The 65,293-nt window shown below is 45.4% G+C and overlaps 1 protein-coding gene across 2 annotated transcripts; it reads left to right on the top strand.

Moving 5' to 3' along the window:
• The first annotated feature begins 4,592 nt into the window (after nucleotides 1-4,592).
• LOC147420210 (uncharacterized) lies at nucleotides 4,593-59,174 on the top strand. 2 transcript variants are annotated; one of them, XM_086504967.1, is made up of 4 exons: nucleotides 4,593-4,953; nucleotides 46,562-46,765; nucleotides 46,849-46,951; nucleotides 58,712-59,174. In XM_086504967.1, exons 1-4 carry the CDS (start codon nucleotides 4,649-4,651, stop codon nucleotides 58,832-58,834), a joined length of 735 nt encoding a protein of 244 aa, XP_086361093.1. In that variant the 5' UTR covers nucleotides 4,593-4,648; the 3' UTR covers nucleotides 58,835-59,174. The 2 variants fall into 2 exon arrangements, 1 of the variants encoding a protein (XP_086361093.1); XR_015187025.1 differs by lacking the exons at nucleotides 4,593-4,953; nucleotides 46,849-46,951; nucleotides 58,712-59,174 and adding an exon at nucleotides 11,334-12,717 and having other exon boundaries at nucleotides 46,562-46,693.
• The last annotated feature ends 6,119 nt before the right edge of the window (nucleotides 59,175-65,293 follow it).

Below are 65,293 nucleotides of genomic sequence, written 5' to 3'. Positions count from 1 at the left end.
CGTGCCACCACGACAAACCCCTACATCCGATACAGTGGAATCGCATCGGGCCGAGGGTGTCATATCAGCAGAAGATCAAAGAGTCGAGGATGAGGAAAGGACAAATGAGCATATGGAAGCAGCTAAGGTTCAACCGGAGGAGACAATAAAAGAGGCAAGTCAGCCTGTGGAACAGCCAAAAGAGCCTATGGCTGAAACCGAAGATGAGGAAAGCAGGCCTATAGATGAGCAAAAGGTTATGGATGAGGAAAGCAGGCCTCGGGACGAGCAAAATGATACGGATCAGGAAAGGATGTATGAGGCAAGCCGATCAACCTTGAATCAGGCAGAAAGGGCCATGGGGGAGACCCCTGATGAAGCTTTGAATGATGACTATGAAGATAAAGCGGAGGAGAGCAACAATGACATGAACACTACAGAGACCCAGTATGGACCCTTGCTACCTGTAGATACGGTTGTTCCGGTAATGTCTATTCAAGTATGGCAAAATATGTTCAGCTTCTAACTACTTATATGTACTTGTCAACTTTTACAGAGGTTGATTATCTTGGACGTCAATGGATTGCTGCTGATGCGGGTGCCTCTCGGTGACAGAGGACCCTTTGATGATTTGCAAACGTTTCGGATGGGAACTTGTCGAGTCGTGGTTCGTCCAGGAACCAAGGAGTTTATTGAGTTTCTTCTTCCGCGCTTCAGAGTTGGCATATGGTCTTCAATGCAAAGGCAAAACTTATCGCCACTAGTTGCAATAGTTTGCAGTGTATGCCAAGCTCACACGTCAGATTTTGCCTTTTTGTATGATCAAAGAAAATGCGTTACTGTTGAGGGCCACTACCACCCTAAAAAACCAGGATTACCTCTTTTGTACAAACTGTTTAGCCAAATCGGTGTACCCTTTGATGCAACTAATACACTACTAATTGACGATACTCCCGAAAAGGGAGAACTAAATCCGCCGGGAACAACCATCTCACCACCTTCTTTCGAGGGGCATTCCTTCGATTTTTACCTTGAAGATATTCTGATTCCATACTTACAGAAATTGTATCTCAGTCCATTGTTCACGGACGAGTTTGTACTTTCTAATGAATTAAGATGATTCTTCTATCTGTGTTTTTCTAATATATAGACAGAGAGAGAGAGAGAGAGAGAGAGAGAGAGAGAGAGAGAGAGAGAGAGAGAGATTTGACGTGGTAAACAAATGTATTTCAAGCACACTTTTTCACAGGGCACAATTGAAAAATGAGATCAATAAACTTCATGTCTTGAAAGTCATTTGTATACACTTGGGTTTACAAGAATATCTGTTACATTGACACTACTACAACCCGACCATCCAACTCTTTGCACAAAATATCTTTTTCTCTTCGCCGCATCACCTTACGGCCAGCTAAGAAAAAGGAAAAATCTGATAGTTCCTTGTCCATTGACTCTTCAATGATGTCATTTCGCAAATGCTGAAGACTGCATAGCTCCCTTATTGTAACCACCAATAGTAGGCCATTCTCTTTATCAATCACTTCCACATCCACAGTAGGATTATCTTCCAAACCTGCAGAAACTTGGTCCATAGGAATGTACTTACCGTTTAGCATTTGTGATCGCATATACCAAAATGAGAGTAATAGTGATTGGCTTGCAATCATGTACTTGACAACTAGAGTATCAAGCGCGACCTCGCACCGTAAACCAATCTCTTCCTTTGCATACCATCCTTTGTCAAGAAGTTTGTCACAGGATGACTGCTGAAATGACTTGCACATGAACATAGTTTTTGTAACTCTGATGTTGTAGCTATGAAACAGCTCTATGAAGAGTGCAACAGGACAAAAGTTTGCAATTCGAACCAGTTTGGTAGGAACAGAGCTACGCAGAGACCTTTGTATATCCTTGTAGAGCTTACTTCGCATTGCCTCCACCATTGTTTCCTCGGGAACTGGCCAGTCCACAGTGTTCCAATCAGTCGGTAGAGGTAGTTTCACCAACATGCCATTCTTATTGCCTGAGCTGAGTTGGTAAAAGTGGTCATAAAAAAAGATTCCCTCATCAGCCAATCTTTTGGTGCTCCTCTCTGAATACTGTAGAGAACCAATATGGGCATGTACAACATGGAAGAGGCCTATTATGCACTCCACAGGCTCCCATTGCTCATAAGAAGAGGGATAAACATCTGCAATATATAAAAGAAGAGTTAAACTAAGAGTATCAATAAGTACAAATGACAAATCTAATGTAATTGAGTTGTGAAGAGTAGAGACATTACTCATAACAAGCGGGAGAAACATTGCAAAATATATAAGAAAAGTTATAATGAGAGTATCAGTAAGTTCACATGTCAAGAGTACTTACAATTGCAACGTGGTTGATGTATATTTGATACATTTCCACCGTTTGCTATCACCTCTGGATGGGTAAACACATGTTGAACAAGAACTTCCTTTACAGATCTTTTGCCGATCTCAACTTTGAAATCCAACACCCTGGCTTTCCATGCTGAGCGGTAAACGTTGATACCACTAAACCTCTTGGGTCTTCTTGGTTGCATGAGGACCCATGAACCTTTGTTTATCCTTTGTCCAACCCATTGGTTGTCTGCACTTATTGAAGCTGGTATTGTAATTGAGGATATGCTACTACTTGGCCTTCTAGGCAAAGTGCCGTTGTTGTTTGTTGGTGTGAGAGACAGTAAACACCTTGAGGCTCTTGGGCGAGAAGACGTGGATGCCATAACTCTCAGAGAAAAGCTTTAGTGGAGGGAGATTCACTTTGAAAGCATTCTAATGGAGGGAAAGTGTTTCAAAATTCCAATATCTTGTGCGGGCTTAATGGTCACCCTCCAGTACGTTAATGACCATGAGAGAATATCAGAAGTGGGCCCACACGCAAGCACCTAAAAGCTCGGTAAAAGTAAAGAAATTACTATGCTACAATCCTAGTTTCGTGAAAGTTTTATGCTATTTTCCTATTTTTTGAGTTTTTCCAGGTACTTTTCTACGTAACGTAGCCTTCATGCTCATTGGACGCGCTCTATTTTTCTCTCTCTTCATATGGCCCTCCAAATGACCTCCAAAATTTCCTAATGAGTAGACAAGAGCAAGCAATGATGTTGCTGACCCTCATTATGTAAAGTTCCTCGTCATGGTGACTGAGACTTGTGTAGAGCGCTAGGGAAACCTCCATGAAAACACTCCCAGTAGATGACATATGCCTTTCCTAAATTTTCATTGATTGCTTAGTAATGTTTAGTGAAGCACTGTATAGGCAACAAAGATGTCAGAAAGATTCTTGAATTCCTAAATAAGTATGTATGTATGTATTTATTATCTAGTTATATATGCATGTATCATTGTATATATTAATGCATGCTTGTTTATATATATGTATGAATGGCATGCATGTATGTATATATATATATATCGTTATATAGATCACTTATTTGGAGCTTAGATTATCCATGAAAAAACTTCTATCGGTATCCAATGTTTCTCACTCCTAATGAAAAGAGGTACGAACACATGTGAATACTACTAGAATTCTTATCATCCAAGTTGATGGAATAAATGCCGAAGTAGTTACAAATGATGTTGTTTATGTTCTTTTGAGGAGTGTTCAAGATCTACTAAAATACAAGAATATCGCTACTACTTTGTAGACCTTGCGTGATTTGTCTCTTTAAGGTGTTGTAGCTTCAAGAAGAAGAACAAACACATGCTAACAATCTAAAATCTAATGAACCTCATAGTCCTACACTTGTTGTTTAGTAAGGTACACAAAAACAAACATCAATATCTATCAAATTCAACAAAAAAAAAGCATAAAATTTCCCAAACTATTCCACTTGTGGTCATACTAACCACATGGAGAAAGGGCTAAAAGGAAGCAAACTAGATGTAGACGACTGTGATGAAGGTCTAGTTTCTTCAATTCTAGATGTTGAAGCAAACATGATATCTGTTGATGTATAAATAGTTTAGAATATGTATTACTTTCACAATCATTTTGTAAAAGGCTAGAGATTGACTCCATGATGAATTATTACCCACTTCATAAATTTACATACACACAATAATAGAAGTAAATCACAAACTACTCCTATTGCATATGATCCTTCAATTTGAAGATAAGGTACTAGGAGAGGGGCATCACAAGAAGAAGGTTTAATCTATGTTTTTATAAAGCTTATCGACTTTAAACATCTACATGTAAAATAGACAAGCACATCACAGAAGGTGGAGACGAGCATGGACTATTGTTTCTCTCTCTCTCTCTCTCTCTCTCTCTCTCTCTCTCTCTCTCTCTACGACATGTGTTGTGGCCAAGGGCTCGGGCCCTCTTCTCTATCGCGCATGGGTTGGGTTGCCCGTTGCAGAGTGTCGCCTCCATCGGTTGTCCTCTGCTGCAGGACGTCGATGTGCAAGAGCTCGATGCGTGGACACACCTGCTGAATCAACTGACGCGACACTTTTTAGTCCTATCATAAGTTATCACTGACCTGTGGTCTCCAAAATAAAATTTTAAAAGTGGCTAAAGACGATTAGGCACAAAATATAAATTTTTTAACGTGGCTAAAGACCAGACGATAAGTTTTTCGTTTTCACTCATTTCTAGTTTCATCTCCGCGTACTGCGTATCTTCTTTTTTTTCCAATATGGCCAACCTCGAGCCCTTTCCCTCCTGGTGGTTTCCTTATGCCGGGACCGACATGGCTCTGTTATACGAGGCTTCTACGGAGCGGTTAGCTCGGCTGATGGTGCCGGAGGAGGATCGTTCTTTGCTTCCCGAGCAACGGGAGAAGGCAATCGAAGATCTTGCAGGAGGTCTTCAACGAACAAGAGAGAAGAGAGTCTTCTCACAGCCCCAAACGGAGCCCCTCTCAGCTGACAGAAAGAGAGAGATCGAGGAGGCTCACAAAGCTCAACATGCTGTCTTCGACATGTTGAGCAAGTGTCCAAAGTAAGTTTTTTATCCCTTTTGCAAAAAATGCATGCGGGGGGAGAGAGAGAGAGAGAGAGAGAGAGAGAGAGAGAGAGAGAGAAAAGAATAAGAAGATTGTTTTAACGTCGTAGGAAACTATCCCAAAAGACCTTAAAGATCTATCCGATGAGGAGAGTTAAACTCAAGACCTCTTATTCAAGAGGAAAATGACATTAACCAATCTACCACACTTGGTGATAGAAAGGTTATACCGTTTTCCTCTTTTTATTAGCACACACACCCAAGAAGAAGATTGTTAGAGATCAGATAGCCTCACAAGTAGTCGAGCAAGTTGCCCTTGTTCTTTGCCTTAGCAGGATGAAAGCACAACACTCGGTTGCCGCTTACTACTTCAAGAAATTGGGTCCGCGGCAAGACTAACGACCACTCTAGTAGTATACTTCCAGGTGTGAGGATTGCCAGCCCAATCTACGCTATGTATTGTAGAGAGCGATGTGCCGAGCACATATGAGGTTATCGAGGTTTGGTGGCTAAGGAGCCCAAAAATAGAAACCGCATGATAGATGTCTGGGTGTGAGTATGTGAGCCATACCATGCCGCCGACATTGATGTGGTATAGATCCGGTTCAATCCATGATGATAGATTATACATAGAAAGACATGTATTCCTTGAGATCTAGAGGATTGCCGATGGGTTTGGAGTTTTCCATATCCAACCTCTCTTGAGGATGCCATAGGTGTACTTCTTTTGAGAAAAGAAAATATTATTGGAGTCTGGCATGTGGCGAAGCCCATAAAGAATTGTAGAAGGCCAAGGTTTGTCATCTTGAATGACCATTTCAATGAGTCCATGATCTCCTTGGCCTTGACAGACCAAAAATCTGTAAAGATGACATAGTAGTCGAAATCCTCATGAGTACGCCGCAAGCCAATTTTGGTGAAGAAATCATTAAATCTTTTGGTACGAAGTCTGAGGGGCTTGTTTGAGGTCGTACAACGCCTTGTGAAGTCACTAGACATGGTCCTTCCGTCCTTTGGTATAGTGAAGCCAAGTGATTGCTCCACATATATCTCCGGAGTCATTCTTGAGTTCATTGTTGAGAAACGCATGCGTGACGAAGATCGGCTAGCCATGATGCGATGGCAAGGCAAGTACACAGCTGATAGTAGTGGTCGGCGCAAAGGTTTTGTCGAAGTCAACACTAGGGCGCTAAGCATAGCCCTTGGCCACCGGCCGTGCCTTACGTTTCTTGATGGAGCCGTCGGATTTGTATTTTTTCTTGAAGGTCCAATGGGTGCCAATTACCTTCGGCTTCTTTGGTCATGGAATCAAAGTCTAAGTTCAAGCTCAGCATGTATCGCATGTTGCCACGACTCATATGGTAGCGTTTCCTCCACTGAAGAGTGCTGAGAGTAAAGCTGACAGAGTTATCGTTCTCAAAGATCTGCCTCTTATCATGGATGCGTGCCGAACGACAGGGTCGTCTATGGACTAGCATCACGCGAAGCTCTGTCACGCCTGAAGAGGCGATCGTATAGTACAATCAATTGGGTGCCTGCTTCTCCTCATATGAAGGCTTGACAGAGGTAGAGACACAAGCCATGTGGTCCTCTTCAACCTCCGACTCGGAGCTGGAATTAAAAGTGTCATTAATCTGGTGACATGATCGGCTGCAAATCGGAGATAGATCCAGGTAAAGAGGGTCTAGAATGAGAAGTAGGAGGTGGTAGTGGAGCCAAAGTAGAAGAGGATGCCCTGGTGAACTAGCTATGAAGCTCTCATCAAAGACAACATCCCGACTAATGGTGATGGAGAGGGTGACGGATCAAAGGCATTGAATTCTTGGCGATAGCTCTCAAAGGTGAGCTTCTTTGACTTTGGATCCAGCTTTTGGCCTGTGTCCTTTGATATGTGAACAAAGGCTGGACACTCAAAACACACGGAAGTGTGTCACCGAGGGCTTTGTGCCCGTAGTAAGCCTGAAATGGTATCATGCCCTTCTTAGCGGCTGTAGGTGGGCGGTTTTGTATGTAAACCGTTGTCGGGAAAGCCTCTGCCCAGTAGGTGCCTGGTAGTGAAGCATGTACAAGCATGGACTGATACATCTCCACGATGGTCGCGTTCTTCCGTTTGAGAACCCCATTCTGAGCTCGAGTGTCTGGAGCAGTCAACTGGTACTGGATGCCCTGTGACCTGTAAAGCTGTGCGAACTCACCGAAAGTCTAGATGTGAATTCACCTTCTCTATCCTTGCGGAGTGTCACCTTCAAGTCCTTATTGTTATGCACCATTATCCTTCAAATCCTTGAATCGCTTGAAACGCCTTACTTGAGTCTCAGAAAGTAGACCCTAGTGTACTTGAAAAAGTTATCCACGAGCATCGTCATGTAGATAGATCCCCTCAAAGGAAGCTTGTATCATGGAACCACACAAGTCCCATGGGTCCGCATGTATGATGGTGAGTTCCCTCGAAGCACTGTTCGTAGCGTGCTTTGGAAAGACATCCCGATGTTGCTTGCTGGTCTGACAAGCGAGACATATGTCAATTTGGTGTCCGTATGGTGAGAAGGCCCCCCACGAGGGCAGCCTAGAAATATTAGTTGAGGTGGTCGAACCGAGCATTAAAAAAGAAGAAGAGATTGTTCCATGAGAGAGAAATGCCGCCAATTTGAACAGAGAGCCTTCACACTCACCTATTGTCACAAACGGGAGCGCATAGCAATATAAAATATATTCGGATAAATAAGATTTATCACTTATTATTGAAGCCAGAGGATGTAGAGAGAAATAGATAGATAGATAGATAGATAGAGAGAGAGAGAGAGAGAGAGAGAGAGAGAGAGAGAGAGAGAGAGAAGATCGACACAATACTGGGGACTAGAAGATGGGCTGGTCCCTCCCCGTAGTAGTATTTTTATTACTGAGGAGAAGTCTATGCAAGCATTTGAATGGAACGTACTACCACGTTCGTTCTAGAATAAGACTTGATGGTTCTTGGAAGCCTCGGCTTCCTATTCCTAGGGCAAAACCCTATTTCAAGGAACTTCCGTTCCTTATTCCAAATCCTCGAGAATAAAGGTTCTCACCTCTGGATCTCACCTTCTAGACTCAGGGCATGGCATCCCTGCAACTTTCTTTTCCAACTCTGTTTCCAGAGTCCTCTTCCCGCAGAACAACTCTACTTTCCCGAACACGAAGTCCTTACTTGGGAATTCCAACTTCCGGATCACAACTTGAGAGACTACCTCCCTCCGATCTGTGGATCTACTTCCCAAACTCGAGTACGAAACCCTTGGGCTCTAGTTCCTCAAAGCGCTTTCTATCCTGCAGAGGCTCATGCCTTCCTCTGCTCCTACTCCCTCACGAAGAGGAAGTACACCTGCAATCAAATACCCAAAGATCATAACATGAAAATCGTTACCTTCACAATCTCGACGCTCGAAATGCAGCTCGGTTCTCGAAAAGCAATTTCCCGGAAGAGATCTCTACATAGAAAATCCTCTCTTCCAGTCCTGCACACAAAAGAGGTGTGTTCTTGGGTTCCTTCTCGTAAATCAGCCCCGTCTACAACGTTTATGGGCTGAAAACAGAGAAAAACATCAGCTTGTCGCAATGGAAACACGCTCCGTAGGCATTTCTTCTCGAGGCAACTCGCGCACTAGGTCTTGGGGCATCCATGAGCATCACCGACAACGTCTTCTTTGCGGATGAAATCTGCAGCAGCATCTTCTTCTTGGAAAAACTGATCTCGTCCTTTGAGTGAGGGCATGTAATGCTTTTATAGCTCTTGGCCATGGCACGAATAGCTGCTCGCGTAGAGATCGCGGCTGTTTTTTTTGTGTGCGCTATTCTGCCAGAAAAAGAGAGAGAAAACGCTGACTGATCTGTTGCCTTATTTATCAGATGGGCTGCCCACTTATTAAGTGGACGGCCCGCGTATTTTAAAAATAGTATGAATCTGCCCAAAAACTCAATAAAACCTTATAAGTTAAAACAATGCTTTTACAGTACTTCCCAAGCGTCCCTGGATGCAATCACATGCACAGTTGCAATGCAGACATAGACTTCCTCGCGGCAAAGCATCTGCTTTCCCGAAAAGCAACCCGCTTTCTCAGAATTCGTTTTTTCCTCAAAGTTTCCTCTTAACCTATCTTCATTCAAGTGCTTGCTTTTCCTTGTGCACAATTCTAACACAGTTCGGAATTTCCTCTCGACTATGGATATTCCCTTTCCGATGCACCCGCTGTTAGCTGCAGCAGACGTGAATGTTGAACTTTGCTCAAGATGAGTGCTCCGAATTGTGCTCAAGGGTTCCTTTTACTTACGGAAGGGAGAGCCTTCTGTTCCTTTAGTGAGAGAGTGCAATGGACACAAACAAAGTGGTGAACACTGTGAATGAAGGTACTGAGAGTGAGAGATAGAGAGAGAAGAATACGACACCAGAATGTTGTCAAAACCCTCCTCCGAAGGCCCCACTCTCTATGGCGAGAGCGGTCTACTTATGATTGCACAAATCTCTCCAATGCTTGAACTTGCCGATGATGTCGACGACTACGAGGACGATGACGAGACGGGCTGAAATCTGCAAATCTTTATATGCTGAATTCTGACTCTATGTCGGCGACGACGACGAGGTGACGACGTCGCGCTAAAAACGCAGATGCTAAAATCTGCGTTTTCTGGGCTGAAACTGCAACTTCGCCTGGATCTGACCGTGCGGCAGAGGGTCTACTGCAGGAAGGTGACGTCTGCGAGGTTTGGAACTTCTACTGTGATGCCTGACTGCTGCAAACTCAAAACGCTGGTGCTATTCGGGTCTTGTTGCGATGAATCTGCAAAATGCTAGTAGGTTATGCTGATGCAAAAACACTAGGGCTGAATTTTGATCTTGCTGTGGAAATCTGCTAATGCTATGGCTGATCTGCTGTGTCTTGTTGTCGCCGAGGCTGATCTGCCATGCAAAAACGCTAGGCCTTTGCTGCGATGCAAAAACGCTAGGGCATCTTTGGGGGGGGGTCTTGCTGAGAAGGTGCATGTTGAACGCAAAGTTCGTGCTGCCTCTTCTGCCCATAAGTGCTAGCGCTAGGTTTTCTTATATACATGCTCTGCTAATTTGCCCTACCCAATTCCCAACAAAAGTCACTTAAAAATAATAAGTGAAAAATGTCAAAAATAGGAAAAATAACACTGTAAAAAATGCTCCTGATGGGTTCTGACTACGTGACATCCCCCCCTTTTGAGGTACTGATACCGAACTGTATGGCGTCGAGGGAGATTGCCAACAGTGTCTGGAATCCTGATGTTATGTCCCGCTCACAGGAGAGAGGATCTAGCCGAGATGCCGTCGGGATGGGTGTCCAGTGTCCGGGCGGACGTAGTGTGAACACGGCTAGTGTGGCCGGCCATTATTATAAAAGGGAGGCCAAGGCCTCATTTTCAGTTATCGACCCCACTGGCAGAGTGCCAGTGGTTAGCCCAGAGGCTAGGAGTGCGCGAGGTCACCTCGAGGAGGTGAGGCCGGGTGGTATGGGACGCCCGGTCTTACAGGTGCACGCCTACGTCCTCGGACGCTGGCCCCAACACGGGGGAGCTGCTGGATGGTGGCTATGGTCGGGTGGTTCGTCCGACGCGCATCTGTAGGCGGTTTGTGTGGCTGGTTTATCCTATCTCCTCTTTCGTTTCATGGTATCAGAGCCGGCTTGGCTGCACGAAGGACCGTGTGCACACCTACGGAACGGTTCGGGTCGGAAAACCTCAATTTTGCATAATTTTTAGTGATTAAATTGCTGAAATTACTTACTTTTCTTCTCGAAAGCATGTTTGCAGGTGAAATTTGATGTGCTTTTGCTGATTTTTTATAAAATTCAGCAATTCGGCAGGTGACAATGTTGAGAATTGATGGACTTATATTGCTTTTACTGATTTTCGATGGAAATCAGTGATTTGTTTATTTACTTGCTGACTTTAGACTAAATTCAGCACATAAACGTTCTAATCTTTCTCTAATCCTTCTCTGTGCTCCTCTTCTTTTGTGTGTGTTGTATACACAGAGAGAGAGAGAGAGAGAGAGAGAGAGAGAGAGAGAGAGAGTTACCTTTCCCTGTTGACTTCAAGAAAGTCCACGCTGAGGCATAACAGAAGAAAGCGCTAATTGATTTTCCAGCGTGGGTAGCCTTGCATGCGCTGGCATCTGAGGTGGGGAGTTCTTAGTGTGTTGGGCACGGGAAGGCACAAGCCCACGGAGCCTTCTCCACGCGTCTCCGGACGCCCACACTTCGCTGGATTTTCTTCCACGCTGCCTCAGCCTTTAGCGTTGAGTTTCTTTTAACCAGAAACGCTATAGCTACCCTTTGGTGTAGTGGCCAAGGACTTTTTTAAAAAAGTGGCTGGTCACTTGGGGGTTTTTTTTAATCATGGTCTGGACACTTCATTTTTTTAAAAGTTAAATGTGAACCCTGCATATTGTTAATAAACTCATTTACAGAGTTGCAGAAACTTACAAAAACCTCTCATTTGCTTCATCTGCCCCTCTCCAAAGTCTGCTCTCTCTCACCTGCTTGCGCTCTCGCGCTCGTGCCATCACCTGCTCGCGTTCCGACGCTCACGCTGACGCGTAGAGCTCTTCAAATTTCAACTTTTCGCGACCGAAAAGTGCAGAAAAGGCTCGGTTTCGCGTGAATTTTTCAGTTTTTTCACGCGCTTCGCCATGGATTCCTCCAGCTCCGATGTGCAGCGTGACGATGCGCCTGGTAACATCCAAATCCCATTCACGCATGCTCTCTACACATGGATTACAACTACTTTCCAGAGCTTTGACCAACGTGTTATTGCTCTGGAAAACGCGAACGTTCAGACGAACATTCGCCTGGCCTCTCTTGAAGGGGTCGTGCAGGGGCTCAGTTCCCGCCTCTCTACTCTTGAAAATATGGCTCAGTCGACGAGTGCGCGTATTTCCGAGGGCGAAACCTATCTCCAGCATTTGCGGACGCAGATTGCTGCTTTTGGACGTTCGCAGGGTGGTCCGACTGCCACAATTCCGTATAAAACTACAAATTTCTCAGGTGAAGAGAAGGAGTGTACGGAATTGGCTGTAAATAACTGGCTGCACCAGTGGACCACATACTTTGATCTCCATGGGGAGCATGATGAACGGAGGATTCAAACGATTCCTCTCTATCTGCGCAGCAAGGCGCTTACCTGGTGGCGTGACATGACAGAGAAGCCTACGACGTGGACTGACTTTTGCGTGAAATTCAAGAGGGATTTCGCCAAAATGGACCCTTTGAAAGCGGATGCAAAACTACAGAGTCTTTCGATGAAAACTCTGTCTTTTGATAAATATACGACAGCTTTCAAAGAGACGCTCACCTTCTGCAAGGTGGATTCCACACACACAGTGCACATGTACTTGCTGGGTTACATGAAGATTACCGTTGGGCCTTAATTAAGGACAAAGCCTCGACTGACGTCGAGGATGCAGTGGCAAAGGCCAGAACGTTCCATTTGATAAATGGAGCAAATTATGAGAAGAAAAGAACTGCAGACCATCAATCCGGTGAGGGTGCTTCGAGGAAGCGACCCCGATTCCAGCATAAGTCCAAATCACCGTTGAGATCTTCTCAGGAAAAGAAGAAAGCCAGAAATGCTTCAGTTGCTAATGCAGTGAAGAAGGGGGCTTGCTTCGGATGTGGGCAGACGGGTCACCAAATCAAGGACTGCCTAAAAAGAAGAAGACGCAGAAACCGCAAGGCCGTCCTTCGGTTCAAATCCACGAGATCTCAGGTAACTCTGATGTTGTTCAAGTTGAAATCCATCATTTAGCGCACAGTTCATGCACAAATTGTACTTTTAGCACCAAAGTGTTTGGTAAGCACGATCTTCTCCGTTTCCTCGGGAAGATCAATGGTCACGACGTGACCGTACTCCTTGATAATGGAAGCTCACACAATTTTGTGGATGCAAAATTGGTGCAAAAACTGAACCTGTGGACGCAAGACACTGACCATGAGTATCGCGTGAAGATGGCTCGTGGCGTAGATACGGATGTATGGAATCGGATGTTTCCAGATTTGTCGCTCGAGCTGGCTGATTACAAAGAGAACCTGGATTTTCACATCCTGCGCCTGGACAGAGCAGATGTTATTTTAGGAATTCCATGGTTTTATGATAAACAAGACTCATTGTATATAGACTATGTACATCACTCTCTTGTTTTTGTTAAGCAGAACATGCCTCATGTATCTGTATCGCTTTGTAATTAGAAATCTGTAAATAATGGTTTTGCAATACCAGTTGTTACTTCTTTGGAAATGTATAAAGAAATAAAGTCTTCTGATGTTGACTTTTATCAATGTGTACCGTCTGCTTGGTTTGATTTATTAGTGCTTGGTACTTCTGTCACTGAATTTTGTCAAAATGTTTCATGTTCTTCTGTTGAACTTGGGGATTCTGACGAATCCAACCTTATCCGAGAAATTATGACTGATTTCAAGGATGTTTTTCCTGATGATCTACCTCCTGGCTTGCTGCCTTCGAGAGGAGTAGATCATGGCATTGAGTTGGTGACTGGTAGTCAGCCCTTCTCAAAGCAACCCTATTAGTTTAGTAAAACCGAGGAGGACGAGATTCAGCGACAGCTGAAGGATTATCTTGACAGGGTTTTGTTCGGCCTAGCAAATCCTCGTAAAGAGCGCCAGTGCTACTTTCTTGAAAGAAGGATAACACTATGCGCTTCTGCGTGGATTACAAGGGGTTGAATAAACTTACTGTCAAGAACAAATATCCGCTCCCGCGCATGGACGATCTGATAGATCGGCTCTATGGAGCATTGTATTTTACGAAGATAGACCTGCGATCGGGCTATCATCAGATACGGATCAAACTGGAAGATATTCCTAAGACAGGCTTCCATACGCATTATGGTCACTACGAGTTTTTGGTCTTGCCTTTTGGTTTGACCAATGCTCCGGCTACGTTTCAGCAGATGATGAATGATCTGCTGAGACCATTTGTAGGCAACTTCGTTGTTGTATTTCTCGATGATATCTTGATCTACAGCCGAAGTTTGTCTGAGCACCTAGTACATATACGTACTGTTCTCGAAGTACTGAGAACTAAGAAGCTTTACGCTAAGGCTTCTAAGTGTGAATTCTTTAAAAAAGAGCTTCTGTACTTGGGTCACATCATTACTCGTGATGGAATTCGTGTTGACCCTGAAAAGTTGGATAAAGTGCGAAATTGGCCCATTTTGAAGAATGTACACCAAGTAAAGTCCTTTTTACTGGATTCTTTCGCGGATCTATCAAGGATTACTCTAAAGTTGCTGCTCCGCTTACGCAACTTTTAAAAGGAGGGGTGAAAGGGCCGAAGACTTTGGGTCCTCATCGTAAAGGTAATCTCCCTGTTGTCTGGAATGAGCGTCTCGACGAGAGCTTTCGGACACTAAAGCACTTGGTGACTACTGCGCCAATATTGCACATTGTGGATCCTAGCAAACCGTTTGTGGTTGAAACGGATGCTAGCGATTATGCTATTGGTGCGGCGTTATACTAGGATGGACGTCCTGTTGTGTTTGAAAGTAAGAAGCTTTCTGACGCTGAGATGGGTTATCCAACCTACGAGAAGGAGCTTTACGCTGTAGTCCACGCCGTGAGGAAATGGCGGCACTACTTGTATGGCTCTACGTTTGTTGCATGGACAGATCATCATTCCTTGCGCTATATCTGTGATCAGGGTGATCTCAGAGGCCGGAAGGCTAGATGGGTTGAGCTTATGCAGGAGTTTGACTTTGAGATCCATTATAGGAAAGGATCCAGCAATCGAGTTGCTGATGCGCTCAACAGGAATCCTGAAGTTAATGTCTTGTCTATGGTTGAAATCTCGACGGATTTCTATCTCTCTCTCTGAGGGCTATGTCGTTCCGATGGCCATTTTGGCAAGATATGGAACGAGGTCGAAGCGGGGCATGACTCGCATACAGGCTTGGGTAGTCCGGAGACCCAAGTGAGTCGTGTTGGAGAGACGAGACAGCGACAATATTCTATTAGAGGTGGACTATTGTTTAGAAATGGTAAAGTCTGCGTGCCGGAAGTCGATGAGATTCGACAAAGGATTTTGTGCGAATACCACGATGTTCCTAGCGTTGGGCACCCAGGCATCCAAAGAACTTTGGCTTTGGTCAAGCGATATTTCTATTGGCCAAGAATGCTCTCTTACATAGAGAGCTATGTGAAGAGATGCGCTCAGTGTCAGGTCAATAAGGCAGAGCGCCTTAGGAAAGTTGGCCTGCTACACCATTGGAAATCCCAGATGCCAAGTGGCAGAGTATTTTCATGGACTTCATCGTTGGTTTGCCTAATACTAGTCGGGGCAATGACGCTATTTGGGTTGTGGTCGATAGACTCACAAAAATGGTGAAGTTTATACCAACGAGGTCGACAGTAAAAAGCCATGAGTTGGCGGTTTTGTTTGTCGATCAGCTTTATAAGCTGTATGGTCTCCTAGAAGATATCGTCAATGATCGAGATACTAAGTTCACTGGCCGATTTTGGCGAGATGTTTTTGCTCACCTTCAGACGAAGTTGAGTATGTCGTCTTCTGACCATCCTGAGTCCGACGGACAAACTGAGAGGATGAATCAGACGTTAGAAGACATGTTGAGAGCCTATGTCTCTCACAGGCAATCTGATTGGGAAAGGTATCTCCCACAGTTAGAGTTTGCCTATAATAGTAGCAAGCATTCTGCTACTAGATTTAGCCCATTCATGCTGATGTATGGATTTGAGCCTAAATCCCCGATTGCTATTGGCTTAGAGAAAGTCAAGGAACGCCAAGCTCGTGATTTCTTGTATGACATGCAGGAAATGCTCGAATTGGCTAAGGGTAGTATAAGAACGGCTCGTGACCGAGTTACTACTTATGCTAATCAAAAGAGGTCTCCAAGGACTCTAGATGTGGGACAATGGGTTTATCTGAAGATACCCAAGGATTCCAAGACTATGCGAACAGGAAAGCATTATAAGCTTTCAGCTAGATATTGTGGTCCGTTCTTGATCACAAAGAAAAATGGCCAAGTTGCCTATAAACTGGCTCTTCCTTCGGATGTTACTGTACATCCAGTGTTTCATGTCAGCCGCCTTAAAGTGAAATTGGGCGAAGCTGATGTTGTCGTGCCTATCGAGAAAAATGTATGGCAAGATATGCAAACTGAGTTGAGTATATTCCTCGAGAACTAGAAGCAGTTTTGGATCATCATACCCGTCATTCTCGCCAAAAGGCTTATGACGAGTACTTAATTAAATGGAAGGGTCAATCTGAAAGGTTTGCTACTTGGGAACCTGTTAGAGCTTTGAAGGTTCAGTATCCCCACTTCATTGATGAGGACATCAATGGTTCTTAAGGGGGGAAGTATGTTATGTCCCGCTCACAGGAGAGAGGATCTAGCCCAGATGCCGTCGGGATGGGCGTCCAGTGTCTGGGCGGACGTACTGTGAACACGGCCAGTGTGGTCGGCCATTATTATAAAAGGGAGGCCAAGGCCTCATTTTCAGTTATCGACCCCACTGATTAGCCAGTGGTTAGCCCGGAGGCTAGGAGTGCGCGAGGTCACCTCGAGGAGGTGAGGCCGGGTGGTATGGGAGGCCCGGTCTTACAGGTGCACGCCTACGTCCTCGGACGCTGGCCCCAGCACGGGGGAGCTGCCGGATGGTGGCTATGGTCGGGTGGTGGTTCGTCCGACGCGCATCTATAGGCGGTCTGTGTGGCCGGGAGATCCTATCTCCTCTTTCATGCGTCTACCTTCTTCAAGAATCGACGAGGATGAAAATTCCTGAAACCACTTCCAATACAAAAACATAAACATACCCATTCCATGTAAAGTGAGTGGAAAAATTCTCGTCTTCCTTAAAGACTGTGCATGCAATGTAGATGAACAAAGAGACGGAGTGCCAAACCGTTCATCAATCACACGCAAACAATGAGATCAAATCTTGTATTTTTGATCTAAATCAATCAATTGTGGCAAATCACAATGGACATGCCGATGCTTGATGCTCAATTCTTCTTGTGCTCTTTCTACGACTGTTTCATGCCAAGGAAGAAACATAGAACGTGAATTCCTTGAATGCAAACATTTCATCTTTTCATGAGAAATCCGCATACATCTGTGCTCATTCATGAGTGAATCATGCTCAATGTACAATATGGCATGCCTATGAAAAGGGAGCACATAAAGACGCTGACTAAAATACAGGAAATGATCACGATTAAAACACTCCATCAATGCGTGTTGACTAATCATGCAAACACATAAGACTTCTTGGGGGGGTTCTATGGACCTAGGCTCGAGAGCCAAGATCGGTTCTTCCTGAGGGGGTTCTTTGGACCTAGACTCGAGAGCCAAGGTCGGTTCTTTCTGAGGCGGTTCTTTGGACCTCGACTCGAGAGCAAAGATCGGTGCTTCGTGATTGATCGTCTCTGCAATGAGGTTAGCTTCACTAGAGAAAGTATCAACGAACACATCATCCTTGTGAACAATCACATCATCTTCATGCAAATCATCATGCTTGTCATTATCATGCAAGGTTGCTTTTTCCCACCTCATGTCGATTGGCCGGCTGCTAAGTGCACGGTCCGCTCTCAATGAGTGAAAAGAGAAACAAGGGGAGGCTGGACAAGCCCTGCTTTCTTGGGATTCCTGTCACTCTTCAAAAACACGATTAGGAATCGACACGCCCAAGAGGACTTGGGTTACGTACGACCGCAACAAGCAAAAAACAATTATTGTGGTTCTTGTGGTTCTTTCCTTGAGTGATACAGAACACTGCCAAAGCTCTGATACCAATGTAAGGTGTAGCGGAAGTGAATGTTGAACTTTGCTCAAGATGAGTGCTCTGAACTGTGCTCAAGGGTTCCTTTTACTTATAGAATGGAGAGCCTTCCGTTCCTTTAGTGAGAGAGTGCAATGGACACAAAGAAAGTGATGAACACTATGAATGAAGGTACTGAGACTCAGAGATAGAGAGAGAAGAATACGACACCAGAATGTTGTCAAAACTCTCCTCCGAAGGCCCCACTCTCTATGGCGAGAGCGGTCTACTTATGATTGCACAAATCTCTACAATGCTTGAACTTGCCGACAATGTCGACGACGATGAGGAGGATGATGAGACGAGCTGAAATCTGAAAATGCTAAGGGCTGAAATGTGCAAATCTTTATCTGCTGAATTTTGACTCTATGTTGGTGATGATGGCGATGACGACGTCGCGCTAAAAACGCAGATGCTGGAATCTCCGTTTTCTGGGCTGAAACTGCAACTATGCTGGATCTGACCGTGCGGTGAGGGTCTGCTGCGGGAAGGTGAGATCTCCGAGGTTTGGGACTTCTACTGCGATGCCTGACTGCTGCAAACTCAAAACGCTGGTGCTATTCGGGGTCTTGTCGCGATGAATCTGCAAAACGCTAGTAGGTTATGCTGATGCAAAAACGCTAGGGCTGAATTTTAATCTTGCTGCGGAAATCTGCTAACACTATGGCTGATCTGCTGTGTCTTGTTGTCGCCGAGGCTGATCTGCCATGCAAAAACGCTAGGGCTGTTTCTGTGGGAAAAACGCTAGGCATTTGCTGTGATGCAAAAACGCTAGGGCATCTTAGGGGTGGGAGGGGGGGGGGTCTTGCTGAGAAGGTGCATGTTGAACGCGAAGTTCCTGCTGCCTGTTCTGCCCATTATTGCTAGTGCTAGGTTTTCTTATATACATGCTCTGCTAATTTTCCCTACCCAGTTCCCAACAAAGTTACTTAAAAATAAGAAGTGAAAAATGTCAAAAATAGGGAAAATAGGTCTATGCACTGTAAAAAATGCTCCTGACGGGTTCTGACTATAATTTGATGATCATGCTGTGTGCGACCAGAGGATATGCATCTACTCTAAGTGCCTAGACATGCACGGTCTGCGAACAGACTCACAATAGTGCCAGATCACTTCCTTATCTAGACTGATTGAACCCCTGTCGTGAAGTAGCTTGTCCACGTACACATAGGGTTACCACGTACACATAGGGTTACATGTGCACGTAACACCCGTCACCCACCTTGTGACCCATCAAGAATACCCATCACCTAGTCCTTTCCTACCGAACTTACGGTACAATCTCCTTCACGAAGCTCTATGTCACCCATCCTATGATGCATCAGAGATGTCCATTCCTGGATGGTCGGATACTTCTTTCCGATGCTCCTTGTCACCCATCCGATGTGACGCATCAGAAGTACCAGTTCCTGGTGTCCTTACAGATATTCCCTTTACAGTGCTCCCGTCATTACTCTGAATGACGCACTACAAATACTCTGTACTCAGATGTCTCCAGTGAGAAAAACCCTCTCACTTAAAATTCCAATAATCCATTTAGAATTATTTTCCTGGTGTTTCAAGCGAGAAAACCCTCTCTCTTATAAATCCAATAATTCATTTAGAATTATTTTCATGTCAGATAAAGCCAATTTAGCAACACCTATAGCAAGTTTAGCACCAGAAGTGGAGTTAGAGATCACCACCTTACCACCAATAAAGAGCACATTGGTACCGTGTGCATCCAAAGAGGCTAGAGAGAAATGAAATGAAATGTTATATTAAATGTCTTCAAAAGGCCAAAATGACCTATGAAACCAAGCTGATACAATCTTGGTGGATCTAATATAGTGTCAGGATACAAAATAAAGTGAGATAAAGTGAAACACTAAAAAATCGTTATCATCCTCATCATCATCAATGCCCGAGGATGCTCGGCATCGGGTGCTGTTCGAGAAAGTATTGCATTGGTCACTGAAGAGCATAGTCAATGTCCACCTCTGTAAATAGCCGTACTGGATGCCTTCCATGTTGTGCTAGAGTAGTTTCGATCCATTGATAAAGCCTCCGTCGATGACGTGGTCGCCCTTGTAGACGTGGGCGTCTAGCTTTCCCGAGCTCTGTCTCTTTGTCAACTAATGTACCTTTGGTATATGTTGACTCTAAGGTCTTCCATGAAGCTTGCTCATCTGACTGCCGAATCCCTGCTTTAAAGAAGTCAGTGATCTCCCTCTATGAATGTCTCCCACTGCATGATCTCCTCAAGAGACTCTCTGTGTCTCTGTAGCTCTAGCAAAAACAACCTGAGGCATCCCTGATTACTGGAACGGAGGCATTCTATCCATGGTGAAACCATGTAACTGAAACCATGATGTCATCTGCCCATACCAGCATGCTGTATCCCCCTGTAGTGCTGCTATCGGGATGACTCAAGGGGTAGCCGAGCATTCCTGTCTCTAGGGAGGTCCCATAAACTGTGCATGAAGGATGCCGATCTAGTAAGTGCCTCTACCAGGAGAGAGGGGGGCAGCTAGCTTGGCTCGAATAATCTCATGTGGCACTGAGGCCTTAGCCTAAATATTCGAGAGATCATGGAGACTAAAGGCCTCTCCATACATCTCCATCAATTAGTGCTACCAGAGCCTGTATGATGATCCACTAAGGGTCCCCAAATCTGAACTCCGTAAAGCATAGTTAGAGTGTCAAAAAGCGAGAGTTTTGTTCGAGGTTCCTGAAACTGAACCTGCAAATACATCTTCTCTAATCCTCCCAAGAATGCATAAGCTCTCGTCAGTCTAGTCTCTGCTGCTCTCCTCAATGAAAACACCGGTCCACTGAAGACCATTCCAAGATCGGTGTATGCATCTGTATACTCCACCGTCTCCTAACCATATGTAAAATTGGGTGTTGACCTCGTGATCCACTGTGGTGTGGGGTTAAACACCATAACCTTGGTTTTCCCCAGGTTAAGAGACAATCCGCTATCGTGGGCAAATGCATCTAAATGACGGTGCGTTCCCTCCAGAGAGTCAGAAATCAACACAATATCGTCAGCATTTAACAATAGTGGATCCATGTCCCTACCAACCGTGCTCCTCCATCACCATCCCTCTCAATGTAGTCATCAGCCTCATCCACATACATGCCAAATAGTGTAGGGGATAGCGGGAAGCCCTGTTTCACCCCAATAGTGGAGTGGAACACATCAGAGATCCCCTCTTGAGTGTGCACATGCCCTTCTGCTGACTTGTATAGAGCCATGATCCCCAAATCAACTTTGTGGGTACCCCCATCTCTTGCAGTCTGCGCATGAATCTAGCTCTGGGCACTCTATCGAAGGCTTTGTGGAAATCCAGAAATCAACAATAGAGCCATCTCCCATGCAATCTCCCCTCCTCAATAATGCTTTGAGTGTCAGAATATGATCAAGAGTAGAGAAACCTCTCCTGAAACCCGCCCGTCTGACACCCGTACGCCCTCTCTCTCTGCCCATCTACTCATGCTGCTCAAGGTCTGATGCATACAACCGTGCCAATGTGTGTCCAATCATGATAGTGCGGTAGTTTCCAGGCTCCATAGGATCCCCCGACTTGAAGATAGGTACGATAGTAGACAAACTCTTAAGTATCAGGTAGGCCCTCGCACATGGCACGGTTGAACATCACTCTGCAAGCAGATCTCTGGCATTATAAAATACTCTATTACTCATATGCTCTAATGGTCCTCATCCTGTCAATGGCCTTTTTTACCATCTCGGTGGTAAAGAAAGCACGTGTGTGTGGGCATGAGGTGGCTGCCCACAGACTGTGTAGAGAGATGACGCATACTGACCCCATACCTCCGTAGAAGTGATGATTGGTGGGGGTGAGTGACCATGGAAGATTCGCCATGCCTCGCCTGGTATAAATCTTGCTCTAATCCAGTTAGAAATGCCCTCTTCTTCCGTCGCGCCAAATGTCGAGAAGCAATTCGTGACTGCTTGTGGGTGATGACTCCTAGGAGTATCTCCCTATGAAGTTGGGCTCTCGTCTCTCTGCACTCCTCATCATACCAGCCATTCTGAGGTATGCTCCCAGAATGCCGTTCCTGCCCAGGCTCAGTGTGTGTGTATGCCTTTGCTTCTGCATCCTGCAGTGTCTCTGTCAATATGTAAGTGAACTCCTCCAAAGGTCTCTCCTCTGTGCATAAGTGTCTGTATATACCATCTATGTGGACTAAATCAGTCTCTAAAGTAAAAATGTATCAGGTATGAGTAGATGGCTCTGCCAGTTGAGCTTTGCTGAATTGGAATGAGACGGTAAACGTAAGGAGGGCATGATCTATTGCTACCCTGATAGGCCTGGGCCCCACTGTTAAGTCCTGAATAGAGGGTATAAAACTGGGCTGAGCCAAAACATAATACATTGTGCTAGCCCCATGTCTGTGAGGAAAACAAGTGAACCCACTTGATGCTGGAAATGTTATAGGTGAGGTTCGGGAATCTGAGCACCTCCAACGTGCTGAATTCTGAATCCGATGCCAAGCTGAATATTGGGATGTGTCAAGATCCTCAACAAAAAACTAGGAGGAGTCACCCAAGCTAGTCTAACCCTTTTAGGCTGGAGAGAACTGAACAAGCCCCTCATAGGCGTGTGACTGGTAGCACCAGTGTCAACATTCCAAGAGCCTGCATGGGAGGCTCATAGCAACCAAGACGAGGCCATTGAAGCTCTTGGTAGTCTTTCTAATGGCGGTAGAAAGCTTTGTCCTTTGCTGCATCATCCTTGTCCTTTTTCTTCTTTTAGCATTCAATATCTTTGTGCTCCTCCTTGTGATTGTAGTGACAGCCGATGTTGCTGTTCTTGCCTTTCTTGTTGTTGTTTTCATTGGAGTTGTGAAAATCGACATTCTACTTCTTAGACCTTTCTATCACCCTTGTATTTATCCCTATCAGGAGGAAATTCTTGTTTTTTCCATAAAAGGATCCTTCCATTAGTTATGATGAGAAATACTGCTCGAAGGGCTACAAGCATCCGTGTAGGATGAGATATACGATAGGTTGAGAGAGAGTCTCTCTAGCACTGGTGGGTGAGTGTACCAAACTGCTCATATAGGGGCTATCTCGTACAATAGGTTGGGGAAAAAACCACAAAGGTGGACTGTAGTGCCATGGCACCCCTCCTAGCTGGATGGAATAAAAGGGGCCCACCTGCCAGATACGGTGAGAAGCCTGGCGTCGTTGCTCCACCCAGTCGGAGCAGCCTTGTGTGCGGTCTTACTGGCCTTGAAGAGTGTGGATCATCTCAAACCCATTAGTCACTGCGGGAGGCTCCAGCCGCCCCTCAAACACCCTGTGACACCTGGCTTGCCAAATAAACTGTAGAGTAAGGTTGCTCACAAGCTCACAAGTCGTGCTTTCAGGCGGAAGCATATTCGCTGAGGCTCTGCCTCATAGCCTAGGGCCGGGACCTGACAGAGTCAACCAGGCTGCTGCTTCCTCAAGTGAAGACCCCCTTCGGATAGAAAGGGACTGGGAGCCGCAAGACCCTGAGCCAGACTTGCTGCGTCTGAGGGCAATCCCATAAGCAATGCCACTGTGTCTCCATAGGGTGCCCGCAACAAGGGCAAGACGGCGAGCGCCCACAATATACTAGACAAGAGCTAACCACTGTGCCCTTATGTGAGGCCTTGGTGACGCCAGTGCTCTGCCGTTGGGGTGGCTGCAGAGCTAGGGGACGCAAAGGGGTCGTGCCAGAGCCACTCCCCTGGTTCCTGCTGGAGCCATGCGAGGGGTCGGGCTCCATAAGCCCACAGTCGCAGGTCATCATCAAGGTCTGTCAAATTTAGATCAATCAGCCACTTAACTTGCTGTAAAGTATGGGTTGCTGCCAGCGGAACTCCTCTATCAGCGGAACTCCTCAATCATTCTCTGCATTCAGTAATCAGACCGAACGTCAAAGGAAAGACGACTGCTCTGTACAAGCCCTGACTGCAACGAGAATCTCGATTTGCATGAAAGCGCCCATCCACTGCGCCTGGTGCTCGAAAGGGGTCTGCCACTCAGCTGTAAGGGCCCTCTGAATATCCTTTCTCATCATCAAGTTTCCCTTGAGGCGGCCTAACCTCTCCTGCTGAATCGCCTCTGTGCTGAAATCCTGTCACTCTCCAAAACTGCGTGTCGGGACAGCCGCTAGAGGACCCCAAGCAAGGTGTGGACGAGTGCCAAGCACGTGTTACATACCAAGGGCTGACGGGCGTGCTCCTCATCACACTGTGGCTCTCTCTAAGCAAGGCCCGAGCGAAGGAGCTCCCAAGCGTGTAGAACACTCATAGAAAACCGATCCTCCCATCCTCTGCTCAGGCCAATGCGCCTCATCTCTGTGAAGATCCATTTAGTCTTTGGGCCCATGTGCCAAGTTTGGGGGGGGGCAAGAGGGGGGTCTGGTTTGAATCCCCACTGTAAAAGCTGCACCTGCCAAGGCTCAGCACCCGAAAGAAGGCCTTGAACAATGAGCTTTCCCAACAAGGCACAACTCTGATCAGCAGGATCTATGATACCCCATCCACCTTGTGTTGGTGGTAGGGTGATAATGGACCTAGCAACTTTGGCCCGAGCTGGGTGTCTATCTCGCCCTGACCAAAGGAAGTTTCCGATCAGTGGCTGGACTTGGCTATGTGCAACCAACCACTAGAACCAGAGTGTCAGGCCGCAGACGAGCTCCCAACACCACTCTCTATCACTGCACCACTCTGAGGGGTGAGCTTTGTTGCAAGTTGGAGGGTGGGTCGACCCCCCCCCGAATCGCTATCATCTTGTTGGTGGAAGCCAACTCATAATGGAGCGTAGGGCCCGTGAGAGTGGACCAGGCTGTAGCGCCCCTCGTGTACTGACGGCTGTGGAAAGGGCTGGCATCAACCGAAGAACCCGAAGCCAAACCTGTTGTGCCATGGGGCAATCCCACAAACAATGACATTGACTCTCCAAAGGATGACCACAAGTTGCACATGCTGCCGAGAAGACGCTGTGTACTAGCCAACTTCCAGCTGCTGCAACAAGCCATTGAAACATAGTAACTTGCCTCGGCTGCCTGCTGTCCCACAACCTCTCCTAGAAACTTGTCAAGAACTCGGCTGTGAGACCCTACTCCTGCCAATGAAGTGCTGTAGCAGGGCGAGCATCTCTCCGTGTTGCCAGTATGTGACGCCCCAAGCGAGCAGTGTAGTGGAAAAAGGGAGTCCCTGGGTGATTGGTTGAAGAGAAAGGATCCAGCCAAAACCACTCTCCCAGGTCCCATTGCACTCGTGTTAAAGGGTGGCTCTCCCAAGCCCAAAGCCGCCAGTGTCCTGTCTCAAGATCCGTTGGGTAAGGATCCATAACACCAGTCCTCCCACCAATGCCCACAACTCGGATCCTCTGAAAATAACACTCTGCAACCGACCCTGTGAAGGCGACCCTCTCCCTGAACCTCAAAGAACATGTGGGGTACTGACTCCGAGCAAGCTCAAAATGCAATGAGGACTTCCAACCTCGTAAAGGCCCCCATTCATATGGATGCTGTTGCCTCTAGAGGGGGGAGCCACTCAGATGGTATAGCCTCTGTAATATACTGACACATGCTCCGCGGCTCCCTCATGCCTCGTAACTGTATGCTCTGAGCCTCCTCGGGCAACCCTGAAACGGAAGCTAGTCGCCGGGTGCGGGTTGGACCCTCTGCCATGGGACCCCAAGAGACGTGAGGCCTGCTACCAACCAGGTGGCCTCTCTGTGTGCTAACCATGGGGTTCCAAATTAGAGGCTTTCTCAAGCGCTCCTCTGTGCAAGTGGGCTGATGCTGCTCCAACCCACTCCTCAGCTGCTTCGGATACCTAAGTAGGCTTGAGCAAATCGGTCCTCCAACCTCCTTAGACCAACTCTGCGCATCTTTGTAAAAATCCACCTGGTGGACGGGCTCCAACGGCCGCCCACGTGAGAGACTCGAGCTCGACTCCGGTGAAGCAACAACTTTTTCCAGGGCTCCTCCCCTGGAAGCATGGAAGCAGTCCTCTAGCCACAAGCTTCCCAAAGAGGGCTGTGCTCTGCTGTGCTGGGTCAATGATCCCTAGCCCCCCCGAGAAACTAGTAAGGTGATGACCTGCCACGCCACTTTACCTTGGGCTAACTGGGTACGGCGCCTGACCACAAAAGAAACCTGATCAGCCTCTCTAGCTAGCTGATACAGGAGCTCGAGAAAATCCAGCAAGACGTGATGTACCTTATAGTAGCCAACAACACCTGGTTGGCCACTACAACTTTGCTTGCCAAAGAGAGCTGTGCCGAACTCCAATGGAGCAGTTTCCTCCTAATGGACAAGAGGAGGGGAGCAGTCTGGTGCTCTGGAGACAAATCCATGCCAACTTGACAACCCAGATAGCATATAGAAGCTCCTGTGGGGATCTACCTGAAGCTCTCACTCGGCGACCAATTAGGCGTAGCAATGTCACGTGACACATCCAACCCTATGTAAGCTACAGCACGACAAGGGTTCAGTCAGTGTAGATTTAGAAGTGATCTGACACTTTTGTGAGTTTGTTCGCAGACCGTGCATGTCGAGACACTTAGTATAGATGCATATCCTCTGGTTGCACACAGCATGATCATAAGCATTCCCATCAAAATCCATCAGAATCCTTCAGGGGAATTTTCCAGTGCATTTAGCCCCTTTTTACCTATTTTTGACATTTTTCACTTATTATTTTTAAGTGACTTTTGTTGGAAGGTAGGTAGGGCAAATTGAGTAAGTTTGTATATAAGCAAACCTAGACTAGCACTAATTGGCAGAAGAGGCAGTAGGAGCTCCACCGCTCAACAGGCAACTTCTCAAGCAAGAACCCCTTGGTGGTTTTCCCCTCCAAGCAGAAGGCCCTTAGGCTAGCGTTTTCCATCCTCATCGCCTAGCATCACACAAGCCTAGTGTTTTTGATTCCTCATCGCCCAGCCCTCTCAGTACTTTGCGTTTTTCAGCAAGTCTCCACCGCAAGTAGATCAACATCCCTAGCGTTTTTCCCAAGCCTAGCGTTTCCAGATTTGCAGCATTTAGCAATGGCATTTTCAGCAGTGAAGCAACATCAGATTCAGCCCTAAAAGACCCGCAGTTTCAGCCCTCAAAGACCATCAGTTTCAGCCCAAAGGAACATCAGTTTTCAGCCCTAAGACACGCAGATTTTCAGCCATAAAGAGCAGCAAGGGCAGCGTTTTCTTTTGCGTTTTCAGCTGCAGCAGATTTCAGCCCATTAGCGTTTTTGGACAGCAGATAAAGAGTAGCAGATTTCAGCCCTAAGATCGGTCTCGCCATCACCGTCGTCGACACCGACATAGCCTAGACTTGCATCAGTCACATGCATTCCCATTGTACCAGTTTGTGCAATCATAGGTAGACCACTCTCACCGACGAGAGGGGGGCCTTCGGAGGAGGGTTTTACGTCGTCTCTGGTGTCGTATTCTCTTCTCTCTCTATCTCTCAGTCTCATACACTTGCATGCACATTGTCCATTCACTTTGTTTGTGATCATTTCACTCTCTCAACGGAAGGCTCTCCCTTCCATAAGAACAAAAGGAACCTTGAGCATAGTTCGGAGCACTCATCTTGAGCAAAGTTCAAACATTCATTCCGCTGCACCTAACATTGGTATTAGAGCTTTGGCAGTGTTCTGTATCACTCAAGGAAAGAACCACAAGAACCACATAATTTTTTTTGCTTGTTGAGGTCGCACGAACCTAAGTTCGCTTGGGCGTGTCGATTCCAAATCGTGATTTTGAAGAGTGACAGGAATCCCAGGAAAGAAGGGCTTGTCCAGCCTCCCCTTGTGCCTCTTTTCACTCATTGAGAGCGGACCGTGCACTTAGCGCCGGCCAATCGACGTGAGGTGGGAAAAAGCAACCTTGGTGTGAGCGCAAGGCCGGCAAGGGGTGCGCCCGCGGAAAAGAGCAGAACTCGGGTGAAGAGTAGATCCTTCTCTAACACAGATTGCAAGCTAAAGAAGAACCTCAAGACCCGCAAGAACCTCAAGAACTCAATAACCCAGACCCGCAAGAATCCAAGTTCCTCGTGAACTTAAGAACCCAAGACCACAAGAACCCACAAGAACCCACGACTTCAATGGATGGTCATCACTCGAAGTGGAATGGATACTTCGCTTGAAGGTGATGAGCATGAGAGAGGCGAAGAAGAATTTTCCCCACCAGGTGATTTTTCTGACTCTCCCCCTTCCCCATCTACGCCAAGGATTGCACTTACTCCTATGGAGGAGTGGAGCAGATGTTTATGGACAGGAAGTTAGAACGCGAAGCAAGAAATGCAGAAAGAATGGTGGAAATGGAACGCAGAAAGAAAAGCAGAAAGAGAAGCGGAAAGAGACGCCGAAAGTAAGGCGGCCAAAGCAAGACAAGAACAGAGTGACCGACACTAAAAGAGTTCTGGCGACTCTTTTCTCAAGTTCAGGCACAAATGCAAGAGATTTGGGGAAAGGAGACTCTCTCAGTCTCTTCTTCTCCCAAGCAAGACGCACATGATTTGCATGATGATGATTTGAATGACAATGATAAGCATGATGATTTGAATGACAATGATGAGCATGATGATTTGGATGACAATGACAAGCATGATGATTTGCATGATCAAGATTTGATTTCTCACAAGCATGATGATTTGCATGAAGATGATGTGATTGCTCACAAGGCTGATGTGTTAGTTGATACTTTCTCTAGTGAAGCTAACCTCATTGCAGATTCGATCAGTCACGAAGAACCGATCTTGGCTCTCGAGCCTAGGTCCAAAGAACCCCCTCAGGAAGAATCGATCTTGGCTCTCGAGCCTAGGTCCAAAGAACCCTCACAGGAAGTACTATGTGTTCACATGATTAGTCAGCATGCATTGTTCGAGTGTTTCATTCGTGATCGTTTCCTGTATTTTAGTCAATGTCTTTATGTGATCCCTTTTCCTAGGCATGACATATTGTACGTTGAGCACGTTTCACTCATGAATGAGCACGGATGTATGCGGATTGTTCATGAAAAGCTGAAAAGTATGCATTCAAGGAAGTCACATTCCATGTCTCTTCCTTGGCACGACACAATTGTAGAAAGAACACAAGAAAGTATGAGCACCAAGCATGGGCATTTCCGTTGTGAATTGCCACAGTTGATTGCTCTAGATCATAAGAGAAAGATTCGATCTCATTGTTTGCCTGTGTGGTGAACGGTTTGACACTCCGTCTATTGGTTCATCTACATTGCATGCACAGTCTTTGAGAAAAACAAGAATTTTTCCACTCACTTTACATGGAATGGGTATGTTCATGTTTTTGTGTTGGAAGTGGTTTTAGGAATTTTCAGCCATGGAGATTCTTGAAGAAGACAGAAGCATGACTCTAGACGAAGTTGAAGCATTGAAGGAGCCACAGAAGACTTTGTGTCGCTTTCGGCGCGGCCCAACGTTGCAGACCTTTATGAAGTTCAAGTACCGCACGACCCACACATCCGAGTGGGCCGGCGAAGAGTCCCTTCCAGGAATCCGGATGCTATTGGCGATCTCCCTCGACGCCATACAGTTTGGTACCAGTACCTCACTTTGAAAAGAAGGGGATGTCACGTGACACATCCAACCCTACGTGTCCGTGGACAACCTACAACACGACAAGGATTCAGTCAGTCCAGTTAGTCTAGATTTAGAAGTGATCTGACACTTCTGTGAGTCTGTTCGCAGACCGTGCATGTCCAGACACTTAGTATAGATGCATATCCTCTGGTTGCACACAACATGATCATAAGCATTCCCATCAGAATCCTTCAGGGAAATTTTCCAGTGCATGTAGCCCATTTTTACCTATTTTTGACATTTTTCACTTATAATTTTTAAGTAAGTAGGTAAGGTAAATTGAGTAAGTTTGTATATAAGCAAACCTAGACTAGCACTAATTGGCAAAAGAGGCAGCAGGAGCTCCACCGCTCAACAGGCAACTTCTCAAGCAAGAACACCTTGGTGGTTTTCCCCTCCAAGCAGAAGACCCCCAGGCTAGCGTTTTCTATCCTCATTGCCTAGCATCACACAAGCCTAGCGTTTTTGATTCCTCATCGCCTAGCCCTCTCAGTACTTGGCGTTTTTCAGCAAGTCTCCACCGCAAGAAGATCAACATCCCTAGCATTTTTCCCAAGCCTAGCGTTTCCAGATTTGCAGTATTTAGCAATGGCGTTTTTAGCAGCGAAGCAACATCAGATTCAGCCCTAAAAGACCTGCAGTTTCAGCCCAAAGGAACATCAATTTTCATCCCTAAGACACGTAGATTTTCAGCCATAAAGAGCAGCAAGGGCAGCGTTTTCTTTTGCGTTTTCAGCCGCAGCAGATTTCAGTCCATTAGCGTTTTTGGACAGCAGATAAAGAGTAGCAGATTTCAGCCCTTAGATCGGTCTCGCCATCACTGTCGTCGACACCGACATATCCTAGACTTGCATCAGCCACATGCATTCCCATTGTACCAGTTTGTTCAATCATAAGTAGACCATCTCGTCGACGAGAGTGGGGCCTTCGGAGGAGGGTTTTACAACGTCTCTGGTGTCGTATTCTCTTCTCTCTCTATCTCTCAGTCTCATACACTTGCACGCACAGTGTCTATTTACTTTGTTTGTGATCATTGCACTCTGTCATTAAGAACGAAAGGCTCTCCCTTCCATAAGAACAAAAGGAACCTTGAGCAGAGTTCGGAGCACTCATCTTGAGCAAAGTTCAAACATTCATTCCGCTGCACTTAACAAGCAGTGCTAGCCTAGAAAGCCACTGTTTTCTTCTAGTTGATCAGTGCTCCTGATGCACAACAAAACACTTCAAGAGCTTGCTCACACCTGTGTAAATTGGCCCCATGGCCCTCCAAGTACATGGCTGAGTCGTCAGCAAATTTAGGGAGCTCTAAACCACGCAAGCCAAGCTCCTATGAAGCCAAAAATTTTCTCATTGCCTCATCATAGAAGAGAAAGAGGAAGGGGGCAAGAGGGCAACCCTCTCTAATAGAGCATGTGAGCATGAAGCGTTCCCCTCTTCCCTCTGCCAAGAGCACTCGACTGTGCGCGCATCCACAAAGGGTTGACACACCTCTGATCCAAAATCTAAGAACCCTATCCTGCATAGAGTTCCCTCCAAGAAGTCCCAGTGAGCTCTGTCATAAGCCTTCTCAAAATTGAGGAGTATCACAAGATCGTCTCCTCAGAGACGCGCGCGGGCAGACGCCTCCTAAAAGGTGAAAATGTTGTCAAGGATACTACACTCCTTGACAAAACCTGTTTGGGTCCCATGTCTAATGCTCTCAAGCAGCGGCTCATAGCCTTGGTTAAGATTTTGTAGGGTGAGTTGAGGATGATGATGGGTCGCCACTGCCTAATCTTATCCAAGGAGCCCCCTTCCTTGGGAATAAGGTATATCAACTTCAACCCCTCACTCATGGTGTGTGGCAGCTCTCCAGTGTGCAAAATGTAATGGTAGGTGTTGCACAAATTTGAACCAAGCATGTTCCAATACTCTAAGAAGAAGTTGGGAGTCAAACCATCCTCCCTTGGACAACTACCTCGGGGGGTTTCCTGAGAGCCGCATGGAGCTTCTCTGGCTGGAGAGGCAGCTCTAGTCTCTGACGCATCTCCTCAGTAACTAGGCAAGGCATATGTGCCCAAACCTGCTCTCCGCATGCATCTTGACGCTCTGACTGTGGCTCAGCTGACAGCAAATCACAGCAAAAGTCAGTAGCAACTGCACGCATATCCTCAGGCTCTATAGCAACTGACCCGTCGGGTCTCCTCAATTGGTTTACACTCGTGTGCGCATGGCGGGGCCCCACAGTCTCAAAGAACTCCCCAGTAACTGTCACCCACCTGGGTCCACTAGGATGCCTGCCAATGAAAGGCAAACTCATGACACCGCTCCTCAATGCTAGTCAGCTCATGTCTAGCCTTCTGCATCTGCTCCTCCACCCAAGGACAATTTGGATGGAGCTCTTGTATCCACTATAAGGAGTCAATGCCCCTTTTTGTCCTCCCTAGTTGCAGCCAAGCGGGCTACAGACTCCTAGAGGAAGAAGCGACTAAGCTCGGCAAGTCCAGAGGCCACTCTACCAGCAGGGGTGCCCTGAGTGCCCAAACTCTTTCTTTCATAGTGCCACCACCCGTCTTTTTGCTCTGAATCTAGCAAGATCCTCTCAAGGATGCGTAGCATTGTACTCCCACTCTTCTATCTGTTTGTCACGGTAAGTATCACTGGCGCATGATCTGAAAATGTAGTCCCTGCCAGAATGCAAACAGATCCTCCCATGTCATAGATGTGATCACTGATGTAGAAGCGGTTTATCCAGATTCCACGACATAGAGTCACTCCTACTTTGAGGTTAGAGCGAGGGAAAGCTAAGCTGTTTGGGGGCCATACAAAGCGTGCATGTTGCCAAACATCTGAAACCCTCGAGGTCACACATAATTGCTCCCATTCTGCCAACTAGGCCCCTTGCACAGCATGGCTACCTCCAATCCTATCTGAGGGGTCCTCCAACATGTTGAAGTCTCCCCCCCTAACACACCACTGCTCTGCATGCGGCAAGGAATCTACAATATGTGATCTTAGCTTGTGCACTTGCCACATTGGGCGCATATATGTTCAAGAAGCCCATGAGGCAACCATGAACCTGCATAGTAATTCAGTGGGCCCTACCGAGCACAATAATACCTCTATCCATAATGGCCTACTGCCATGACTCTGCAATAGTCATACATACCCCTCCCTGAATGCCTCCGGGCCTAAAGACAGCTGACCAAAAAGTCTCATAAAGGCCTTGCAAAATTTGACCACATCGCCGAATGCGGCTCTCACAAAGATGATGCTCCTGAAGCATAAGAATATCAATCATACCACCCATAAGGAATCTCTGAAGCTCCTGTTGTAAGTGACCCCTTTGACGCTAAAACTCGGGGTCACCTAATCCCTGCACATTCCATGAGACGATCCTCATGGAGTCAATGAGAAAAAAATGATGCTGCAACAGGAGTTAACCAAGCTATCTTTGAGGCCGGATTGGATGGGGAGTAATCCGCATCCGAGCGATCTAAGACGGCAGTCGTTATTGTAGAGTCTGTCCAACCTAGGCCCTGGAGGAGCATGCCGTCCGTCTGGCTACATCCTCTGTCCAAGAGTCCTCATGTACATAGAATAGCAGGGTGTACTTTGCGTGTTAGCAAAAAGGTATACCGCAATGTGCCTACATCCTGCTGTATTCGGTGGTGTCACAGAATCCTTGGCCAACAGCCATAGAGTCTGTATGAAATCTGTCATCCCCAAGTCTCCCATATGATGAGAGAACTTGAGAGCTTGAGCTTGCAGCTCGTCCATGACCAAGTCCAAAGTCCACTCAGTCTGGTCTGTGAGGATTCTAGGTACTAATCCTTAATTAAGTACTTAAACTCATGATTAAGACTTCAGAAACTTGAACTGTACTCGAGACAAGACTTAGAAGATTCTGTGTTTGATTGATTGATTGTGTTATACAAGGGCTCCTTATATAGGAGATGAAGAGACATAAATGAAAAGACACGTCTCTTGGTTAAGAGACATAACTTTAGACGTAAAGACACATCCTTTCGGCGAAGACCTGCAACCATTGGGCGAAGAGTCGCACCCGTAGAGCGAAGGGGTGTGACCAGTCGTCGAAGGAGTGTGGCTTTTGGCGAAGAGACACGTCCTTTGGGTGAAGGAGTGTGACCATCCTGACATTCCCTCCCATTTAAAATGAGAGCCCGTGTTAAAGAAATGACTTCTGATGTTGATAGAACTCTAGAAAAGCATTGAATCTTCGAAAATCTTCAATCTTTGAGTTATCGGAAACCTTTGTCTGAACCTTTGCTTCTTGCGAAACCTTTTTGCTTTGACTGCTAAGTTCCATATCATTGCATTGTTTAAAGACTTTTTAGAGGAATCTGGTTTAATCAAGTTGATTGCAACAAGAGGTTGATCTTCAAAATCCTTCGTGTGATGTAAGATTTCTGGTTCAAAATCTTCCAGTAACTGCGAAATATTTGGGGAAGAGGAAATCTTCTCAAGGTACTCTTCAGATGGGGTAACTTCAACTTTAGTAATCACTGGAGAGGATTTTGGCTTGCGACTGTAATCATCTTCCAATAACGAATCCCAAAATTCTTCAGAATCATCTTCTGAAACTGTAACTTCATGAGTTGTAATTGGCATATCATCATCCAGTAAAGAATCAAAGAAAGCATAGTCATCTTCAGACTCAGAATTTGCAACTATATCTTTATCTTTGTCTTCATCAATTGATTCAGGAGTAGTTAATGAATTTAAAAATTCATCAATAATAATATCTGCATCTGCATCGGGGATCATATTAGTTTCATAATCCACTTTATCATGCTGTTTGACTTGTACACGTGAGGCTTGAATCACTCTTTCCGCATGAGAAAGTCCGTGTAAAGTCAATTCACGTCCATCTTTGAACAAATTGATAGTATGTCCTCGAAAGCTAATTGCTGGATCATATTGGAATAACCAATGCTGACCAAGAATCATGTCGTAATAAGATAAAGGCATGACTTCAAAATCCAATTGATCTGCATAAGTTAGAATCTTGAACTGCAATTGTCGAATTGTCTGATCACAAGTCAAAATTGATCCATCTGCTAATTCCACATCATATAAGTGAGATGTCTTCTGAGTTGGTAAGCCAAGCTGTTGAACTATCCGAGTGCTGACGAAATTATTCGAGCATCCGCTGTCCACCAAAATATTGATGGATCGACCATTGAGTAGTCCAAGAAGGCTCAAAACTTGCTTTGAGAGAGGCTCCAAAACTGAAGAATTGCACTGACCATGCTTCATAAGAATACTCGTATCCTCTGAGACACGAATCAAATTGACCACATATTTTCCTTTATCCTTAGCAGAATCTGGTTGTTCAAGATTCGATGATGTTTCCGCGTTGGAATTTCTTTTCGAATTAGACGGATTTAATCTCTTTGGACATTGATACCATCTATGGTCACCACTGCAAATTGTACATAATCCTTCCTTCTTTGAAGTCGAAGATCCATTTGACGAAGAGCCTTGCTGAGTATTGGAATGGCGATCTTGAGAAAAATCACGTCCTTTACCACGATCAAGTGGAGGAACATGTGAAGAAGATCTACTTTCAGATTGTCGATCTTGAGAATAGAACTTTGAAGTTAAATAAGGTTGCGTTGCTTGCTGTTTGAACTGAGATTGATGTTGCTGACTTTGGCTATAGTTGTCTCTGCGATCGCACTGTGAAAAGCGAGCGCTATTTGAAGATCTGTTACCAGGGAGAAAATTCCGTGTAGGGCGCCGATTATCGCCAAGACGCTCCACATCGAAAATTGCAACATCCAAGGTGGTAGGGTTGTATTTGTGCACATCATCCTTCAGGTTGGGTTCGAGTCCGTCGATAAAGCTGTGAAGTTTATCAGAGGGACTAAGAGTCTCTATCTCCAGAGTTATCCTTTGGAACTCTGTGATGTACGCGGCCAAGGAACCTGTCTGGCTCACGCGGCGAAGAGAGGACCGGGCATGAAAATCCGCATTGGCAGGTTCGAACGCCTTGTGAATAGCACGCCGGAATTTATCCCAAGAAGGTGTGTGTTTACCATCAGCAACCCGTCGTTGCCACCAAAGAAATGCTGTGTCCTTGAGCAGAGAACTAGCAAGTGCAACTTTTTTACTCTCGAGCAAGTCCATGTTCGATAAGTAAATCTCCATTTTGAACAGCCATTGGTCCAGCACGCGCTTGTCGCGGCGACCAATGTATGGTTCCGGCAATTTAACATCAAGCTTCTTCTTCTGTGCAGCATTAAAATTTTTATAAAGTAATTGAAGTTCGCGATTGTCTACCTCTTCAGTTGGATCTGGTTCGTTTGGTTCGTCCACTGAAGCTTCGGAAGAAGGTGTTGAAGATGTTGCATTTGTAGTTTGAGAAACAGCAGGTCGACTTCGAGAAGTGTTTTTTGTGTGCATCTCATCCAAGCGAGTGTGAAGTGATGCGAGGTTTATGGAAAGTGTGGCCATCTGCTCCTTGATAAGAGTAAGGGCATCGTCAGATTGACCACCTCCGTCCTGAGAATTCGGCATGGTTACGCCTCAAAAAGAACTCGAACAGGTTTTGGGATGAGCGGAAAATGCGTCAGGAATAATTTCGCGCTCTAGAATCAGGGAATCGGAAATAATTATCACTTCCGGCTCTGAGTAAAGAAATTCATCCATAAAATTTTGTCGAGGAATTTTGTCTGACAAAGTTATACAACTGCTCTCATCGTCGAAAGGTACTGCGTGCAGTGTGTGCACAAGGCCAGCGCGGGTGGGTTTTCTCTTTGTTTTTTTAAGTTAGTTTATTTGGGTTTTTTTATTATCAAGTGAGTGAGTTCACATTGGTTTTAAAAATTTGAGTTAATTTGGGCGGCCACTTAATGAGTAAAATTGAGGCCATGTGGAATAATGTAAAATTGACTTGCTATATTACCCAGCGTAAAAGAAAGACCAGCCAGCGTGTGGAAAACCAGCCAAACCAGCCAGCGTAAGAATAACAGGGGCCAGCGTGAAGAATTCTGCCGCTTGGAGAATTTAAGCCAGCAAAGAGTTTTCAGCACAAAAAGCAGCCAGCGATTCAGGAAATTTTCAGCCCTTATTTCAAACCCACGCAACAATGCAGGGAAAGGGTGCGATTTGGCGAAAGGAAGGGGTGCGTCTCAATGAAGGGGCCTTCCTTGGTGCCCTCTCGCGAAGAGGTGTTGTCCTTTCACATGAAGAGGTGCTAACACACGGGAGGTGCGAAGGAGTGCAATTCGATGAAGGGGTACGCAGGGTTCTCCGGGTACGCCACGCACACACATCTGTGTTCTGTCCTGTATCCTTTATGTATATAATTGGAACATAATAAATTTAAGTTACCTCATACGCGTAGTAGAAGTACACCATCTTTCCTCTGCGGCCATTCGTCGGCAACGGCGAGGCTAGGTAGACGCCAAGTCCAAAGGCCCGAGTGTAATAGACTTGGACACTCCAAGTCAAGAATCAACCGCGACAGCACCAAATAACCACTTCAAAACAATTCACAATCACAATAGATATGCACAGGCCCGGCAGAGTTCCGTGCCTAGAAATATTGGCCCCAAAGACTGGCGCCCTTTCGGTATTTCTTTTTGTATTAATCAATCATCAAAGTACAAGAGAGCGGTTAGGGTTTCACTCTCAGACTCTGCGTCCAGATGCCCTGAGAAGTGAAGCCCTCACCACTTATTTAAAGATACAAGGGATGCCCAAAAGCAGAGCCCCAAAAGCTTTTAAAATAAAAAGCATCAGTTCTCTCTCTCTCTTAGAGAGTCTTTTCTCTTTTCTTATAAAAAAAGCAAAATTCGCGTCGCTCATCATTTTTCAAAAACAAATTTTAAAAAAATATTTATTTTAAAGCCTCTGCGATTTCCGAAAATTAGGGTTTCTGGCAGAAATTAGGGTTTCTGCTGGCCGCCACGTCATCACTTTGTGACATACCCCCCTCTTGAAAGCATTGTAATCGACCGCGATTACGCCTGCAAAACCGACAAAAGCCATAAACCGTCTTAGCAGACACTGACTGTTAGTACCTACGTACTAGGAACACACATCTAGCACATGTACAAAATCGACAGTCACATCACACGACATCACAGGACATCACCAGACATCACAGGACATCACATGACATTCAACATTCATTCGGATCTTAGACCATGATTTATCGGCAATGTAGCTAGCAATCACATCTAGGTCCAATCGGGACCTCATCGATGTCCGATTGACTAACCCCTATTGCAACCATGTCTATTCGAGATCAATCATATCAAAATGCTGCAGTCATTTCGTCTATCAGTTCCTGTACTCACAAGAAGTCAAGAACAAATCAATATCACTATCAGGAATTCCAAAATATAAAGTCATCCAACAGAATACTGTCAGCTCTCAGTATCCCTGAAGCTCAAAGTATCCCTGAAGCTCAAAGAGACATTAGTGACTTTACTATCAAAATCGAGGCATCTGTTGACAAGGGAGCGGAGTGACTCCCCTCTTGTGCATCCCACTGCACCAGATCTCCGGCCAAGCTGAATTCTGGGTTCCGTTTGGAGTAGACTATGCTAAACCAAAACATCGAGGTAAAGTTTCACAATCCGAGGAGTATCTGCTAGGTCCTCCTCCTCCATCCACTTCGCATCAAATGCAGGAAAGTCCTTGAACTTAACCAAGAACCGCCTTTGGACTTTACCTTTCTTCGTATCGTTATGTGCCAAAATCTGTTCATGAACAAGGATCTCCTCGTTTTCTTCCACTTCGGGTTGCTCATCAGGCTTCCCATCATCAGGCACATCACCCTTAACAGGTGTCAAGAGACTCACATGCAATGCATTGTGAATCCTCCAAGTATCTAGCAGTTTCAATTGGAAGGAGACATCATTTATCTTTTCAGTTATCTGGAAAGGTCCGTAGTATCGCATACTAAGCTTTGGAAAAAGCCTCTCCTTTCCCTTTTTCTTTCTTAGGTGTGCCTTCTCAAAAGTAAGAGCACCCAATCATCCTCCTTCAATTTCAAGTCGCGACGATAGCGATCCGCTGCCTTTTTCTGTCGTTCTTGAGACTCCTGCAAAGTCTCGCGAACCTTGGCAAAAGCCGTATCCAAATCTCGCGAATATTCATCCGCTTCAAATATCTAATCTTTCTTGCTCAGGAAGGATGGAACCTTCGCAGCACTTTCAACAATCTTACATTGCGTCTTCCCCGTCGAAGAGTGTATCGTGTTATTGTAGGCAAATTCCACCAAAGGTAAGTTCTTTTCCCATTGAGTCTTCTGATTCGAGATACAAGACTTCAATAAATCTAAAATCACTGAATTGGCAATCTCAAATTGCCCGTCAGTCTACAAGTGGAACGATGACAAGAACTGCAACCGCATGCCAATGTTCTCCCAAATTGCCTTCCAAAACAAACTCATAAATCTGGGGTCTCTATCGGACCAACAACAGTGGAGAGCAATACGGTGAAGTACTAGGCTGGACAAGACCCTTTTCCAAGAGGTCTTTCACTGGGTTCATAATCTTTTCATTCTGTACTCGGCTCACACGATAAGGTGGCCGATTCGGTGGCGTGCTTCCAGGTATCAGATCAATGGTTTGATCTTCAGGCCCTCTGAAAAGCAATCGGCATGAGTGTGGAGAAAGGCGTTCTTTTGATCAGGTCAAAACATATTCAACCTTTATCCAACGTTCAGTTCTCTCCCAAAAGAATGAGTAAGAAACTGAAGTTCATCAAGTACAATCTCTAAGCCCTTCATTTATCAAAGTTGCTTTCTTGGCCCGGTAGTCAACCACGGCGTAGTTCTTGTGGTACCAAGGGATCCTGAGTAGAATGTCACTCGCGTGCCCTGAACACCCCCTTCATTGCAAACGAAGTTTGCCAATGCTTGGTGTAATGGCAACATCCCATCCGGGTGCCAGTCGAACTACCTCCGCCTGTGGCGTCAGTCTGTCGGGCGTAATTCCAAATCGAGCCGCCAATTCCAAGTGAAAAGAAGTTGGCCTTGGCTCCTTCAAAAGAGCTTCCTGATCCTTCACTTTGCCCCAAAAGCGGCAAAGTTTGTACTTCTATTTATTAGATTCGATGGGTTCCATGCCATGCCACGTTCCTCAGCTGCTCTCGAACTCTCTGGCCTGTCGTCGTCTTTATCATTCTGTTCTTTCTGTGCCTCTTTAGGGCACTTCGCGGAGATATGTCCATGTTCCCCGCATCCAAAGCACTTCCCCTCTCTGATGAAGCGAGCTCTCTCCTCAGGAGTAAGCTTGGGTCGTGCATCATTTTTCTCTGGGTTGCTCTTTTTCTTTCTACTTTCATTCCCAGAAGTCTGTTCGGCTCGTTGTGTCATGGCCTCATCTGTGGGGTAGGTCAGACTGCCAAAGTGAATGGCAAAGCCCCGCTTCGCATGACTCATGAACTCCTGAATAGAAGCTGACTTCTGTTCCAAGCAGTGATCCCGGATCTCTGTAGGTAGACCCAAGGTAAACCGCTCAATCTGTTCTCTGAACAAGATCTTCTTGAATGAAGAGGCGGGTAGAAAAGAGCTCCAGAATCTTTCACAATAAGCATTGATTGTATCTTTCTTGGTCATCCGAAGATGGTTCCAAGCAGCTCGTACATCTCGTTCATATTCTTGCGTCAACCAAGAAGAAATAAAAAGCTTCTTAAATTTCAGCCATTTAACTGGCGCACTCTTGTTAAAAGAAGCGTGGACCACCAAGTACGAGCATTCCCCTTAAGGTAAGAGGTAGCTCTCCGAATCTTGGAGTGCTCTGAATAGCGTCCTCCCGCGAAAGCGATGTCAAACTGCTGTATAAAAGACAAAGCCTTCGAAGCATCTGAGTATCCTGAAAAAGTATCAAACTTGATCGAGTGGCCACCTTCCTTAAACTCTCGGACTTTCTTGCTTTTATCTTCGAGAAAGTCATACTGGTTGGCTTTGTAAAAATTCTTCTTGTTCGCATAAAACTTTCTGTCATCGGAATCTGAGCTGTCTGTAGACGAGTCCTCAGTAGAACTGTCAGTCTCTGGGCGAGATGTAGCCTTCTTTGCCTTTTTCTTGCCCTTTCCGAAGCTTTGTTTCTTGCTTCGCTTTTTACCTTTTCTGTCTTCTTCACTCGAATTCGAGGAGCTAGAAGAACTATCAGAAGAAGAAGAAGAAGAAGAAGAAGAACTGGGTACTCCTTCAAATCGAACACGCTTCTTCTGTTTCTTTGCCTTGTCAAAAGTCGACCGACGACCCAAATAACCTGGAAAGTCAGTGCTTTTCTTCTGCTTTTTGCCGTGCTTTTTGGCTTTCTTTTGCGCGTCAAAAAGCTGAGCAATCCGTGCATCAACCACGTTCTCCAGTTCCTTCTCCGTATATTTTCTTGGAGGCAGAAGGTTTCTTGAGAGCGGCGGGAGTGGTGTTGTGGTTCTCTGCCACTCCATCTGTACCTCTTCCAAAGAGGTCTGGTTCATATATTTTGCCATCTTCGGGTCCTTGGCAAAATTGAGCATCATCTTTGTTGCATCGCCGATCAACTGGCGACGCTCCATCTCTCGCCGCTCCGCCTAAGTAGGCCAAGGCGGGCCATACTCTCTGTCTGAATCTTTGTTGTGATCCCAACCTGCATCTACAGATGCAGAGAGAGTCGACTGATCATTGCCTGAAGCCATAGGTGCCGTGGAAAAAAAAAAATCCGGGATCGGATTTCCCGTAGAAGAGAAATAGGCCGTGCTCTGATACCACTGTAACAGACTTGGACACTCCAAGTCAAGAATCAACCGCGACAGCACCAAATAACCACTTCAAAACAATTCACAGATCACAATAGATTTGCACTGGCCCGGCGGAGTTCCGTGCCTAGAAATATTGGCCCCAAAGACTAGCGCCCCTTTCGGTATTTCTTTTTGTATTAATCAATTATCAAAGTACAAGAGAGCGGTTAGGGTTTCACTCTCAGACTCTGCGTCCAGATGCCCTGAGAAGTGAAGCCCTCACCACTTATTTAAAGATACAAGGGATGCCCAAAAGCAGAGCCCCAAAAGCTTTTAAAATAAAAAAGCATTAGTTCTCTCTCTCTCTTAGAGAGTCTTTTCTCTTTTTTTATTAAAAAAAGCAAAATTCGCGTCGCTCATCATTTTTCAAAAAAAAAAAAAAGCCTTCGCGATTTCCGGAAATTAGGTTTCTGGTAGAAATTAGGGTTTGCAGGAATTTTAGGGTTTCTGGCAGAAATTAGGGTTTCTGCTGTCCGCCACGTCATCACTTTGTGACACCGGGAAAAAAATTTGCTCTGATACCACTGTGAGGATTCTAGGTACTAATCCTTAATTAAGTACTTAAACTCATGATTAAGACTTAAGAAACTTGAACTATACTCGAGACAAGACTTAGAAGACTCTGTGTTTGATTGATTGATTGTGTGATACAAGGGCTCCTTATATAGGAGATGAAGAGACATAAATGAAAAGACACGTCTCTTGGTGAAGAGACATGACTTTAGACGTAAAGACACATCCTTTCGGCGAAGAGCTGCAACCATTGGGCGAAGAGTCGCACCCGTAGAGCGAAGGGGTGTGACCAGTCGTCGAAGGAGTGTGGCTTTTGGCGAAGAGACATGTCCTTTGGGTGAAGGGGTGTGACCATCCTGACATGGTCCCTACCACACAGTGGGAAGGAGAAACCAACCGTTGTGTCCAGGGCTTCTACCCCTCTAGCTGCTAGAAATAGTATGTGGACTCTGAAGCAAGCCGCCTCAAGGTTGGGAGAGGAATTGCCGAGGAAGTGTGTGAAGTCGTAAGCAAAGAAGTCCCACCGACGATAGATGTCGAAACTAGTCAGTCCTCGGGGAACTGCTGCAAAGGGTGACATCTGCACCAATAGGAGTGTCCGTAGGAATGGCCTCTCCTCTCTCGACAAAAGCGGATCGTGGCAAAAGTGCTGCCAAGAGACCTCCTAGCTGACGATATAGGTCCTGTCCCTTGAGTTGGCTGTGAAGCAGGAGAGAGAGTGGATGACGGAGCAGGGGGACTAGTGGGTGGAATGGGAGGAGAGGGACGGTAACTGGGGGAATGAGGGGAGGTGGAGATGGCGGAGGCGGGGGGGGGGGGGGGGGGGGAGGGGCGGTAGGCGGAGTGGGAGAGGAGGGGCTGGCGATGGCGAAGTTGAGGTGGAAGGGATATTTGTTGGCTCGCCCTGCTGTAAGGGGTCAAAACGGTTCCTTGTAGGAACCCACTGCTGTTAGCCTGGTGTAGGTCGACCACCAGGGGCGCCAAACTGACGTGGTGGTCCTTGACGATGTGGACCACGGACCTGATGCCAGCCCTTCTTCGCCTGAGCACCAGCCTCGGAGGAAGAACCTGCCTGAGCTCCCTTTGTCTCTGCCTGTTGGGTCTGGCCAACCTTAGGAGGTTGGGTCTGGATTTGTGCCGCGGGTCGAGGCCTCCTCCGTGCACAGGCCTTCGCAAGATGGCCCATCTGTCGACAAATGTGTAGCGCAGATAGTGTGTCGTGCTCTCTACAGTGGGTGCTCCTCAGTGCAATGTGCGTGACAATCTCACTCAAAATAGACTGAAAACAAAGGAACCATAGACAACAACTGAGCTCACAGAGACACAACAGCAGCAGACCACAACAAATGACTTGACTATCTCAAAGAACTGATATAGACTCTGGCTTGGCAGCACACTCAGCTCCAGCCCAGGACTCACAGGCACAATGGAGTGTCGAGGCTCAGATGTGCCGGGATGGTGAAGACATCGCTGTGTATAGACTCACTACTCCTAATGACGACGCTGGACCATGGAGCTAGAAGATGATCCACCAACGGCTCATAAATGTCAGCCACCTAAGCCAATCTCCAAACTGAGTGGTGGTGGTGACTTGGCCATGGTGTCAACTAAACCACCATCTGTATCTTGCCACGTGTCACTGCCCAGCCCAGAGAGTCCGTCTAGTGTGGACCAGACCAGACCAATTGTACTAATTGTGTGTCCTGTGAAAGTGACACTGTAGCCTGCTACAAGTTGCCCGCCACAAGACCGCTCACAGTCTCGGTGAGAGGAAATACTGAAAAAACTGTGAAAGGAAACCGCATCTGTACGCCTCAAAAGTGGAGTTAAAAACACTGCACTGCTTGCACATGCCTTAAGCCTTTGAATAGGCGGGAACCAGTATGATTGCATAGTCCAAGAATCCCAATTGGCACGACACGACAGAATGAGGCTCCACAATAAAGAGATATGCTCATTAGGTAGGGGTGAGGTAGGGGGGCTCTCATATAGTGGCTCTCATTCTTACATTCAGCTTGTACACCCCACGTGACAGGCTATTTTGGCATCCATTGGGGATTATATTGTACTCAGTAATATACAGCCCTGATTTTTCCCCAAAAAAAAAAAAGAAAAAGAAAAAGAAGGGGTGAGGTAGGGGGGTGATGGGAGACTAGGTAGAGGTGAGGGGGAAAAGGGGTGGTTAGGGGGTGTGGGTAGGTGGGCTAGATAGGGGCGAGGGCAGAGAGGGGGTGGGTAGGGGCGAGGGCAAGAGGGGGTGGGTAGGGGGCGAGGGGTGAGTAGGGGGCGAGGGCAGGGAGGGGTGGGTAGGGGCGAGGGCTAGGTAGGGGGCGAGGGTAGGGAGGGGTGAGTAGGGGCGAGGGTAAGAGGGGGTGGGTAGGGGGTGAGGGGTGAGTAGGGGGCGAGGGCAGGGAGGGGGTGGGTAGGGGGTGAGGGGTGAGTAGGGGGCGAGGGCAGGGAGGGGGTGGGTATGGGCGAGGGCAAGAGGGGTTGGGCAGGGGCGAGGGCTAGGTAGGGGGTGGGTACGTGTGATGCCTAGGTAGGTAGGGGGTGTGTAGGGACGAGGGGTGAGTAGGGGGCGAGGGCAAGGAGGGGTGGGTAGGGACGAGGGTAAGAGGGGGTGGGTAGGGGGCGAGGGCAGGGAGGGGGTGGGTAGGGGCGAGGGCTAGGTAGCAATGTGCGTGACAATCTCACTCAAAACAGACTGAAAACAAAGGAACCATAGACAACAACTAAGCTCATAGAGATACAACAACAGCAGACCACAACAAATGACTTGACTATCTCAAAGAACTGATACAGACTTTGGAGTGGCAACACACTCAGCTCCAGTCCAGGACTCACAGGTACAATGGGGTGTCGAGGCTCAGATGTGCCGGGATGGTGAAGACGTCGCTGTGTGTATAGACTCACTACTCCTAATGACGACGTTGGACCATCGAGCTAGAAGATGATCCACCAACGGCTCATAAATGTCAGCCACCTAAGCCAATCTCCAAACTGAGTGGTGGTGGTGACCTGGCCACGATGTCCACTAAACCACCGTCTGTATCTTGCCACGTGTCATTGCCCAGCCCAAAGAGTTCGTCTAGTGTGGACCAGACCAGACCAACTGTACTAACTGTGTGTCCTGTGAAAGTGACTCTATAGCCCTGCTACAGGAAACACTGATTCGGGAGGCCCGAATACTCTACATTTTGACGGAACCAACCACCACTCACTCGAGGTAGTAAGGCGACCTTTAAGAGGGTGGGTGTCTCGAACCAGAACGCGTATCGAAGGTATGCTTGCTGCTTTGGCAGCGACAGAAGCTACCGTGGGAGGTGGCTGTAGTCCTAATCTCTGAGTCTATCCTGGAAAGTAGCGGTAGCTACTCTCCTCAAGCTAGGGAAGCAGGCTGAGATGGGTAGGTCTGCCTCCTCGACAAGAGCATTGGTAGCCGGATCGAAGCGTTGGCGCCACTGTCGAAAATGAGCTATGGCTGCTCGAATGGCCAATGGGCTCATCCTTATGACCTTGGACGCCATCTTGGAAGTCTCAAACTCAATCTGGTAATAGCCGTGCCCGAGAAGCTAAACATCGATGTTCTTCCCACCTTTGCTAAAAGGCGGGCTTGAAGAAGATCTTGTACTTCTCCTCTGCTAGGTCGGGTACCGATGATCTTGCAGATAAGAGAGGTGGCCTGAAGCCGTGCCACCTTTGCCTCTATGCTCGCTTGCTATATCTGCGAAAGAGCATGTCGGAGGGTAGGTTTCACGGGGTCGGGTGAGGGGGCTTTGTTCGAGTCCCTCTGTGGCCGAGCAGAATCCTCCATGTGTGTCTGCTGCTACGACGACGAGAGAATGTGGAGTGAGGGCGAGACAAAAACGGCGAGGCGAAGTTGGGAAGTGACGACCCTGCCCACAGAGACTAGGAGCCGTAGGATGAAGCCTTTTTTTTTTGGGGGGGGGGGGGGGGGGGGGTTGGGGCAGGGAGGGCTAGCGGGAGTGGTGGCAGGTGGCGAAGCAGACGAGTAAGGAGCCGCTGTAAGGGAGCGGCGGGCGGCTGGGATTGGGTAGCGTGCAAGAGAGAGCGGGGGGGGGGGGGGGGGGGGGGGGGGGGGGGGGGGGCAATGGCAAGGGAAATCAAGGGCGTGCAGGCAGCTGTGCAACAACAATGAGCGTTTAGTGAGCTCTGGACCTAGGGATCCCAATCCTTCAATCTTATTCCATCTAGATTGGCTTTCTTAATGTTGTTTTAAAACCTAGTTTCAGGTGCACATTCTAGCACATCTCCCCAATGCCCTACCGCTTTAGCCTGAAACTTGATAGGCTGAAACTGCCCATGACATGTTGGCGTCTCAGGGTGTCCACAAACATGTAAGAAGACCCCGTTTCTGTCTTGTACAACTATCTCTACGAGAAGAGCTACGTGCCATGTTGACATACTACACCGCAAGTCAAGGCCAGGTAAGTTAGGTTTATCCTAGGGGTAACGTCTGGCAATATTGTGAGCTTGTTTGCAGGATGTGCATGCCGAAACAGGACCATTTGAATGGTTTCCCCTAAGCATAACCCGACAATAAGTATGTATATGTGTGTGTGTATCATACATACTCACACACACTTATATGCACACATATATCCATGTGCTTGAGTATGTATATACAACATTGACTTTAGTTAGAATTGTTTTCATGTTTAGTCATATGGTCTTCAAATTAATTATATTTCTTGTAATTTTTAACCAGTTTGTCAAGAAGATAAGTATGCATTTGATAATAAGTATGTATGTGTGTATGTGTGTATCGTACATACTCATACTGAGTATGTATATACAAATATTGACTATAGTTATGATTGTTTTCATGTTTTCATGCCTAGTCATATGGTTTTTAAATTGAACTTATTTCTTGTAATTTTTAACCAGATTGTCAAGAGGAGACTTTCCTCCCCAGAGGCCACCTCCAGAGGAAACAGGTGGTCACAGGTATTCTGACCAGCAGTACGAGCACCTATTGCAGCTTGTCGACATGTTGGTGCTTCCGTTACAAAGTGCCAGAGATGTGGACTTGCGTGCATTGGGGTATTCCTCGTGGAAGGAATACGTTGTGAAGGCCATATTACATCACTGGTACTTCTTTACATCCCTCTCTTTCTCGTGCTCTCTCTTTGATTGTCTCATTACTGAAGTGCATAGTTTGTCTTCTGTTTTAGGCACCCTCGCATCAGTGATGTGGAGTTGATTAGAAAGATCTCATTTCTACCCGGTCAAGAACCGCCTCCCTCTCCCCGGAAACTTCCAAGGAGGAGTATGAGAGTATGGATCAATCACTCTTTGTTTTAGTTGTTTTCCTTCAAACCTTGTTATTTTTATTGTTTGCTTGTGTGTTTGAGCGTATATGGCTAGTCTGGCTTGCTAGTGTTCCTTATGAGAGGGCACATGCTTTTGCTTCCTCTTAATAGGTTGACCTGCATAAGGTAGTAAATTGTGAGGAAAAAGGTGTCTTGATTCTTTACAAGATACTAGTTATAGAAACAAGTATGTTGAACGTACTTAGAATCATCCGGTCTGCTTGAAAAAACACTAACCATAAACGTGGCTTCAAATCAGGATAAATGTGTTAGCACCTTTGCTGGGTGGTTTAGCTAAAATGTATCGTGGGAGACAGATGATATTATTTGACATAATCTGACTAGAAAGTGATGAGTTTGTTGAACACAAATTTACTGATGGGCTGTTAAATTCTGTTGCATTCTGATAGACCTATGTGATTTGGTACAACAAGCTGCGTTTCAGATTTATGTGGCACAAACTGTGACTCTTTTAGATCAAATTAAATGACCATAACCATGAATAGAAGACCTGTACACAACTTTTGGAGGTATAAGTTCTTATAAGGCAAGATGGAACATACAAAGGTTTGGTTGAAGCAAAACTGGTTGGAAAACACCTTGGTAGAAAGAGACAATTGGTTATGCTCCAAAACAGGATAGATGGATAAGAGGATTCTATATACAATTGCAAGTATAACAACATAAGCAAAATAAAAACTCCTTGCATGCAGGCAAAATTGTGTGTGTGTGTGTGTGTGTGTGTGTGTGAGAGAGAGAGAGAGAGAGAGAGAGAGAGAGAGAGAGAGAGAGAGAGAGAGAGAGAGAGATTTTACGTCCATAGGAGGCCGAAATCGGCCTATGAGACAAATTAAATGTACATGGGTGTATGTCCTCCATCTATCGGAAAAGGAAAAATGGTACAAAATAGAAAAACCATTGGCAGTGTAATGGTAGTAGGGTAGTGTGTAGGAAGGAGGAGGAGGGGGTGGGGGGGGGGTGCCCTATCACTAGAAGGTAGTATGCATGTCTATATGCTCAAGGTAGTACAATCATGAAAAATGCATATGACTATCTAGCTCCAACTCCTACTGAGTTGGGGGTGTAGAATGTGATAATGGGTGAATTTGGGGCGATGGCGACTCGAATGAAGGTGGCAGGATCGGCCATCATCCAGGCTCGGTGCTCCTCAGTTGCTCGGCGGTGCCGGGTCTGGATGTCTTGGGTCTGTCGATGGTGGAGTTGCTGAGCACGGTAACCTGCAGACTGTGGTTGTCTTCTAGCTCCGCTAATCTCAACATGCTAAAGGGTGACCCCTTTCTGTGTGACTGGCGGTGGTGGGGCAGTAGTGCTCTGAAAGAAATTTGTGAATTGTGCCTATCTACCCTATGTCGCTGTAGGGGGCTCCAATAGTATCTCTCTGTTGCTGATCTCTACTAGGAAGTGACCCAACTATCACTGCTCTTTGGAATCCATGATCTCTTGGAGAGTTGGTTGTCCTATGAAAAGATCCTCGTACCGGGTCTTAATGTCATCGTATGCTCTACATCTGGAGAAAAAGTGCTCCTCACCCTCCTCTCTTATCCCGCATATCCTCTCCTCCTTGGGGGTGCCGTCAGCTCTGCCTATCTCAATCTCTAATGTGTGTGATACTACTCTGAGATGACCAATAGCCATCGGTGAGTTGTGGGGCATGTAGGTGTCCATGTAGTGTGGTCGCTGGATAAACCCGTCAGCTAGGATGGTGAGGAATTGATCTCTATACAATGTCATCTTCGAAAGAAGAAGAGGTTCCAACTAAATCTATCTGATGTGTAACTGCCATAAGTCCTGCCTAAGCACTGTGTTCCACTCATTGTGTGAGAGGCGATAAAAAGGTGAGTCTGAGTTGTACTGAAAGGGCAGCAACCTCTCCATATCCACGTCCTATGTGCCAAACCATGCTATAACTTGTGAGTACGACTATCTACTCACCACTGACTCTGAGAGCTTGTCTAGAGGTCTCAATGACCCTGCGTGTGAGTCTGTCGGTTGGTAGGTCTCTCATCCGCTGGATAAAGCTTATCGTCTGGAAGAGCGCCTCTACTACCATGTGTAGTGTGGCGAGCTCTGCTCGGATAATGTCGTGTGGCACCATGCGCTTGCTATCTGATAAGCGTGAGATCATACATATCTGGGGGCTCTCTATTTGTGTCCACATATCAACTGCTAGCCCCGATGCCCATATTGCTGTCGGGTACATCAAAGCTGGTGTGACTAGTGTGTCAAAAAGCCACCTATCACAAACTGTTACGTGTCAAGCCACTAAAGAACGGAGCCAATCTGCAGAACCCGGCCAAGAGGCCTAAACCCTAAGAAGAAGCAGAAGCAGAAGAAGTGTTCACCAACTTACAAGTCCTCGCCGAGTGGGCCTAATTTAAAAACAAGTTTGTACCAACTTATGGGACCCCGTTTGATGAAGCCCAAGGAACTGGAAGCAGATTCCATTTAGGACCAGCGTCGAAATTGATGACGTGGAAGCTGTACGAACGTCCTGCAATTTGCTCTGACATGCTGACGTGGTAGTTGTACAGATTTCCGTGTTTTACGTTGACATACTGACGTGGCAGCTGTACGGATTTTTGCAAACGTGCTGGCAGCTTTTGGCGCTAGTGCTTTTGGGACCAAATGCTTTTGAGTTTGAAGCTTGTCATGTATTTTCTTTTCGTAAGCCAAGGGCCTTTAAATATGAGCCAAGGGCTCATTCTCTGGCATGCTTCCGTGTGAAGGTGCAGGGAATGGAGTACTGGGGTTGTACCAAGTTCAAACAATATAAAGAAATACCGAAAGGGGTACCAGGGTTTGGGGCCAACTCTCTCTTGGGGTGCAACACGGCCCTTGTGTTGTGCATCTCTTTCAGTTTAGTATTATTTGAAGTGCTTAAAGTTGTTCAATCTGCTCTTTCCTGTTGGCCCATGATGCCCGTCCTCGTGACAGTGGTATTAGAGCTTTAGGCGTGTGCTTTTTTGAAAGCATACCGGTTCTACCAAAGAGCAGAGAGAGCAAACTGGCACTTCGAAATTTCTATAATGAATCTTCGTGTCCTGACCCTGGATTTATTAGCCACTCCCACCCATACTCCATCGCGCATTGGGTGCGCTCCCGTCTTCATCGCTCTGTCTTACAGGGCATAAGCCATAAGGAATTCAAGATCACTTGCATGAGAAGGATCAATTTTTTTTTGAGGTCGTTTTTCTCAGAGGTAGTGTGTCACGTGACACATCCAACCCTATGTGTCCGTGGACAAGCTACAGCACGACAAGGGTTTACTCAGCCCAATCAGTCTAGATTTAGAAGTGATCTGGCACTTTTGTGAGTCTATTCGCAGACCGTGCATGTCCAGACACTTAGTGTAGATGCATATCCTCCGGTTGCATACAGCATGATCATAAGCATTCCCATTAGGATCCATCAGAATCCAGTGCATTTAGCCTGTTTTACCTATTTTTGATATTTTTCACTTATTATTTTTAAGTGACTTTTGTTGGAAAGTAGGTAGGGAAAATTGAGTAAGTTTGTATATAAGCAAATCTAGACTAGCACTAAGTGGCAGAAGAGGCAGCAAGAGCACCTTGCTCAACAGGCAACTTCTCAGCAAGACCAACCCCTGTGACTACTCTGGCGTTTTCTCCACAAAAGACCTAGCGTTTTTGCATCAGATCAGCCTATCGTTTTGCTTTTGCAGAACAACCGGCGACAACAGAGAAGATTTTCAGCCCTAGCGTTTTTGCATCTGCATCATCACCCAGCGTTTTGCAGATTCACCGCGACGGAACATCAAGAAACCTCAGCATTTTTAGTTTTAAGCCCTTAGACACCGCAGATCAAGTCCCGAACCTCGCAAATCTCACCTTTCCGCAGCAGTTCCTCGCCGCACGGTCAATTTCTGCAAGGTTTACAGTTTCAGCCCGGAAAACGCAGATTTCAGCATCTGCGTTTTCAGCGCGCCGTTGTCGCATTGTCGCCATCGACATCGTCATCGACATAGAGTCAGAATTCAGCAGATAAAGATTTGCAGATTTCAGCCCTTAGAAATTTTAGATTTCAGCCCGTCTCGTCGTCGTCCTCATCGTCGTCGACATCACCGGCAAGTCCAAGCATTGTAGAGATTGTGCAATCATAATTAGACCGCTCTCGCTATAGAGAGTGGGGCCTTCGGAGGAGGGTTTTACAAGGTCTCTAGTGTCGTATTCTCTTCTCTATCTCTCAGTCTCATACACTTCCATTCACAATGTCCATTCACTTTGTTTGTGTCCATTGCACTCTCTCACTAATCCTAATCGCTTGGGCGTGTCGATTCCTAATCGTGTTTTTGAAGAGTGACAGGAATCCCAAGAAAGAAGGGCTTGCCCAGCCTCCCCTTGTGCCTCTTTTGACTCATTGAGAGCGGACCGTGCCCTTAGCGGCCGGCCAATCGACGTGAGGTGGGAAAAAGCAACCCTGGTGTCAACGCAAGGCCGCCAAGGGGTGCGCCCGCGGAAAAGAGCAGAACTCGGGTGAAGAGAAGATCCTTCTCAAACACAGATTGCAAGCGAAAGGAAACCTTAAGAACCTCAAGACCCTCAAGAACCCAAGAACCCAAGACCCTCAAGAACCCAAGTTCCTCGTGAACTTAAGAACCCAAGACCCACCAGAACCCAAGTTCCTCGTGAACTTAAGAACCCAAGACAACAAGAACCCACGACTTCAGTGGATAGTCATCACTCGAAGCGGAATGGCTACTTCGCTTGGAGGTGATGAGCATGAGAGAGGCGAAGAAGAATTTTCCCCACCAGGAATTTTTTTCTGACCCTCTCCCTTCCCCATCTACATCACGGATTGCACTAACTCCTATAGAGGCTTTCGACAAGATGGTGATGGACATGAAGTTAGAACGCGAAGCAAGACAGGCAGAAAGAAAAGCAGAAATGGATCGCAGACACACAGAAAGAAAAGCAGAAATGGATCACAGACACGCAGAAAGCAAAGCAGAAAGAGAAGCAGAAAGAAAAGCAGCCAAAGCAAGACAAGAACAGAGCGACCGACACATGCAAGAGTTCTTGTGACTCTTTTCTTAAGTGCAGGCACAGATGCAAGAGATTCAGGAGACGGAGACTCTCTCAGTTTCTTCTTCTCCCAAGCATGACACACATGATTTGCATGATGATACGCATGATGAAATGAATGATAAAGACAAGCATGATGATTTGCATGATCAAGAGGTGATTTCTCACAAGTATGATGAGTTGCATGAAGATGAAGTGATTGTTCACAAGGATGATGTGTTAGTGGATGCTTTTTCTAGCGAAGCTAACCTCGTCACAGATTCGATCAATCACGAAGAATCCCCCACAAGAAGATTCTGTAGATCCCGAAGAAGCGATCTTGGCTCTCAAGCCTAGGTCCAAGGAACCCTCACAGGAAGTATTATGTGTTCGCATTATTAGAACGCACGCACTGTTCGAGTGTTTCATTCGTGATCGTTTTCTGTATTTTAGTCAGCATCTTTATGTGATCCCTTTTCCTACGCATGACATATTGTATGTTGAGCATGTTTCTCTCATGGATGAGCACGAATGTATGCGGATTTTTCATGAAAAGCTGAAAAGTATGCATTCAAGGAAGTCACATTACATGCCTCTTCCTTGGCACGACACAGTCGTAGAAAGAGCACATGAAAGTATGAGCACCAAGCATGCGCATTTCCGTTGTGAATTGCCACAATTGATTGCTTTAGATTATAAGAGAAAGATTCGATCTCATTGTTTGCGTGTATGTGGTGAACGGTTTAGCACTCCGTCTCTTTGTTCATCTACATTGCATGCACAGTCTTTGAGGAAGACAAGATTTTTTCCACTCACTTTACATGGAATAGGTATGTTCATGGTTTTGTGTTGGAAATGGTTTCAGGAATTTTCAGTCATGGAGATTCTTGAAGACGAAAGAAGCATGACTCTCGACGACGTTGAAGCATCGAAGGAGCCACAAAAGACTTTGTGTCGCTTTCGGCGCGGCCCAAAGAAGCAAGCATTGCAGACCTTTATGAAGTTCAAGTACCGTACGACTCACACATCAGAGTGGGCCGGCGAAGAGTCCCTTCCAGGATTCCGGATGCTATTGGCGCTCTCCCTCGACGCCATACAGTTCGATACCAGTACCTCACTTTGAAAAGGAGGAGATGTCACGTGACACATCCAACCCTATGTGTCCATGGACAAGCTACAACATAACAGGGTTCAGTCAGTCCAGTCAGTCTAGATTAGAAGTGATCTGGCACTTCTGTGAGTCTATTCATAGACCGTGCACTTAGTGTAGATGCATATCCTCTGGTTGCACACAACATGATCATCAGTATTCCCATCAGAATCCATTAGAATCAGCTAGGGGATTTTTCCAGTGCATTTAGCCTATTTTTCCTATTTTTGACATTTTTCACTTATTAATTTAAGTGACTTCCCAACAAAAGTAGGTAGAGCAATTTGGGTAAGAAAATATATAAGCAAACCAAAGCTAACATTCTTCCATACAGTTCGGTACCAGTACCTCACTTTGAAAAGGAGGGGATGTCACGTGACACATCCAACCCTATGTGTCCGTGGACAAGCTACAACACGACAAGGGTTCACTCAGTCCAATCAGTCTAGATTTAGAAGTGATCTGGCACTTTTGTGAGTCTGTTCGCAAACCGTGCATGTCCAGACACTTAGTGTAGATGCATATCCTCCGGTTGCATACAGCATGATCATAAGCATTCCCATCAGAATCCTTCAAGGGAATTTTCCAGTGCATTTAGCTTATTTTACCTATTTTTGATATTTTTCATGTATTATTTTTAAGTGACTTTTGTTGGAAAGTAGGTAGGGCAAATTGAGTAAGTTTGTATATAAGCAAACCTAGACTAGCACTAATTGGCAGAAGAGGCAGCAAGAGCACCTTGCTCAACATGCAACTTCTCAGCAAGACCAACCCCCGCGACTACTCTGGCGTTTTCTCCACAGAAGACCTAGTGTTTTTGCGTCAGATCAGCCTTGGCGATTTGTGCACAGCAGATCAGCCCCGGCGTCATCAAGACACAGCAGATCAGCCTAGCGTTTTGCTTTTGCAGAACATCCGGCGACAGCAGAGAAGATTTTCAGCCCTAGCGTTTTTGCATCTGCATCATCACCCAGCGTTTTGCAGATTCACCACGACGGAACATCAAGAAACCTCAGCGTTTTTAGTTTTCAGCCCTTAGACACCGCAGATCAAGTCCCGAACCTCGCAGACCTCACCTTCCCGTAGCAGTTCCTCGCCGCACGGTCAGTTTCCGCAAGGTTTACAGTTCCTTTTCAGCGCGTCGTCGTCGCATCGTTGCCATCAACATCGTCATCGACATAGAGTCAGAATTCAGCAGATAAAGATTTGCAGATTTCAGCCCTTAGAACTTTTAGATTTCAGCCTGTCTCGTCGTCATCCTCATCGTCGTCGACATCACCGGCAAGTCCAAGCATTGTAGAGATTGTGCAATCATAAGTAGACCGCTCTCGCCATAGAGAGTGGGGCCTTCGGAGGAGGGTTTTACGTCTCTGGTGTCGTATTCTCTTCTCTATCTCTCAGTCTCATATGGTTCCATTCACAGTGTCCATTCACTTTGTTTGTGTCCATTGCACTCTCTCACTAAAAGAACGGAGCCCTTCCGTAAGTAAAAGAAACCTTGAGCACAGTTCGGAGCACTCATCTTGAGCAAAGTTCAAACATTCATTCCGCTGCACCTTACATAGTGCCATGAAGTGGTGGAATGCTATAGCTACCAAGCCGCACACTCCAAGGACTTGGCAAGCTTTCCAAGAATTTTTTCTACCGGAAGTCACTTGCCTTCAGAAATCTTCCTTTGGAGTGCAGCTTCTGGCAGACTGGGGTATCCTGAAATGCTTGCTATGCAAACCCTAGCAGATTACAATTTGAAATTTCTCGACATCTCTCAGCAGGTGTCTCTCCCTGAGTTGATAGCCTTGGAGGTCTAGTGTGATTGCTATATCTTGTGGCTACCATCATCGCCACAATTGTGAGGGCTAGTCCAGAATGCCATTACTTAGCCTTCAAATACAACGATTACGCCCACCAATTCCTAACTTGAACAGATGGCCATTCTTGAGGGCAACCAAAAGCATGAAAAAATTGAATCCGCTAGGTGTGGTGCCTTGACCAACCTTAAAGACTTTTCATATTTGCTGTTATGAGCCAGAAGTGTTGAAATAGGATAGAATTTTTTCAAAAGAAAATTGAAACAACTAGTCTTGCTTGGTTGGCCTTGTGGTGTCAATTTACTTTCTCAAGGTATAGTAAAATACTATTGGATAACTTTTTTCAAAAAATAGTATATCAAGATGAGCACAAAATATTTTTTCGAAACATGTTTTTAATGTGAAAAGCAAATTGTGATTGTCGCGTTACAATCAAACACTCTTATTTTTTTGCAAATAGAGAAATGACCTTATTTGTGATGGTTTCTCTTAAACAAGTACGCACTTGCCTTTGATGAACTATGAACAAAGTTAAACTTTGCATACCATCAAAATTTTAAATTAGCAAAAAGGTAAATAGTGCACGATCTACATGTTATTTGTGATGGTTTCACACTAAGCACTTGCCTTTGATGAACTATGAACAAAAGTAGAATAGTAATTAAACTTTGCATACCATCAAAATTTTAAATTAGCAAAAAGGTCCATTTCCTCATACATAGTCATGGTATTCAAGAACAAGATAACGAACGGTATTTAAGAACAAGATAACGAACCTGAATTTTTGTGTGATAATTTGATATTCAAGTTTGTGACACAGCTATGTGAATTTGTTTGTTCAATTTCGTATTCAACGTATTCAAGTCCTTGTCACCACGATATGAGGCAGTTCCTATAATTAACATGTTCCGAGAGACTACAATTCGAATAGAAAGCTCATTAAGAACCTTAGTAAACATTAAACCAACTTTAGATTTTTGTGGTTGATGCTCTTTTTAAGAGCTAGGATTTCTATCATCTTAATCTGCTTTCGTCTCTACATTCATCATCATTGTCACTGCCATCATATCCATTATTGCAATTATCGTGCTCTCTGCGAGTCGTTTGTCCATTGCATCCCTGTGGCTACAATCTCTTCTATATCAAATTCCATCCTGTTTGTCATAGTCTTTTCTTCTTTCATACTTCTCTTATATCGATCATATCTATCTTGATCTCCAGCATCAAATAGATCATGTTGAGGCTTTCAATAAACTTTTTCTGCTTTTCACTCTTCTACACGAGGCGCCTTTGCTAAAGCTTTCTTAGAATAGCTGATGTTGGCTTCCAAGCTCTATGCAACATGAGCTTTTTTCAAATTCAGGTTGTTTATCGTTACTGTCGCTGCTTTATTCCTGAAGGCCGTGCGATAAATTAAAAGTGTGCACGTGAGGGTATCAGCAGAATTAGGAAAAGCGCTGCATAGAAGAGATGGATGCAAGCAGCGTCCGATTTGATCATGTGGTCCACGGCTGACATTAGGTGGGCTTCACCATGGCCATCTTTGCATCAAACATGGATGCCTTGCTCTAGGGTACCTTATTTCACAAATCATGGTCCCTTGCCTATGGAGCTACTGCCAACATCACGCACAAATCTACTCACCTTCCCCAATGTCATCCATAGACTGCCGCAACACGAAAACATAGTTCCGTCTATGCATAAGAGTGCGAGAAAAACAAGTGGCATACGTGTTGTACAAGATACTTCTCTCTCCATTTCTGTTGTCTGCACAACCTATACTCTCTTCTCATCTCAAAACATTCCAAAATTCTGTTTTGTGCATTATAAAGCACTCTTAACAACTCTTGACTAAGAATCTTATCAAAAAATTTTGCCCGTCTTAACGTCTTGCAGAATCCCACATGCAATCAAGACGTAAGCATAGCCTTCAAGACCAAAGCATAGGTGATTTCATCCCCAGAGATGCCCTCACTTTATATCTGCTCAAAACAGCCCAGAGTTGCCTGGCCGTGCCCCTGTTCCGCATCTCCTACAATCAGTAGGTTCCAAGAGATGACATTGCGTTCAAGAAGCTCCTCCAGCACTTTTTGTGCTTTCTGAAGTACACCATATTTGGTGTACATGTCGACCAAGGCAATGGAAAGTATAGCTTCTTTTTTCAGCAGCCTGTGACTGACAATTTCATCGTGAATTTTGTTGCCGATATCAGCGTCTTGCATAGTGTCACATGCCCTCAAGATGAAAGCATACGTGATTTTGCATCTGTAGAGATGCCCTCACTTCGCATTTGCTGAAAACAGTCCTGGGCTACCTGGCCTTGCCCACTTCCGACATACATGTAGACCAAGGCAGTGCCAAGCATAACGTGTTTTTTGACAGCCTCTGACTAACAAAATCATCGTGAATTCCTTTGCCCATTGTAGCGTCTTCCAAATTGCCACATACCTTCAAGATGGAAGCATAGGTGATTGCATTTGGAGAGATGTGCTCGCTGAGCATCAGCTAATAACACTCCAGAGCTTTTCCTGGCCCTGCCCTTGTTTGGCATATCCCGCAATCAGTGCATTTTAAGACTTAACATTCCGGACAGTCAGCTCCTCAAGAACTATTTGTGCTTTCTGAAGTACACCTGTCCTTGCATATCCTGCAATTAATGTGTTCCAAGAGTCGACATTCCGTACAAGAAGCTCCTCAAACACTTTTGATGCTTTCTGAGGTACACCATATTTGGCATGTATGTCGACCAAGGAGCACAAATTCTTTTTATAGGAGCCCCTAACAAAAGGAAGACGGATCTCTACTTCCCTCCCATATTGTCTACACATTGTACTGCTTAGTTCACACATTTCACGCCTTTCACCTTTCACACCTATCAGCTTAGTTTAGGATTCCGTAGTATTTATTTTTTGTTATCCTAGTTTAATTTATTTTGTTAATCTGACTTTGTATCAGACACACCGCATTGTAACTTTCTGGTCTCATAGGTCACTTTGGCCTTTTGAAGACGTTAATATAACATTTCATTTCATTTCTCTCTCTGTAACCCTACACAATGTCGCTGAATCTCCAGTATATAGAGCCCAAGACATCTCTGATCTTGGTATCTCATAACTCTAGATAGAGGCCCAAAACATTCTCTAAAGAGGCAGTGAAAGCTGCCACGTATCTCATAGTATGCTGTACAGTGGCATATATAGTGGAGCTCTGTCTCTGGTTCTCTCTGACATAGCTGGCACAAACTGGCCTCGGCTGAAATGCCTCAAAATCGACCAGTCTCAATCTCCAACTGGTGTGATGATGTCCGAATCTGTCTAATAGAACATTGTAAGCCATGGGGCAAGTGAGTGTCCATGTAGGCAAGCCTAGATAAGAATTCATCCTTTGAGCTGGAGAAAATGCTCTTTGTATGTAGTCATCTTCGTGTCAAGCTCCTGTATGTATCCATGTCCTCTATGTATCCCAACTGAAACAGATCTTGTTGTATAAGTCTAGTGACCTCCCTCCGCGTGTGTGTGTGTGTGTGTGTGTGAGAGAGAGAGAGAGGGTGCATCTAGAGAATACTAGAAGGAGGGTAGCTTGTCCATAGAGAAACCATGTAGCTCAAACCACGCTTCTATCTAGGCATATCACAGAGAGAGAGAGAGAGAGAGAGAGAGAGAGAGAGAGAGAGATTGAATTTTGTTATCGGTGGGATGCATGGACACTTTTGTATGTGTATGCAGAACTGGAATAAACCAGAGGCCAAGCCTGTAGATGAATCCAGCAAAGAAAAAGTGAAAGAAATTTCTGCTCAACCTTTGGACAGTGAATGCAGAGAAGCGGCTGGCTGTAGTTTGATTGGGTGAAAAGCAGCTTGATTACCTGTCATGAATGCACCAAAGCAATGTTGGGTGTGGGAAAGTTTGAAAATTTGCACCTTACCTCATGAGGACTTATCCTTCAGTTTTATGACACATAAAATTCTCAAGTCTAAGTTTGCAATAAGTCTCTACTACAGGAATGTCCTCTCTTCCGGAAAGGTCACAAATGTCCTGTGGTTTTTTCCTCTCATTGTACGTGTCATTGTGGAGATAATGGTTGTACCTTTTTGATTGGAAATCAAAGAGTTTTTGATTGTGTAGATAATGGTTGTACCTTTTTGATTGGAAATCAAAGAGTTTTGGATTGTGTAGATAATGGTTGTACCTTTTTGATTGGAAATCAAAGAGTTTTGTAGCCCTTGCACTATCTCTTTGGAAATGATACTAGTGGAATGATGGCCAACAGCAATAGGTTTTGGCATCAGATTGTCATGGAAAGACCTTGTTGGACAAATATCTGCATTTAAGTTGTCTAAAGGTTAGCTTTACGTTTGCCATGCATTTGTCTAGTTAAACATATGAGGGCATCCTTAAATTGGGGACAACCTCCTTTTCTTGGCTTTCTCTCTTCTTTAACCTCTTTATTCACTTGAATGGTTGTACCTTATGAACCACAGTATCGACATTTGAAGCACTTCACAGGAACTCCATCCATTTCCCATATAATAGATGATAGTGACATCACTAACATGTTGCAAAGCCCGATCCACGAAAGAAAATTATAATCTTTCTCTTATTGATTGCCATTCAATACTAGTGTAGACTAAAATTGAAAATTCAGCTTTTATGTGACATGGAAGATGTTCAGACTCCTATCACGTCTTTATCCAAGTATTGAGGAAATGATTGTACAAATTTTGACGATTTAAACAAGGAGATGCATGGCTTGCTTAGCATGTACCAAGGAGTTCTTTCATGTACATGAGAAATCACATAAGCTTCGCTTGAGCCTCCTTTTATCGACATGGCATTGATGAGCTAAGAGAGTCAACCAGATACAATTTGGCACCCAAAGACTCACCATTTCAAATAACTTTGAAGCACTATGCTCATCTCGACCAATCAGGAAAAACTAAAATATCTTGTGGTAGATATGTTGCATGACTAGTGTTCATTATTTGGAAGTAATTGCTTGGATGAAATTTATTGTGCTTGTTTTACACATGGTTTATCAAGTATGTGATCGCAGATAAGACATCTTTGTCTATCTCACAACCTAGTTGGGTCTGAGTTTGGCTAATCTTGTTTGCACTTTACAGTGGTCAAATAGGTATTGCAACTAATAAGGAAACCCAAATGGAATAGTAGGAACAAAATTACAAATTATTGATGTACTGCAAAGCTCTTCAAGAATTTTATAAAGACTTAGTGCTAGTGGGGATGTGACACAAGCAAAGACATCATAAGAATGATCATAGACTAAATAATGACGTAGTGCTAGTGGGGATGTGACTAAGCAGAGATATCATATGAATGATCATAGATGTCATATGAATCATCATAGACTAAATAAACCACCATGTTTAAAACAAGCACCATAATTTCTTCCAAGCAACTGTTTCCAAATAATGAACACTTGTTTTTGTTTCTTGTTGTTGGTATGTTAATTTAAGACATGCCTTAGTGAACAAGGAAAAAGGTGTACACATTGTTGTATTCAAGTTTTTAGTTTGTAAATGGGACCGTCATACAAGAGCCTCATGACTTTCAACTTTTTCCTAAAAAAAACCTTCCTTTGCGACTACTTTTTTTAAAACGCAAAAGTGAGTCTTTACCTTGTATTGCATAGGACATTAGTTATGCATCATAACTTACCATAATCTTTTGCATTCCTATATCAAATGCATTGAACTCGATGCTGTGAAACCCCTTCAGAGACATTACTGGTATGGTTATAGCTAATATTTAAGGACTTTTTTTTTTTTTGGGGGGGGGGGGGGGGGGACTTTTCTTTATGAATTCGATTGAGTTTGAGTCGAGCACATATTGACACATATACAAACTTCATGGCTTAAAAAGAGACTTTAACAAAGATATGGGTTTCAACTCAATTAGCTATGAAGGAATTATCTACCTACCTACAATGTTATTACAAAAGCAAATCCCTACTCACCACTTGAAAGAAAGCTCTTGCAATGTTCACACAAGAAAGTCAATAGTAGCAATATTGTGCTCTTCATTCTTGTGTTGTTACGATTGTTGATGTGTCCATTCCCTTTGTCTCTAAAGTAGCACTTTGACATGGGTGGATTTCTAACCATGGTGTGTCATTCATACACGATTAGGTAGAGAAACATTAGCAAGAGTTGATCCAATGACAACTTCATAAAGAATAGAAACAAAAGCATGAAGAATCCTTGAGGCACTAGAAAATAAACCCACAGAAGGTAGTACAATAGACTTTTTAGATCTTGATGTAGGGGAGGACACCAGCATGGAAGAAAAGCCTAAATTCTCAACCCTTGTAACAATTTGTATAGTCTTGTAAAGCTCTTCCATCGCACAAAAGAAGCACGTGATGGAGAAGACTAAATTGTAGAATATTGTCTGGGACCACCTTTAATAGCTATCCACTCCACGTATGGTGCTCCCAATGGGTCTACTAAAGATGAAAATTACCCAAGAGTGGAAGGAATGACAATTAGCACGTCCGATGGAAACTAGAGGGGGTTATTATCTCTCGGATTGCATGGTAAGAATATTTGCAAAGGACTATGTAAATAACAACATGAATAATGCATGTAATGATTTTACAGATATTTTCAATATAGTTAAATTTATTCTTTTGCAAGAAAAACACCAATTGATCCTACTGATTACTTCACATGAAGGGGCCACAAGTAAGAGGAAATCTCAATGCTTTAATATGCTCTTGCAGTAATGGAGAAGTTTCCAAAGTTCCATGACTTTCTCATTGTCATTATGTGGGTCACCATGGATATCAACAACCACAATAAGCACAATGAATTAGCATCATAAAGTAATGTTCATTGCTACTAATAAGAAATTGACAACTGTTAACTAGTAATAACGTGGGGAAACTACATGCTATGCAGTTTCTGGTGACATTGAGCTCCTTGACTATCAACTCAATTGCACATGATAAATGGGCAAAATTCAAGGGCATTTTCTAGCTACATCTTGTTGCTACATCTCTATAAGAAACATGTATTTTCCATTAAACTCCTTGAAACATCTACTGACAAGCATTTGACTGAAGAAACGTAGGTGGAGGGGGTACTTAGCCACTGAAAGGGGCCTGGTCACCAATAGGCGAGTGTCTGCATGTCATTGCATGCACAAAGGGACATGGGTTACAAAGATGTAGAAGATAATTGTTCATAATTTCTCATCTTTGAGTGCCAAAGGCATTTGACTCTTTAGTTATAAGTTTTGTTGGTGATAGGGACTTGTAATTATTACTTTATGGATTCATCTATATGTACATTTGACTTGTATTATTATTTCATGATTGAGGTATGTTTCAATCAAACTGAAACTACCCCTCTTCCAAGGTAGCGATGCTATGCCTGATATTATTAGCTTCTTAGATACAGGAGAGTGTCCTGAAGGGTACACCAAGGGCCAAAAACAATGGCTCGTTAGGAAGGCTATGAGATACCGCCTTGTAAACAACAACTTATATTGCAAGGGCAAACATCAAATTCTCAGGCGAGTACAAATCTCCAGTGAAATCACAAATGTAATCTCAAGTTGTCATGATGGTGTCTACAGTGGCCATTTTGCTCTAGACATTACGAGTAGGAAGATTCTACAGGCAGGATTCTCTTGGCCTAGTCTAAACAGGGATGTGCATCATTAGTGTAAAACATGCAAGGCTTATCAAGTGCCCAGTGATCGTACACTAACCTATGAGCCACAGATTCCTATCATCTCATATGGTCCGTTTGAAAAGTGGGGAATAGATGCAATTGGTCCTCTACCAAGGGCCCAATCAGGTAAACTATATATTCTAGTTGGTGTAGACTACATGATTTGATGGGCGGAAGCAACAGCCACCACACACATTACAGCCCAGGAAGTGGCGAAGTTCATATTTGAGCACATTTGTTGCCGTTTTGGCACACCTCTAGAGATAATATTTGATAGAGGATGAGGTTTCAGAGGCGATCCGGTGGGAGAACTGATAAAAAAGTTAGGCATTACACACCGACATTCCACCCCATACTATCCACAGTGCAATGGCCTAGTGGAAAAAGTAAATGGCATGATATCTAAGATCATCACAAAGCAGGTGAATAACCACACAAGTGATTGGGCTAACCATCTCATGGCCTCTCTTTGGGCCTACCGCACGGCATTCATGACATCACTGGGTTTCACCCCGTTCCATAGTATATGGAAAGGAGGCCATTCTACCCATCGAGGTACAGATAGCCAGCTTGCGAGTCATGGCTAGCCAATTATAGCGCCCAATTGCCCATCTCTGAAACCACATCCTGGATCTGGAAAGGCTTCAACTAGATAGGCAGGATGCAATCAGTCACTATGTAGCGCAAGCAGAGAGATGTCGACTCACATTCAATCAAGGGCTTAAGGAAAAGGGCCTGGAAAAAGGCATTTTAGTATTGAGATACGACAATAGATTTGACACTAGGAAAGATAAGAAATTTCAGCCCAGATAGGAAGGGCTATTCATTGTCAAAAGGCGCTACGCCAACGGCAGTTATAAATTGATGGAAGCAGATGGTAGAATTCACAAGACTAGAGTCAATGGATGGAGGCTCAAGAGGTACTATTTAAGATTTGATCCAGAGTTCATGCTAGATATTCCAGAAGAGGGAGAACCCTCCAACCCCATTGCTAATAAAGAATCAGAAGTAGAACTAGGAACACAATACAAGAAAACAATGGAAAAAAAAACCGGCCATCATTAGCCCTCCCCACTATCTCTCTCTTACCTTGCTTCTATGCCACCTAGCCCAATGGGCGCATAAAACAAGCCTACTCCCTCTTTCTCCCACAGCGGGCTGCCATGCTTAGACAAAAGTCTCCCTCTCTCTCTTTCATTATTCACTCTCTCTCTCACCCTCTCATCCATACTCCCTCTTTTTCCCCTCTGGCGGGCCGTCCCTCCCCTCTCACCCCAGTCTCTTGCCACCTCACCAAGCCCCTATCCTCCCCTCTTGTTGGTTAGCCATGGCGGGATGACTCTCTCTCTCATTCATTCTGTCACCCCCACTTTATCTTCCCTCCTCACCCCTCAGCCTCTCTCTCTCTCTCTCTCTCTCTCTCTCTCTCTCTCTCTCTCTCTCTCTCTCTCTCTCTCTCTCTCTCTCTCTCAGCACCCACCCAACACACACACACCCTTCACCCTCTCTCTCTCTCACCCTCACCCCCTGGCCCGCTACTCCCTCACCTCCCCCCACCCCATTGACCCAACCCCCCCCTCTCCTTCCTGTCGTCCAGGTGCAGCACATCACCCACTCTCTATCTCTTTCTCTCTCGCGCTCTTTGTGTCAAGCCCGCAGGCGTAGCATAGACATCTCTCTCTCTCTCTCTCTCTCTCTCTCTCTCTCTCTCTCTCTCTCTCTCTCTCTCTCTCTCTCTCTCTCTCTCTCTCTTATTCACATCCACACACACACACACACCCCTTCAACACGCCCTCTCCCCATCTCACTCCCACCCTCTTTGTCTCTCTCTCCCCTCGTCAAGCCCGCAGGTGCAATACCGAGCCATCTCTCTCTCTCTCTCTCTCTCTCTCTCTCTCTCTCTCTCTCTCTCACACACACACACACACACACACACACACACACACACACACACTCATACACACTCTCCCCTCCTCCCTCCCTCCCTCTCTCTCTCTCTCTCTCTCTCTCTCTCTCTCTCTCTCTCTCTCTCTTGTTCTCTCTCTTTGAACCCATACACGTTACACACACACACACACACACACGCACATACGCACCCACATGCACGAACATAAAAAACACAATACACGCACGTCATACGCACACACAAAAAATAAAAAAAACGTAGAATCGACATCAATGCATAAAGAATAAAGACGGTCAAGTCGCGCGATGGCGACACCAAATCAAGGAAAGATGCCTAAGGCATGCCCCGACCGACCCAAAAACTGACGAACGCGCTACACCGACGCACTAGCAAAGCCCCCTGTCCGTCCACATCTCGTCCACAACGCATCTTTGCAGCAATATCCGTAGGTTATCATTATTTTCTAGTTTCAAGCCAAAAACCTGTAAAAACCCATTGTAAATTGCCACCTCTCTCTAGGTGATTGTCACAAAGGCCCACCTAGGAGTTTTCATTTTGAAATTCTCCTAAGACAAAGCAAGGGTCAACCATCTGGGACCCAACTCCTTGCTTTGTCTCTCCTAATTAGGGGCCTAACCTAATCGGATTACCCTAACCTAATGCAGCCTCCACCTATAAAAAGGCACTGACAGGTCACTATCGGGG

This window comes from Adiantum capillus-veneris, chromosome 28, assembly GCF_014529385.1.
Source record: "Adiantum capillus-veneris isolate H3 chromosome 28, ASM1452938v2, whole genome shotgun sequence".
In the NCBI taxonomy this organism is placed as follows: domain Eukaryota; kingdom Viridiplantae; phylum Streptophyta; class Polypodiopsida; order Polypodiales; family Pteridaceae; genus Adiantum; species Adiantum capillus-veneris.
The sequence above is the reverse complement of the archived record's forward strand: the minus strand, read 5'-3'. Positions and strand labels throughout refer to the sequence as shown.

Bases quoted from the DNA above. Each gene is read 5' to 3' on its own strand.
- LOC147420210 (XM_086504967.1), top strand. From the start codon at position 4,649: ATGGCCAACCTCGAGCCCTTTCCCTCCTGGTGGTTTCCTTATGCCGGG. The intron at 46,766-46,848 runs GTACTTCTTTAC...CTTCTGTTTTAG, and splicing joins AAGGCCATATTACATCACTG to GCACCCTCGCATCAGTGATG. The intron at 46,952-58,711 runs GTATGGATCAAT...ATGTGTATGCAG, and splicing joins TTCCAAGGAGGAGTATGAGA to AACTGGAATAAACCAGAGGC.